Source organism: Diplotaxodon limnothrissa, linkage group LG3, assembly GCF_057381915.1.
Source record: "Diplotaxodon limnothrissa isolate DT_005_m linkage group LG3, D_limnothrissa_male_GT1.1, whole genome shotgun sequence".
NCBI lineage: Eukaryota > Metazoa > Chordata > Actinopteri > Cichliformes > Cichlidae > Diplotaxodon > Diplotaxodon limnothrissa.
In genome coordinates this window covers 52,950,363-53,019,432 of record NC_140598.1, presented here as the reverse complement: position 1 = coordinate 53,019,432, position 69,070 = coordinate 52,950,363, and the positions used below count along the sequence as shown (strand labels likewise).

General features: G+C 40.9%; 2 protein-coding genes and 2 pseudogenes across 2 annotated transcripts; 2 read left to right on the top strand and 2 right to left on the bottom strand.

Moving 5' to 3' along the window:
* The first annotated feature begins 13,271 nt into the window (after positions 1–13,271).
* Positions 13,272–15,644, top strand: LOC146636525 (E3 SUMO-protein ligase ZBED1-like; annotated as a pseudogene).
* A 7,873-nt stretch (positions 15,645–23,517) lies between these two features.
* Positions 23,518–25,142, bottom strand: LOC146636524 (uncharacterized). The gene is made up of 5 exons (XM_085350345.1): positions 24,902–25,142; positions 24,565–24,756; positions 24,197–24,469; positions 23,920–23,950; positions 23,518–23,578 (listed from the first exon to the last, which is right to left on the bottom strand). Exons 1-5 carry the CDS (start codon positions 25,140–25,142, stop codon positions 23,518–23,520), a joined length of 798 nt encoding a protein of 265 aa, XP_085206471.1.
* A 2,796-nt stretch (positions 25,143–27,938) lies between these two features.
* Positions 27,939–28,834, bottom strand: LOC146636523 (uncharacterized; annotated as a pseudogene).
* A 1,779-nt stretch (positions 28,835–30,613) lies between these two features.
* rell1 (RELT like 1) lies at positions 30,614–68,464 on the top strand. The gene is made up of 8 exons (XM_085349555.1): positions 30,614–30,742; positions 41,184–41,381; positions 44,931–45,002; positions 50,744–50,798; positions 55,543–55,791; positions 57,851–57,983; positions 67,188–67,231; positions 67,310–68,464. The coding sequence occupies exons 1-7, from the start codon at positions 30,718–30,720 to the stop codon at positions 67,221–67,223; spliced, it is 768 nt and encodes a 255-aa protein (XP_085205681.1). The 5' UTR covers positions 30,614–30,717; the 3' UTR covers positions 67,224–67,231; positions 67,310–68,464.
* The last annotated feature ends 606 nt before the right edge of the window (positions 68,465–69,070 follow it).

The window sequence follows — 69,070 nt, the reverse complement described above, 5'->3', positions numbered from 1 at the left end:
CATCTAATAAAATATTTATTTATGAAAGTGTCGCCACAAAACTAAAAAAAAAAAAAAGATTCAGCTTTGTTGTTTGTTTTGTCAGATTGCAGGCGAATATTCAAATGACTTGGCAAATGAATTATAAACCACTGACAGCCCGAGCTGAGCAATAATTCTACCTGTGCAAATATAGAAAAGATGCAATAAAAGTTTAACTGCCCAAGTTATTTGCACCCAACGCTGAGAAACGCGAATCGCCTTTCATGGTGCGCTTTTGTTTCGTATTTACGGCTGCGGCAAGGCCCAGACATGTACACTTCAACGTGCTCCATGGACGATGACGTCATTCGCTCCGTGTTCCCTCCCGAGCGGCACGAGGCTGCGGGATGGTGTGTCGATGTCTGTAAACAGCGCAAATGTAGGGCACAGGTCCGTGTGCAGCTCCCATAAATCAGAGACGAATTCAAAGGAAAACACACGATAAAGCGTGTAAGTGAGACTTTACATGTCACCAGAACAGCTTGCTGCTGACCAGTGACCACTCGACCACTCCCACCCCATGCAAAAAGCTATCATTTACACAGTATTTACAAAAAATCAGACAGAGCCCTTCATCTAGTGGTGTCACTCAGATTATTAGTAAACAAGCAACAAACAGTGTATTAAGGCTTTAACATCATATTTATCCCATCTTCTTATGGAAAATGTATCTAAATATTAATTTACTACCCTTATCTTCATAGCTCAGTTAGACAGTTTAAAATGGATCTTTAATACAACTGAAAGAATGTATTTTAATACAAGTTACACCTTTGTGCATTGCACAGATCAACAACCCCCCACACAATCCTGCTGTTGAAATGCTCCACTTTTCTTTCTCAGTCACTGGTTTAGTTGGCCTCTCTGCCTGGCTGCCTCTGGTGGAAAGAAACATGCACATGTCCTGTGTGAGCTCATTTGCTGGGAACGTCAGAGGGGCTGTGCAGCTGGAGAGAGCAGCAGAACGGCGTGCCGTATACCTATATTAAATATGCATTCACGAGGGCTCTTCTGTATGTTACATATCAGCAACAGATTTATTTGATTCCACTGAGGTTTTATTTATAATGTTTTTATATTTCCCAGACTGTGGCCGTCAGCGTTGCACTGCAGCAGCAAGAGTTTCAGTCTGGCCTCCATCGCTTTAGATTTGCAAATAAATCTGATTCCTCACAACCAAATGCAACTAGGAATGTGTCCTACAGAGGGCAGCGATGCATAACAATTATAATGTATGAGTAAAAACTCCAAGAAGCACTGAACCAGTAACATCAACATACTTTTTAGAAGTATAAGCACTTACCAGGGACTTTATCAGGTACACTGTGCTACCGTCATACTAGACCCCCTTGTCCCTACAGAAGTGTTTTGATGCTTCATGGCACAGATTTAACAAGTTGCTGGAAAGATTCCTCTGAGATTTGGTCCATGTTGACAGGATAGCATCTCGCAGTTGCTTTGTTGGCTGCACATCCATTAGGATAGGGGTTTGTGTTGGTGTGTGAGGCTGTAGCCTGTAGGTTTATGTTGTTATGTGGTAATTATGAGACAGTGTGTTTCAAATCATTTTACATAGTAACATGAAGAAAACATAACAGATGTCTTTCTCCTGTGTGTAATTAAGTGATGTAATGCATTATTTTAAGAAAAGTGTTCTGTGTAATATACACATATTGCACAGAACACTATAATATATACACACACATAGCTAAATACGTTAGGTTGATGCCATGTGACTGGCTGTTGAGACATAATGAACAATAGACAGGTATACCTAATAAAGTGGTCTGTGGGTGTACACAGTCTTAAAAATAGTAATGTCATTAATAAATAACCTCAGAGACAGTCTCTTTCAGCAAATGATGAAATCTTTTATTTATTCCTTTGGCCCAGCCTTTTTCTTGGCTGGTGTTACCTCAAAGAGGTGGTGTACGTAAAAAAAAAAAAAGAAGAAAGAAATGTGTTGCTGCAGATCTGTGTCCAGACTCTCTGAAGTCTTTATATTGCTGCAAAGAAAATACAAATAAATTCAGTGTGAGTGTTTTATTTCAAAATTTTGGCTATTTTTGATTTTACCTTTGTATTTCACCTTTAATTTTTGTTGTCCCTGCCTCGTTTGGTATCATTCTTTTCAGCACAATCTCACGTCTGAATTTACAGTTATTTTTTCAATGACATGCTGAATTAACACAACTGATATGAAATCACACAGAAAGATTAAAACTGAGTATGAAAATGTTATTACCAAAGCTTTCCCCCCTTCCTACATAACCAAATCCCACGTGTTACCAAATCATTTCTGTTCGTCAACATGGTACACTTTTACACCAATCCGGTTGTTCAGTCTGACGTCACTAGCCGTGTCTGGGTCTAAACTCCGCTGCAGGTCCATATATCAAACGATCACTATGGCATTACTGAGAGTTGAAACACTGTCTAAAGTCTTTCATCTTTAATAAAATGATCAGCGTTCTGTTCTACCAGGTGTAAGAATTGAGTTTAACATCCAGGCATCCATGAAAACGGAATTTATGACATTTAACGGAGTTAGAAGTTAGCAGGGAGTTAGCTCGCTAGCTTCTATCTAAATACAATATAGCATGTCCTGACTGCGGGGTTTTGGAAACAAATTAAAACGTACAGCTTTCTTATCACTTCCAACATAAATGAAGACAGAAAACTAAACAGCAGTGACGTTTGTAGGGTTACTGAAGTTTGGCTAGCTGGTATATAATGATGTGCTACGTGACCGCTAGCGACACAGCTATGTTAGCATAATATAAACAAGCTAACTTTTTTTCCACTCGATAAAAGTTAACGTGAGTGTTCTCGGTGGTCAGGAACAAATGTAATCGCATGGCAGGATGCTGTAAAAGGACCAAACTTCAGCCAGGAGAACAACTGAGATAATCCATCCACAATACGAGGTTAGTCATTCATATACTGCTGCATGGGCTGGGCTGTACCCATATGGAAAAGAAATAGTAAAAACTTATATGTGATTACTCATGAAAGTGGCCACTTTCTCATTACTTTCATACATTGTTTTAGTAAGAATCCAAAACATACAAGTTTCATTATATAATTTTTCAAGGGATCTTATATCTGTTTTCACTCTTATGTGCTTTTCATACAAGTTTCACACAAGATTAGGGATGGGTACCGGTGTTCTGACATAAACGGTAGTAACCAGACCGAAAAGCAGCGCACATTTCGGTGCTTTATTTCGGTGCTTTTTTTTCCTGAGCTGTGATACACTTCTAGCCAATCATTTTATGTTTCCGAGGATAGTAGGCGGGGCCAGGTACGTACGTTCCTTTAGAGCAGAGCTACAGATTAAAAATGTCCAAGGCGAAGCGGTCAAAACTCTGGCTGTACTTCACAGCAAAATATGCAAACTCAGCAGCCTGCAACAAGTGCTTTAAGCTGATACTGTGATACTGTCAAAGGAGGTAACACCTCAAATCTGATGAAACACCTGGCGACGCATAGCGTTTTTTTTTAAAGCCGAGAAATGCGCTGTATTTGATGGCAGCAGCAGCCGTTCTTCTCTGCGTGAGCAGCTTAATGTTGTTCCAGTGTAATTTACGTTGAGTAGGCTAACCACGTTATTACATTAATGCATGTAAGGTGAACTAGCAAACATCATCATAGCCACATGCGGCTGTCTTCTTGTTTGATGGCAGATGCTCCCTTCACCCTGGCCAAAAAGGCTAAAATGACCAAAGAAAATGAGGGAAACAGTTAAACATGAGAGGTTTTTGGATGAAGTTTGTATTTTTTCCATTGTTTAAGCACTGCTTCCAGCCAAGAGTGATACCATATATGCCCCATAGCTGCAGAGAAGGCTAACATTGTTATCTTTTTACAAAAAACCAGCTGAATATGAGAGGTTTTTGGACCAATTTTGTGTTCTCCATTCTTTAAGCACCGGCACCGTTTCAAAAGTACCGATTTGGCACCGGTATCGGATAAAACCTAAACGATACCCATCCCTACACAAGACAGATACAAACTTTATAAGATTTATATATATCTTTTCCATATGGGTAGTTACATCCTAAGGTTTTAAAAACTGAGCTTAAATAAATGATTAGCGGTAATAAAAGCCGAGGGAGGTCAACAGTGATCACTGACTGTTTTAGGAGCTTTTTGAGATTAAATAGAAGAAAATACAAAGCATTAAACATGTTAACAACACAAAAGCCATATTAAACGCAGACTACTTTAGGCCCGGAAGTAGGATTCGTCACGTCATCACTTAACGACCGAATACTGTTCACTGGTTTCACCATACTTAAGCTATTGTGCAGAGGTCTGGGGCAATAACTATAAAACCACATTACATTCACTTTTTACTCTTCAAAAAAAAAGGCAATTCGAATCATCCACAATGCAGGTTATAGGGAACATACAAACTCACTATTTTTGCAGTCTGAAATATTGAAAATTGACGATCTAGTGAAATTCCAAACAGCACAAATTCTATTCAAAGCAAAAAATAAAGAACTTTTTTTTTGAAAGAAGGAAGTTATAATTTAAGGGGTTTTTGTAACTTCAAAACAATGAAGGTACGTACTACAAGAAAAGGCTTTTGTGTTTCAGTTCATGGAGTGAAACTATGGAACAGTCTGAATATGGAATTAAAGCAATGTCCAAACATAAAACTGTTCAAAAAGAGTTATAAAAATATGATCTTCTTGAACTATAAAGAAAAGGAAAATATTTAAATTAAGTAAATGTCTCTATTTAAAAACAAACACAAAAAAACTCATGATGTGATATTATAGTATATAGTATATCAGAAATCTGTTCACTATTTTTATTACAAATTATATCAGTAAGGAAGCTGACTAAATATTAACTGATAATTTATGGCAAATGGGTGGGATTAAATAAGTGTTTACTTCTTCCCACTCCTTTTCAACGTGTAAATTAATCAGAACGGTTTTTTTGTATGTAATTTGTATAGTATTTCTTTCTCTCTTATTTTCTTTTCTAAATGTACTTGTATATTGTTCACATGTTGAAATAAATTACCAATCAATCAATCCATCAATGTACTCTCTGCAGTGTTTAAATGCTTACATATACACACACTGTCCCTCCACACATACGACTCGGTTCTGCTTCTATGCCCCATCTTTGTTTACTATTTCCCACTGAGGCTTCTAGACTTCTGATTGGCCAACATTTCTACACGGTTAGGAATATATCGCCACCTGTTGCTTTGGCATGTTCCTAGCAGCGTTTTTGCTTCATTTTTGCGTTTACGTGTGGATGGGATTCTTTTTTAAAATGAAAACGGAAAACCTCAGTTTTCCGGGTTCTTTCTCAGGTACAGCTTTTAGGGTTAGGAGATTTTAGGCTCAGGGGCTGAAGTGACGAAGCAGCAGAGTCTACTTCCGGAAAAGCCCAAAGCACTTTCTCTTCTTTTTCAGGCACCGTTCCTGCAGATCTTTGTTCTGTACTGAGGTTGGTCATCTCACTGAAAAGTTCCTTATGCTGCAGCTCCAGTGTGTGGGACCGTTTCTCCAGTTCTTTCAGTGCTTCTTGCTTCTCTTGGTCCTTTTCTTGAAGTTCTTTGTTTTTCTTCCAGTTCTTTATAATTCTTATCCTGTGCTTTCTTTGATGTTGTCATTTTTTAGTTGTAATTTCTCATGCATGGCTTGTAATTTCTGACGTCTCTTCTGCATTTCTTCAAGCATGTCTTTATGTTTTTTCTCCTGACATTGTTTCTCCTCCCACATTTCAGTATTTGTGTACTGACTTTATCATAGAGTCCTTGCAAATGTGTATTTTAGGTCACCATTTCTTGGGTATTGCACTCAATTTCTGTGCATTTTGTCTCCAGTTGTTTCTCTGCTCAAATCCAATGTTTTTCTCCTTCATTATAAAATACCTCAAAGTCAGAATTTTTCTTGTCAAAGTCGTGGAGAAGATCCTGCATCTCTCTCTGTGTCTCTTCCAGTTGTTCCTTCTCTTTCAACATCTCTGTTTCTTCTGAGTGCTTCATCAAACATCACATTGTTCATATTTTTTTCTCCATGTCTTCATCTTGCTGTGTTGCCTCTTGCTTTTCCTTCTCTTTCAGCATTTGTGAATTTTTTTTGACGAGCTGCATCAAACATTGTGTGAAAGCCTTGATTTTTCTTTTCCATGTGTTGGAGCTTGCATTGCATCTCTTGATTTACAGCTTCCATTTCTTGAATTTTGTACTTCATCAGCTGGCATGTTGCCTCCTGCTGTTCTTTGTCTTTCAGTGTTTGTGTATTTTGTCGCTTCATCCAACATTACACTCAAGCCTTTCACTATTTTTTCTCTGTGGTTTGGAGTTTGCAATGCACCTCTTGGTGTATAGCTTCAATGTCTTGAAGCTTGCAGTGCATCTGTTGTTGTATTGCCTCCCGGTCTTCCTTCTCTTGGAACAATTGTGTATTTTTTTGTTCTGATTCCACAGTGTCATCTCTCTCTCTCCCTTTTTCCTTCCAACTGCTGTCAGATTCTACAACATGGTCTCTGCAGATGACCACACATGTGCAACACACACAAACATCCAATACACCATGATAGCCTTCGCCCAGTCTCCCTTGTATGCAATATTAGGTCCAATACCAAGCGCGTTTATTTTTCCTGCTATAACAGTTACTGTTTAATTTTATTTTATACAGTATTTTATTAATGTTGTAAAGTCTGTTATTCTATTTTATCTTATTCTATTATGTTTTTCTTAACTTTTACTGCTCTTTAACTTGTACTTTCTGCCATGAACAAGAAATTTTCCACGCGTGGAAGTAATAAAGATTTGTCTTTTCTTATCCACAGTATTCCTAAGTTCGCACCATTACCCCTGATTCATAGCAGAAGATGGCTTTTTACTTCCACTTGCGCTATTGTTGACAATTGCGGGGTTACACCTTCACTGTCGATAAAGGTTTCTCTCACTGCAGTTTCTTTTACTCAGCATCAATGGCAACACATGGTTGGTGGATACACAGAGATGTTTTAAAAGCAGTAAGGACAGTTCAGTAGTGTGGCGTTATTTTTGTGCCTCTATTCTGATTCCACAGTATTTCCGCAGTATTTACTATTCTAATTTGCCTCTTGGCCTTTTTGGACCCTCGGATAAGCAATTGCTCATGGACACATAGCAGGGGAACCTCTGAAAATGATTTTTATCTACAAGAGAATTTTGAAAAAGGAACACGCTCTATAATGTTGCAAAAATCAGAGCAGTTATCAACTCAGTTGGATCATGACATTAGTTTCATGCATGTTTTGCCCAGAGACTTACCTAAACTTCAGTCTATTCTGGCCTTGCATACTTATTTCATTTGCCCATTTAATGGAGGTTTCAGCTCGGGTTCAACATATCAAAGCATTGAACCCAAATCAAAGGCGAAACAGAGGTTGTTGATTGTCTTGCTTCTACTTTTGTCAGGAAATGTGCAACCAAATCCTGGCCCGGAACTGCAATATTCCCAGACTCCTTCTGATTTTAAAATAATGTCTGGTGTCAAATATATTCATCTTAATGTGCGCAGCCTACTACCGAAGATGGACATGGTCAAAATTTGGGTTAAATCTACAGATGCAGATGTTGTTATAATTTCTGAAACTTGGTTAACTAAATCTATTACTAATGAAGACATTAACATATATGGGTACAATGTATATCGCACTGATAGGCCAAAAAAAGGAGGCGGTGTAGCTATTTATGTCAAATCAAGATTTAATGCTTCGATTGTTCTGTCCCAATCGATATGCAAACAAATAGAGTTTTTGGCCTTGAATGTAGATATTGCTAATACTTTTTCGATAACCATTGCTGGGTGTTACAGGCCCCCATCTGCTTCAAAAGAGGCATTATCTTCATTAAAGCACCTTTTGGCTAAACTAAATTATACTGAACTACTAATGGCTGGAGACTTGAACTGGGACTGGCTAAATGCAACTTCTGGTGAATTTAAAGAATTCTGCGATTCAATTAATCTTACCCAGCTAGTCTATCTTCCTACCAGGCCAAATCTTAAATGCCCTGAAAAGTCTACATTAATTGATTTGGTTTTAACAAATGTACCTCATAAATTCTCTTCACTTGGTGTTTTCTGTAATGACCTAAGTGATCACTGTGTCGTTGCTGTTTGCAGAAATGCTAAAATTCCAAAATGTAAGCCACGCATAGTGTGCAAAAGGAATCTTAAACAATTTAATGAACAGGCTTTTCATCATGATTTGTCATTAGTTAATTGGGAAAAAATCGGACTATTACCAGATGTAGAGCTAGCTTGGACATATTTTAAGGAAAGTTTTATGGGAATTGTTAATAAACATGCCCCCTTACGGAAAGTTAGAATTAAAGGTCGAGAAAATCCTTGGTTTTCGCAGACACTCGCAGATAGCATACACAAGCGTAATAGAGCATGGGACAAGGCGAGACAAACAGATACTTCCACTGATTGGTCTGTTTTCAAACAGCTTAGAAATAAATGTACTTCTCTTATTAAAAAGGCCAAATCTGAATACTTTTTGTCTGTCACCACTGAGAACCTCAATGATCCACAGAAATTTTGGAAAGTAATCAAGTCTTTTTCCGCCAATAAAATGACTCAAACCTTTCCTAAATCTGTTGTAAAAGATTCAGTCTCAATTAATGATAAAACTGAAATTTTGAATTGTTTTAATGAACACTTTCTATCAGTGGGTTCCTTGTTTGCTTCTGCAGAAACTTTTTTAACAAATACTTGCCCAGAACTCTCTATGTTTTCTGGAGACTGTTTTAACTTTGTACCTTTTAGTGTTTATGAAGTGCATAAAGCTTTAAAGGCTTTGGATCACAGAAAACCTCCTGGTCCAGACTTGATGGAACCTTATTTTTTGAAGTTGGCAGCTGATTTTATTGCAGAACCACTCTCAATTCTATTTAATTTTTCAATTAAAACCAAAGAAATTCCATCGGTTTGGAAATCAGCTTTCGTTTTGCCTTTATTGAAAGGAGGTGATCCATCGGTGTTGACTAATTATAGGCCAATATCAAATTTGTGTGTTTTATCCAAAATCCTGGAATCTCTAGTTTGTGACCAGTTGAAAGAGTTTTTGTACTCTAATGATATTGTCTCCAAATTTCAGTCAGGCTTCAGGAAAAAACACAGTACTAACACTGCCACTATGAAAGTGATAAATGATATTATTGTGGCACTTGATAAGAAATTGTACTGTGCGTCACTCTTTATTGACCTCTCAAAAGCTTTTGACACTGTTGATCATGCAGTCCTAAAAAACAGACTGCTCAGCCTTGGATTGTCAGAACATGCATTAGCGTGGTTCTCAAATTATCTGAAAAATAGAACCCAGTGCATTAAACTTGAAGGTCTTTGTTCTAAATTTGTTGCTGTCCACAAGGGGGTGCCACAGGGCTCAGTTTTGGGTCCCCTTCTGTTCCTTTTATATATCAATGACTTGGGTCAAAATGTCTCAGACACAAATTTGCATTTTTATGCTGACGACACAGTTATTTACTGTTATGGATCATCTCTTGCTCAGGCCATTGAAACTTTACAGAAAGCCTTTGTTGCTTTCCAGCATTCACTTATTCAGCTAAAATTAGTTCTCAATGCTGACAAGACTAAGCTAATGTTGTTTTCCAAGTCAAAGAAGGTCCCGGAGCCTATTCCAGTGGTGTCCACCCTTGAAGGAAATGTCATAGAGATAGTTCATGAATATAAATACCTTGGTGTCTGGATTGATGACTCCTTCACCTTTAAACCACATATAGAGAGACTAGTAAAGAAACTGAGACTTAAACTTCGTTTTTTCTTCCGTAATAAACAGTGCTTTTCTTTTGCAGTAAAAAAACGTCTTGTCACTGCAACCTTTTTATCTGTGTTAGATTATGGTGACATTCTGTATATGAACGCTTCTTCTTCATGTCTTCTAATGTTGGACACGATGTATCATGCTTCCTTGAGGTTTATTACCAATTGTAAATACCTGACCCATCACTGTGATTTGTACTTAAGAGTAAAATGGCCTTCTTTGGCCATTAGAAGACAGGGGCATTGGTACACTTTTATTTACAAAGCTATGCTTGGATTGCTGCCTCCTTATATTTGTACTTTGGTCACAAGGACAAATAGTGGTTCTTACTCCTTGCGCTCAAATGATCAGCTGCTGTTGTCTGTTCCCCTTGTCCGCACAGAGCTGGGTAAGAAAGCCTTTGTCCACTCTGCGCCTTTTTCGTGGAACATGTTACAGAAAGACTGGAAACTAACTGAATTGTTGTCTTTAAATGTTTTTAAAACTAAACTCAAAGGCCTACAGGCTGCCTCAATAATGTGTAATTGTTTTGTGTAATTTTAACTTTGTTTGTTCGTATGTATTTGTCTTGAAATGTGCTGCCTCTTGGCCAGGACTCCCTTGAAAAAGAGGTCTTTGATCTCAACGGGACATTCCTGGTTAAATAAAGGTTAAATAAAAATAAAAAAATTCTGAACGCACGTGAAAAAAAATGTGAGCCCACGTAAAAAAAATTTCAGGTGTAAGTGTTGCATTTTAATGAGAAATTTATTTTGAGCAAAGAAAAGCTAAATTTGAGTGAACAAAATTCATTGCTGCGTGCAAAAAATGTATTTCAGTGTTTGCTATTATCCATATACACCAAGCCTCTTCAAATGGTGGCCTGCGGCCCACATGCGGCCCAGAAGCAACCTCCGAGTGGCCCTGCCCATGGTCCTAGCAGAAACACAGAGAAAACAAAAATATATATGTAGAAAATACAGCATAGTGTGGACTATGAATGCAACACTCCTAGTAGCCTAGCAATATTCCACCCACAATGCACTGTGTTGTAAACATATCAAGCTATCATCGTAATGTATGATGCGACAACAGCATGTCGTTTTCAATCCACAAGCGTTAAATTGACAATGAAAACCGTCGGTTTAACCCTGCCTGGACTGATAAGTACTTATTCATTTTACCGCAAAATCCAAATGCCAAACCAATGTGTTTAATTTGCAGTGAGTGTGTTGTGGTACTTAAAGATTACAATTTACGAAGACACCACAATGACAAACACCAGACTTTCTGCAAAAACTTTCCAGAGGGATCTCAGAAGAGAGCTGCAAAAGTACGGAGTTTAATTGCATCTTACAACCAGAGCTGTACTACCATGGTGAGGTCATGTACAGCCCAAGAGAGAGCTGCAGCAGCTTCCCTTCGTGTTTGCTGGATCCTGGCAAAGAAGAAAAGACGTTACACAGATTCTGAAAGAGTGCATACTGGCCGTGGTGGATGAGGTGATAAACGACGAAAAAATTAAAGTGAGTGTGACATCTGCTATTGAAAACGTGCCCCTGTCAGACAGTTCAAATATTCGTAGGATTGAAGTTCTGGCTTCATATGTGTTTGAAATGCTGTTAGGCTACGTTCACACAGCAGGCGAAAGCGCATCAAATCCGATTTTTTTGACCCTATGCGACCCATATCCGATCATGGTATGACAGTGTGAACGGCACAAATCCGATATTTTCAAATCCCATCTGGGTCACTTTCGTATGTGGTACTGAATCCGACACATATCTGATGTTTTAGAAGGCGACTGCTGTTTGAACGGTCATGTCGCATTAAACCCATCTTTTACGTCACTGACACAAGACAGACGCCAATTATCAGCTCCAGGAGAAGCGCCGGAGAAGATATCGCGAACGCTTCCTGGCCATCCAGTGTAGATGTCAGTGAAACTGTTGGGAAGACAACGTTGGAGAAACGTGAACATTTTATTTGTACTGTATAATCTGCAGATTCTGACAGAAATCTGCAGCTATCCTTTGAAGCACTGCTCCTCTCTAAAACAGCAATAAGGATAATTATTAGGTTAATTACATTGTTATGTAAATAACAAAATAACTTAAAGCAAAAATTGGGAAACATGAAGTCCGAAGTCTTTATATTAAGGCCATCAGTCAAACAATACTGTTTGGTCTGGGTCAAAACAGAGCGCGTTGTGTGTGACGTCTTCTTTTGCGCATGCGGGCCGCTTTGAGGGTTCACACTAGAGCACGTTTGCTGTCGCATTTTATTTGTAGTGTGAACAAGCAGACAAAAAAATCGGATTTGATCAAAAAATCGGAATTGAGCTTTAAGACCTGCAGTGTGAACGTAGCCTTAGATGACCTGGAGAAAACTGATGTAATGTCTATAGCAGTAGATGAGTCCACAGACAGAACTGATAATGCACAGTTGTGCATATATGTCCGTTTTTTTGATGGCAAATGCTTCCAAGAGGAACTGCTCGGCTTACTGCCACTAGAGGGACACACAACTGGCGAAATAATGTTTGAGAAGATTTCAGCTTTGGTCTGGATATTTGAAGCGTGTCTGTATGCTTGTGACGGATGGGGCTCCATCCATGGCAGGAAAAGTGAGTGGTTTGGCAGCGCGGTGGTTGGCTGTTGCACCTCAGATGAGAACCTTACACTGCATTGTTCATCAGACTGTGTTGTGCACGAAACTAAGCGCAGAGCTCAAAACGACAATGGACACTGTGATGGCTACAATTAATTTTATTCGCTCAGCATCAAGCCTCCAGCACCGCTTATTCCGCATGCTGCTCTCAGAAATGTCTGGTGAGCACCATGAGCTGCTACTGCACAATGATGTCAGGTGGCTGTCCAAAGGCAGGGCACTTGAGCGTTTCTGTGATCTCAAAGAGGCGATCACAGCTTTCCTCTGCAACAGCAGGCAAAAAAAAAGCAGAAACATACTTGAATCGCATAATGGACAACAGCTTCATGGCCAATGTCTGCTTTCTGACTGACATATTCAAACACATGAATGACCTCAGTGTGGGACTACGAAACAGAGGCAAAACTGTCACTGAACTTGTGGAACAGATGCGTGCATTCCAAGTCAAGTTGAACCTTTTCTAAACTGACTTGAGCGCAGGCCGGTTGCTGCATTTTCCAACACTCCGCAAATGCATCTCATCACCGACACAAATCACGGATGTGATGACTGATTTCATTGCGAGGTTGAAAGTAGGGCTGCCACGATTAGTCGACTAGTCACGATTACGTCGACGCCTAATTTAGTAGTCGACGCGTCGTTTAAATGCCGTAAAATCCTGAAAGGTGCAGGAATAACAGTAGGATTCAAGAGTGTAATAACAGACTGAAACAGAAGATGGCCGAAATGAATCTACAAGGATACCGTTAAACGCCAAAGACGAAGAAGAAGCAGTCTCCGTTATCATGGCTACTCAGCAACAGAACTCGAAAGTCTGGGAGCATTTTGACAAAACAAAAGAAAAGAAGGTCCAGTGCAAAATCTGCAAAATGGAACTTGCCTTCCATGGCAGTACGACGGCGATGCACGAGCATCTAAAAAAGAAGCACGTCGTGGCATCCGACGACGAAGTGGTACAGTCATCTTGGTAAGCTAATTGGCTAGTTAGCTGCTAACATTATCGTAAACAACAAGCTAATTATTTGTGCTGTCAGCGTTAATCTCGTTAATATGATGTTAACGCCATAACCGCATTAACGCGACAAATCCCCGTTAGCGAGTCCCGTGCAGCCCTCGCACCGCGTTGTTGAGCTAACGGGGATTTGCCGCGTTAACATCGTATTGACGAGATTAACGCTGAGACGTTACAGGACTGCTAAAAAAATACGTTCGTCTTCAGTGGACGACTTTGTCACTAAGCCAACAACATGTACACCTCGACAAGCAGATGTCCTGACTGAATCAATCTTGAACATGTTGGTGACGGACATGAGACCCCTGTCTATGGTTGATGATCAAGGTTTCAAAGAGATGATCGAGCAGTTCAACCCAGATTAACATGCTAACTACCTACCAGGCCGATCCCACTTCACCAAATTGATGGAAAAGAAATATGATGCTACCTTTGAGAAGGTTGGTCTCTCTTTCTCTCCACTCTCTCACACCACAAACACAAAATAGCAATTTGTATTAGAATTTAATACATTTCATGATGAAATAATATTAAGAGCTTGCTGACTGAGCAACCAATAAATTAATCTTGGTTAAAGCATGTAATGGAAAGTTGTTGTTTTTTGTTTTTTACTGATATGTTGAATGTTTATTGTTTAACATACGTAACTGTATTTGATGTAAATGAATTATTCAATTGGTAAATTTAAATCTTGATGCATAAACTGACAAGCATTATTAATAATGAAAAAATATACTGTAATATATTTCACTAATGCTTACTATTGTTCCAAATCATCTCATATCTTTAGGTAAAGCAGACCCTTGGTGGTGTCAAAGGTTTCTTCACCCTGACTGCTGATATCTGGACCAGTCTTGCAACAGATTGGAAGATGAAGAGCTTCATCCTTGATACCATGCCTCTTGAGGAGAGGCATACTGGTGCCAATATAGTGACATGGATGGAAGAGGTGCTAACAAAGCTTGACATCTTGCCTGCCAAAATAAAAGCAGTAGTACATGACAGTGGTTCCAATATGGTGGCAGCAATGCGACTGCTTGAAGAAAAACATGGATGGGCCTCTATCCGCTGTGCTGGACACACACTCCAGCTCATAGTCGATACTGCTCTCAAAGAAACCACCATCAGCAGAGCACTAGGTGCTGCTAGGCAGCTAGTGGAGCACTTTAAGAGAAGCGAGCTGGCTAGTACAAGACTAAAAATGAAACGGGAGCAAATGAATGTGAAGAAAATACACTGATCCAAGATGTCAGTACAAGATGGAATAGTACATTCCACATGATAGAGAGACTCCTCGAACAGCGCTGGCCTCTCACTGCCACTCTTTCAGATCCCGAGGTAACACCAAGGGGGAAACACTACTTCGACTTGAAGCCAGAGCAGTGGGTGCTGCTTGAAGAACTGAAACAAGGTTTGGCACCTTTTGAGACTGCTACTGTTTACCTTAGTGGACAGCAGTACACAACTGTTTCAGGTCTTCCACAGGTGGTCAAAGGGCTGACACGGGCTGTACACCAAAGCCACCTGGAGACGAGCTCAGGAAAATCTTTCATTGCCAGTGCAGAAAAAGGCATAACACAGAGATGTGGGAATATATGCACTTTCTCAGCAGACAAAGAAAACCCTGTTATTCTCGCAGCTGGCTTGGACCCCAGATACAGAAAGTTGAAGTTTTTGGCTCCTGAAGATGTCATCAGAGTGCAGGGGACTGTTGAAGTGCTTGCTGTCAAAAAAGCAAACACATGAGCATCCAAAAATGCAGACAGTCAATGGTTCAGGTAGAATTGAAAAGACTGCTCTGGACAACCTCCTTGAGTCTGACACAGACAGTCAGGGTGACAATGAGGAAGAAGCATCTAAGGAGGACCAAGATGTCCAAGTTGTTAGAAGTGAAGTTCAGCTGTACTTTAAAGAAGCCACACTTTATAAAAAGGATGATCCTCTTAAATGGTGGAGCGAAAATGAGGGACGTTTCCCCACACTATCAAAGCTAGCTAAATCTTTTCTGTGCATTCCTGCAACCTCCACCCCATCGGAGCGGATCTTCTCCACAGCAGGGAACATCTACACTCAAAAGAGAGCAAGCCTTTCTGCAGAACATGTAGAAAAGCTAACTTTCCTGGCTATGAACAATAATCTCGTGTAGATTGCTATACTGACTATATAGTCCCAAAGTTCAATATAGTTGTGAGGACTGAGCACAAAATGCTATTTTGTTATATTTGTTTTCGGTTTGCTTCAAACTAGAAATTTCATTAAAAGTCTAATAAACTATTATCTTGTCTTTATTTTTAGTTTCACATACCTTAAACACTTATAGCTGTAAGCTAATGATAGGTCTAAAAGAGCAGACGCATGCTGGTGCAATAAGCTGTACGTTTTACATCCAGTGGATGCACGATCTGATTAGTCGACTAATCGCAAAAATAATCGGTGACTAGTCGACTATCAAAATAATCGTTTGTGGCAGCCCTAGTTGAAAGAGAACTTTTCTGGTCGACTAGATGGACTTGCTTTACCCACAGAGGTGATGAGTTTTGCCAGAGACCCATTTAGTGTTTCAACAGAAGGCGACTCCATCAGAGCAAAGGAAGTGGTCCCTTCCACTGACGAGGGGAAGTTCATACTTGAACTTGTTGACATGCAGTCATCCTTAGCCATGGCACAGGATCTTCGCACTAACGGACCTGCAAAGTTTTGGACTGATGTCAATACACAGCAGTTCCCTAACGTTAAGAAAGTAGCAGTCGTCATCCTCAGTATGTTTGGGTCAACGTACACGCGTGAATCAAGCTTTTCACACATGAACTCAGCAGCTCTCGCTCACTGACTGACAACACGCTTCACCACTCCATTCAGATTGCACTGACACCTTATGAGCCAAAAATTACAGAATGTGGATGTTTTTTTCTGCATCAATGAAATTTGAAAAATATGAGTGACTTTGCCAGTGTTTTTATTTCAGTGGTTTAGCTATGATTCAGGTGTGTTGACCCAAGGTCATATCTAAATCATGCAGGACACTGGCCCTTTGTCCAACACTGATATAAACAGACACTGTAGTACTTCTGTTAGTGTACATTTCCTCATTATGTTAAATCTCGAGGATTGACAGTGAGAAAGGTGGAATGCAGGGACAGCAAAGAACCTTGAACCCAAACGTCTAAGCCAGATAAACTTCAGACTTCACAGGGTAGAGCAACAGTACAACGTGAACTCCCAGACTGCAGTGACACAAACTCTCCCTAGCACATAATATCACCTTACACACACAAGACAGTGTGGGCAAAACACCAATGAAACCACTGCAGCAGTAAAGTTGATAAGCATTTTTTTCAGCCTCACCAAGCACACAGTTATGAACTAATCTGTAATCCATTCAGGGCGTTCTATCTTTCAAATTGTTTGTTTTAAATATTTTTATTACTTTTTCAACAACATTCAAAGGTAGTTTCCCATAATATGCTGTTGTAATAGAAACCCTTTTCCCCCACCCTCACCTCCCGCTCTGCTCTCTTCCGACCAAAGAAAAAAAAAAAAAAAACAAGCTCAAATGAAATATATATACAATTGTACCATATGTGGCATTTATACATAATTCAAGAGAAAAAGAAAAAAAAAAGGGAAAGAAGAAAATATAATCAATAGGAACAAACAAAAATAGCATGCACAATGCTAACAATTTCCTCCTACTCCACTCTCCTACATAAGTTGTTCTATATTTACTACTTTTAAAAAATGTTTAAATGGCTTCCAAATTTCATCAAAATATATTAACTTATTTTTCAGAAAGTACGTAATCCTTTCCATTTCCATACACTGTGTCAAGGAGTTTATCCAAGCGCCAATAGCAGGAGGAACTGATGTTTTCCAATTTATTGCAATCATACGTTTTGCCTGTAATGTACAGTAATCCATAAACTTAATTTGATAGGTTGTTAATTTAATATTTTTAGGATACACTTGTAGTAGCATCATTTCTACGTCTAAAGTGATCTTTTTATTTAAAATTTGGTTTATTTTGTTCATCACCTCCTGCCAAAAGGCACAAACAATTCTACATTCCCATATACAATGAAAAAATGTTCCACGGGCTTCTCCACATTTAAAACATGTATCTGGTATTCTATTATTATATTTATTCAGTTTCACCGGTGTTACATATGTTTGCATAATCCAATTGTATTGTAATAATTTTAAATTACTATTAATCGATTGTTTTTGTGCTTTTAAGCAAATTAACTTCCATGTCTCCTCAGAAATATTGATATTTAGGTCCTTTCTCCAAGCTTCCAACTTAGAAACTGATGTTTCTGAAGAGGCAGAAACAATCCAATTATAAAATGTTGAAATTAAGCCTTTATTACCACCTTTTTTCACCATAAACTCCTCTAGCTTACTTAATTGGGGAAAATTAAGGGATTTATTTTGCATAGATGAAATAAAACTTCTAATTTGTAAATACTTAAAAAAGTGTTTTTGGGGGATTTGAAATTTTGAGACTAAATCCTCAAATGAGACCATTACTCCATCACAAAACAGATCACCCACTTTCTTAACACCTTTTACTGCCCAATCCTGAAACCCTGCATCCAACTTTCCTGGTACAAATAAGGCATTTCCCCAGATGGGGCTAAACTGAGAGAGATTGTTCTTAATATTCATCATTTCTTTTATTGTAAACCAGACTTCAATCATGTTTTGAACTATAGGATTATTTGTTTCTTTCTTTAACTGTTTGGATTTCGCAGAATATAAGTACAAATTTAATGGCATTTTAAGAGCATTTGCTTCCATCCCCACCCATGACGGGGTATTTTGGGATGAAAAATAAAATCTTATTGTCCTTAATTGAATAGCCAAATAGTACCAGTAAAAGTTGGGGCATTTCAACCCCCCTGTATCAAAGGGAAGGTACAACAAAGACAAACGAATACGTGGCTGCTTCTTGTTCCAGATAAACTCTCTGATTAGTGATGTTAATTTAGTAAATAATCCAGCAGGAGGAGCCAGTGGGACATTTTGAAACATATACAACAGTCTAGGTAATACATTCATTTTAATAACGCTTATCCTTCCAATAATAGATAGTGGTAGACTTATCCAACGCTCCAAATCTTTGGAAATTTTCTGTAGTATTATATTATAGTTAAGTACCACCACATCTTTTAATGAAGGAACTATTTTAATACCTAGATAGATGAATTCAGAGTTAACAGTAAAGCCAGATATATTCTGACTTACATTTTGAATGTACCCTTGATTAAGTAACATTAATGACGATTTTGTTACATTAACTTTATACCCTGAGAAAACCCCAAACTGATCTAATAAATCCTTTACAGCGGGCACAGAATTTTTTAATTGCTTTAAAAATATTATGATATCATCAGCAAATAAAGCAATTCTATGTTCCTTTCTACCAATCCTAACACCTTGTATTTGTCTGCTGTTTCTAACAGCTATTGCCAAAGGTTCAATAGCTAAAAGAAATAAGAGTGGAGATAAAGGTGAACCCTGCGGGCACCCTCTTTTAATATCAAATTGTTCAGAGATTATCTCATTTGTCTTAACCTGAGCCACAGAATGACAATGTAATAGCTTGATCCAATGCAGAAATACGTTTCCAAACCCAAATCTAACAATGACATCAAAAAGATATGACCGTTCAATTCTATCAAAAGCCTTCTCCGCGTCAAGCGAGAGAATGGCTGTATCGTCCTGCTCACTTTGATTATGAAGAATGTTTAAAACTCGTCTTACATTATGAAAACCCTGTCTATGTTTAACAAATCCATTTTGATCATCCCCTATAATAACTGGAAGAATACTTTCTAATCTTTTAGCAAAAATTTTACAAATAATTTTAGTGTCTGTATTAATTAAGCTTATAGGGCGCATATTTTCACACTTATTATTTAGTTTTCCAGGTTTAGGAAGCAGTATTATCAGAGACTTCCTTAATGAGTCAGTAAGATTGCCATTATTAAAACATTCTATATACATATCTAAGAGGGGCTGTGCTAATTTATCTTTAAAATATTTGTAAAGGTCAATTGGCAATCCATCTGGACCAGCTGTTTTGCCAGCATTTAAGGAGTTTATTGCATCTATAATTTCATGTATACTAATTTGCCTATCAACATTTACTTTGTCTTTTTCTGAAATTTTTGGTATTTCAAGTTTATCTAGAAATAAAGATTGCATTCTAGTTACATTATTGAGTTCAGAGTTATATAGCGTTTCATAAAATCTTTTAAATGCATTATTTATCTCTAATGGGTCTACTATAGTATTACCATTTGAATTTTCTAATTTTGTAATTGCCCTTTCAGATTCCATCTTTTTTATACGCCATGCCAGGAGTTTGCTGGGTTTTTCACCTTGGTCATAGAATTGTTGCTTTAATCTCAATAAATTAACAGCTGCTTTTTCACTTGTCATTTCATTATATTGCGTTCTCAACAGTAATAGTTCTTTTACAATATACTCATTGTTTTGACCTGATTGAAAGCTAATCTCTTCTAACTTTTTTATTCTTACTTCCAGATATTTTATCCTTTGATTTCTTTCTCTTGTTTTATTACTAGTATAGCTTATAATTTGCCCTCTTAAGTATGCTTTAAAGGCTTCCCATCTTACACTTGCCGATGTTTGATCTGAGTTATATTCAAAGTATTCATTAATTTGCTTACCTAAATAATCAAGAAACTGTTTATCCTGCATCCACTTCAGTTGAAACCTCCATTCAAATCGAGTCTTGATCAGTTTTGGTTCTATGAAAGTCAAAGTAACGGCTGCATGGTCCGAAATTACTATTTCCTTATACTGGCAATCTTTTATAAAATGAACCAACTCAGTTGATACCAAGAAGTAATCTATTCTAGAGTACGCTTTATGTGTACCTGACCAGCAAGAATATTGCAACTTGGTTGGATTTTGCTCTCGCCATATATCACTTAAATTTAACTCCTTCATGAATTGTTTGATCACCTTTCGTGTTCTATTGTGAGTATTATCCATGCCTGAGGATTTATCCTTCTGTGGATTCAGAGCACAATTTAAGTCCCCAGCAATTATACATTTACCTTGTAAGTCTGAGATTTTAAGAAATAAATTGCTATAAAAGTTTGGATTATCTTCATTTGGGCCATAAATATTAATTAAATTTAGTCTAGTGGAGAGTAGATTACCTTGTATTATTAGAAAACGTCCATTGCTATCCTTAATCACGTGCTCAACGTGAAAAGGTATAGATTTATGAATCATTATCATGACGCCCCTGGAATTGGAGGAGTAGGGCGCTGAAAATATTTGACCTGGCCATCTACGTTTCATTCTATTTGTCTCACTATCTAGCATATGAGTTTCTTGTAGAAACACTATTTTGGCCTTTAAATTCTTAATCCTACTAGTGACTTGTTTTATTTTTACTAACGTGCGCAAACCTCTACAATTCCAAGAAGCACAGTCAATCAAGACTTCTGTCATGTATATTTACTTATATTAACCTATACTATTAACTAAATACACACATATATATACACAGAGAAAATTTCTGAAGAGCAACCATGGTAAAGAAAATGAAGTTAGAAATTGTCATCAGCTGAAAGAACAGGGCATGAACATTCCTCACATGGGTAGTGTTATCAGCATCCAGGAGCCATTGCGCTCTGCTAGTCCTGAAGGGGTCATTGACTCAGATGAGCTGATAGAAATAAAATGTCCAGTGCCGACCCATCCTTCGCTCACTGAGCAGCTTAGCCAGAAGTGCAGCGATATCAAACTGGTAGATGGAGATCTGCAGCTGCAGAGGCTATTACATGGAAGTGCAGCGTACAGTGCTTTGTGTGCTAGTGAGCATGTTTCATTTACAGTGCAATACAATGAAGCATCTGTAAAGGAACAAGTAAAGCCCTTAAGAGGGTTTTACTTCTCATGTTTCTTATCTCAACTTGTAGAGGATTACACAGCAGGTTTCAGTTAAATGAGAGATATTTCAAAATACTAGGCAAGCTTTAATGCACATTTGCTCATGTGACAACTATAAATGGGTTAAATACTAACATGATGGCAGAGTTTGGTCTGTCTTGTGAATGAAAGGAGACATTGGAAAGAAAAGCATCTGGATACCTTTAGGTGGCTTGAAGACGTTTCACCTCATCTGAGAAGCTTCTTCGGTTCTAGGGTCAAATGGTGAAGAGCCCCAGATTACAGCCTGTGGGACTGTCCACCTGAGAGGGACAACGGACCCCCTAATGATCCTCAACCTAATCACATGAGCCAAGGTATGAAAACGAGCGTGGGTCACAATCAGCCATGGTTTCGGGTGAACCCATTGTGAAACCGAGCCCCACCCTATCATTTGACTTATCGGGTCAAATGGCCCAGGATGTGAGTGGGCGCTAAGGCATCTGGGAAGGGATCTCAAAACTGGATTCTAGATGGCAGACAACCGTTGTCGTAAACCACCGCCTCTGTTCCACTGGTCGCTCCCCGTCAGTTTTAACTGCTCTTAAATTAACATAAGAAACATTTTTCACCACCAAATTCAGTTCAGTGATTGGGTCAATGGGTCGTTCAGTAGGTCGTAAAACTGGGTCTTTCATTTTGTCATTCAGTGGCAACAACAACTACATTTTAACACATGGTGGAATATAAATACCAAACTGACAACATTTACTGTTGAAAATAGTTCTGTATTTCTGTAATTTTCCAAGACAATAACAAAATGTCAAGAATGCACAACTAATTATTGTAGCTTTGAGAAAAACATTTGTTTCCACTTGAAGAGCACATTGTGGTTGAATAAAAAAAAAGCACTAATTGTTCAGTTGATTGCACTATATGTGCACTTTTTAAACACGTAACCTTTCTTCTACAAAAATATTTACATCGTGTAGAACAGAAGATAAAAACAGACCTGGAATCATTTACTCCCTCCAAATATGTACATCAAATTTCTACCTTAAAATAAAATTACATTGGGTAACGATCTTGATATCCCTGAGTTTACGCTCGTTTACAACATGCACAGTTATTCTGTATCACGGATGATATCCTCTCGTAAGTTGACTAGAGCAGCACATATCCTCAGAATCTTTCCTATTTTAGGAGCCATGCTTATGGGAACGATTTGTGAGAGTATTTTGTAGACTTTCAAACGTCTGATTGCTCGTTCAACGTGGATTCTTACATTTGCAATCCGACGCGTGTCTGTTACCTGTTCCTTAGTTAGTTGTCCACGTTTTTTTGTGAAAGAGGGTATTACTAATCCAACTTCTCTCTCAAAGAGCAAGTCTTTTAATGTTAAATCTCCACCTGTCATGACTTCATCACCAGGTTTAAGGTATGTTAACATTCCAGAGTCCATTGTGATAAATTTCTCACTACATTGACTGCCATATGCTGCAGACACAAACATGATTAGACCAGATGGTGCAACAGCAACCAAATATTTGACCGTGTTGCTTGAGTAGTAATGGCTGTACGATCGCCTTCTTGAGTCCAGATTTCTGGGTTTCTGCAAAAGGGTCTCACTGCAGTCTACAATGCACGTAGTATTTGGAAAGGTCTTCTTGAAGGCTGCAGGCATAGTTGCTTTAATAGTTTCTTTTGGCAGCCATGGAATTAATGGCCGGAAAACCTCCTCCAGTTTGTCCAACCAGTGTAAGATGATCTTGCTGGCCATGCTCTGTGATATACGAAACTGGCGGCTTAGGTCACCTATTACACGGTTACTCTTTAATTTCATCAGAGTCATGAGGACTTGATCTCGCACAGGCATTGTAAATTCATTGTCGTCACATCCTTCCAGTGTCGACACAAGAATGTTAAATGTTTCCAAGGCTATCCCAGTGTACAGCAAAGCGTCTGCATCATTTTGAAGAATGAAATATGCAACTTCATCACACTGAGTCATCTTATCCTGCACTTCTTTTCTGGGAGACCTGTTGCAGTATTGGTGATCTTGTTGTGAAGGATCCTCCCACTGTGTGTGGACTGAGTGCACATGTAGCTCAGGGGGTTGTTTGGAGATGCTGGCCTGGTCTAAGATGACTGAAGGTGCCACTGCGCAGTCTGAATAACACAAAAATACAATCAGATGTGCACTCAAAAAAAAAACCTGTAAGCAATAAGAGAAACTGTCGAGTCGCACGTATTATATTTTTGAGGGGAATTTCTCATTCTATAATCTCTCACACACGGAAAATCAGAAACATTTTGTTTACATTTATAAGTCCCTGAAAATGTGTCAGAATTTTAGTTTTCATTTTTAAATGAAAATAAAAAAATCACAAACTTTGGTTTGCAAAGGTTGCATTTAAATTATTTTACTTGGTTTTCATACAGTTGCTTTAAATACATGATAAAATAACTGCCTCTAATAACTCATTAGCATGTTCTTTATAAACCCAAACCTGAGACTTTCACAGCCATTGGGGCTAATCTCTATGGGACAAATAAATGAAGACATAGTTCTGTCAGCATGCGGCTGGTCTTAATTACTAACCATGGGCCTAAACTTTCTTTAAAATTAAGAATTAGCTGCTAATAACCTGCTAACATCCAGCCTAACACACTTGTTACTATAACCAGCTAGTGCCGACTAACGCCATTCACCATAGCCTACTATTTAGGAGAATTAGAATTGCATGATTAAAATGTGAAACGTGGACACACCACATTTACACTCACCAGGTAAAGATTCTGTGTCTTTGTTTGTGTTGCTGGAAGCTGTCTGACTCACAGTGGTCTGAGTGAGCTTTCTTCTTTTCTTAGGTGGGGGCCGATCATAGCCCAGACAATGCTGAGTTGCTGCTACTACCTCTGCCTCCACTTGTCCAACACAACTCTTGCCCACAGCCTCCATCACGTGGTGATTATGGTGTTGGTCTTCTATCGTGTCCATCTCTGGCAGCTCTTGTGCGCAGGCCTTACCCTCAGACTCTGCTGCTTCATTACCAAAGCCTGTGAGACACAATGAGTGCAAACATATGAGGTAAATGTTCACCAGAAGTCCAATGAAAAGTGCATGAATCGTCAAAAAGCTATATGCTGATTACCGGACAGTGAGAGAATTTTCTCTATCTTTGAAGTGGGGGGTTTGTATTTTCCTCCGACTGCTGCTCTTTGTTGTTTTCGTTGCATTCGCCGACGGTGCCGGTCCAAGCTTGAAGCAGGGATTTCAGAGTGCCCCATGCGTAGCGTTGGAACCCAGTCAGGATTAGTTTCATCCATTTCATAGGCTGGTTTGCCTGCAATAATGCCAAATAATTAGCAACTCTATAAATAGAACGTCGTTCTGCGAAAATAGTCATTCGTTGTTCTAATTTGCTATGACCTCGGAGCGCATCGAAAATAAAACCATTAGGCTATAAAGAGTACTTATTTAGAACTTACCCGAATGAAAATGTCTGGAACACACCAGCAGATATCTGGGGATGGCAGAGAATTGGATATCCGCTCGTCCCACAGCTGCTATCCATGCTAGACGCCTTCTTTTGGTAACATCCGATACATGAGCTCCCTCATTTTGCTTCCAGGCGGGGAAAGAATGAAAAGAAAGCCCATTTTCAAGCTTATTTCCTTGTCGGTCATGCGATCGAACATTACAGAAGACCACACAGCAAGTACGAACCATGGCTGATGTTATTCGTGTGCTTTAGCTTCTCTCAATTGTTAGCACTTTGTTTGGCCTACACAAATGGCGCCTCAACCAAAACTCCTATCCACGCCCCCTCCCGCGACGTCACGCTCAAAGCCCTATAAAATGAAGGGAGCAAACATAGGGGCTGTCTCGTACGTACTTGGCGTACTTGCGTTCACGTGTACTCGTGATACGTCATCAGTCGGAGACCAAGTACTGTTCCAAGAACGCGAAAAATTCCCGGATGTGTTCTCGATTCTCTTCGGAGGGTGTTTGAGTCTAAGGCTTCCAGCCACGCTAGTTTCCGATCCTCCTTCCGAGGCATAGCGTGCAGTGGGTATGGCGCTGGGCACGGACAGGCCTTTCGAAGTTGTTGATGCTCTAAGCAAAATATTTCTAACGCGTTTTTCAGTTTTCTTGAATTACTAGGGCAGCCGATAACAGCACACCTTGAACACGATATCATCCTCGAATAGGTAAAGCCGCTAATTACAGCACAAAATAACCGAATGTGTTGTTAGCAACAAGTGAATGCTAGCTCTCGCTTTGAGTAACCGGAAGTATTAAAGTGAACGGCGGAAGTACTGAAATCTGTGGATTTAAGAAAGCCATTGCCAAAGTGAATAATGCGGAGGCCAATTAAAAATCTGACGGAGCCCACCAAAACTAAAGCTTTATTTATTCAAAACAAATGTAAATGTTCCCAAAGATACTTATTTCAAGCCACAGATTTGACTCACATGTCCTGAATGTGCAGAAAGTTTTGAACATAAGCAGAGACATCCCAGACATAACCCCAACTAGAAGTATCTCGCCTCCCTTACAGCTGGAAATGGAAAGGATGTCATAAAAAGCTCCTGGAGGTGTAACGTGTTGGTGGTCTAATACTTCTGTTTCAAATTGTGCACGTGTACGTATATCTAACATCTTCAGAGTTCATCTTACGCCATAATGTACCAGAAATGGAAGTCAGGTTACTACAAATGACTTTTCTGCTGCTTTCACAAACCTACTGTATACCCAGACCCAGCCCCTTGGGAGGCACTGCAGTTCATTACTAATTAATTAAACGTGAATTGTAATTGGTTGTTTAAATTCAAGATACGGTCAAATAGTCAGTTTTCCAAGTGCTGCAACCAGCTGCTCTCTTACTGCATCACGTATTTGGAGTCAGTGCTTTAAATTTGCATGTAAATATGTGTCAGATATGTGCAACTGACAAAACACCATGTTATCACACAGAGCAAATCTGCATTGTGTTTTATTTCTTGTTAAGAAATGCTGATTGTATTTTTTTAAATAAAAGAATCTGTAAATGAAGTAATAACCGCATCGGTTCTGTTTATTCTGCTGTTTAGTTTAAGTACCCTTTTCAGTGTTCATTCATTATGGGTAAAGTGCGCCATCTTGTGTACAGTCATGTGCAGTTCTATTTGAAAATGAACATTAGAAGGGATCGTTTATGCTCATTGGATCGGGGTTGGGCTTTTTTAGTGATCGGTTAAACAAAACTGAAGTGTCTGTGTGGACCAAAATTTTTAGGTAGATCATTGACTGATGTGTACAGTTGCGAGGTACCAAATTATGTTTATTGGAAAGGGGAACTTTCAACCATTTGCATTTGTGCTCAGGGGAAGGGGGGGGGGGGGACTGTCTTTGGTGCTGTTTGTGTGTTTACATTTTTGGCACTGTACAATAGAACCTCCAAGAAAAAGGACATTTTCATCAATCTGTAAACATTTTGATCTCATAATGCCAAATTAGGTCAGTGTTTTCCCTTTCCTGTTTCCATTTTTGCTCACTTGTCTTTGGAGTGAATTATGTTCCAATTCCTCCCTGAAGGAATCTTCAGGAAGGAATATTGTTATTTAGTTTATTATTAATTGATTATTCATTTTACTATATCACACAAATAAACTTAATTTTAACTCATTCAAACCGCTCATCCTTAATATACATAAACCCTGCTCTCACATACATGTACACAAGCACTCCCACTGTCACGAGAACTTATATTTCACGTTTTTCACTTTAACTTCCTTGCAAAGATGGGGTTTTTTTTTGTAAATTGCTATGTTAGTCAATTATATATTTTTTGTTAAGATCAAATTCACTGGAATATAGACACAATATAGCACTTCATCACAACCTGGTAATGTGAAGCATTCATCACTCATTTGGTGTCCAGACATCAGAATGAATGAACTTACCGGTAGTTCAGTCTCTCCCCATGCTCTTTATCCAGGTTGCCTGCAGTGGTTTTTGAAATCCTGCAGATGTCGCTCTTGAGCGGCACACCAACACAGTGTCGACACAGCGTGGGGAATGTGCCACAAACTCCACGAGGCGTAGTCTACCCATCACTAGCTGTTACTGTCATGTGGGGAACAACACAGAGATGAACAGAGTGCATTGACTCATTGTCACCGATACCCAATTTACATTCTGGACCAGTGTGTCCCAATCTTGTACAATAAGGCTAATTTGAGTTTTTGAACACAAAACAGGCTCTTGACCTGCAACTCAGAGGAACACATTCAAAGCACATGAGTTCATGTATGTGCTTGATGGATTTCTATACTCTTTCCACCACTGAAAGCCAGAAATGAACAGCAGAATTATGCACATTCGGTCAGATTTTCTGTACATTTATGATTTATTTTCAGGTGGTTTTCTACATGCATGTGCCTATAGAGACACTGTGGATGTGTACGAGGATGAGTAATAAGCACTTAACTGCAGTTAATAAAAGTATAAGGAGTTTATAACAAAAACAAAATGCCTGAAAAACTAAATCAAAAACTGATTAAACAGGTTGTGTTTGATAGTAGTAAAGAAAATTGGCTCCATCTGGATGAAATGACCTGGAGGAGGGTGACGGACCTAATGGTACAGTGGGATGTTGCGGAGCACCCTGGAGTCATGCACTGACCCAGGAGGCAAAACCAGGCCAGCCCACATATGTATCCACGAAGCAGCCCTGATGGTCACAAACTGCCCGCAGGATTATGGAGGGGAACAATTTCCTGTTCCTGTAGCACTGACCATCAGGGCCACTGGGAGGCTTGATGCAGACATGGCAGCCGTCAATTGCACCAGCAGCTTTCAAAAAGACTCTGTGTCTTGCCAGCCCTGCTAACCCATGAGACACGACATCTAGTTCTTCAGGTTTCCGAGGGAGGCGGATGACCCGATGACGAACAGCATACCACCCCCGTCTATGACCCTGTGGATGATGCAGTGAACTGTGTAATGAGCTATTGCTGGAGCTATGGAGCTATGGAAACAACTCTGTAGGACGCTCCACGTGTCAGTCAGAAAAGAAAAACAAGACCTCAATTGTGGCACCCCAACCATGTGTCCCGTCCTGGTTAATCAGATTCAGCAACACTTTTAGAGACTCCCTGCTCAGGCGAAAATCAGGTCTAGTGTCCTCATTATTAAAAAATCTGTCCAGGACTGGGACACTCAGTTTAATCCTGCAGTACAGTGGTCCGGCCTGTTGAAGGAAAAAGTGGAAAATAACAGAAATTGTTTTATTCTTGTCATCATTATGAATGTTGCTGTTCTGGTTCTTTAAAAAAAGATTTTATGTGTAAATCATTATTTTGATTATTACAGTTGGGAACAGCAGGTGATGCAAATCTGAAGGCTAGACCGTCTCATGTACCTCTCACTTTTGGCATTCGTGTTATTGGCAGTCTTAGAAGGCCTATGAATTGGGACTCAGCTAATGTATGTCTGCAAATACTAACTAATCCTTCCTATCTGTTTCAATATGTACGCAATTATAAATGGTAAATGGCCTGTATTTGTATAGCGCTTTTCTAGTCCCTAAGGACCCCAAAGCGCTTTACACAACCTGTCATCCACCCATTCACACACACATTCACACACTGGTGATGGCAAGCTACATTGTAGCCACAGCCACCCTGGGGCGCACTGACAGAGGCGAGGCTGCCGGACACTGGCGCCACCGGGCCCTCTGACCACCACCGGTAGGCAACGGGTGAAGTGTCTTGCCCAAGGACACAACGACCGAGACTGTCCAAGCCGGGGCTCGAACCGGCAACCTTCCGATTACAAGGCGAACTCCCAACTCTTGAGCCACGATCGCCCCAAATGTGCTTTACTTTTCCAACTGTTTTCAGAGGCTAACGTTAGCGTTTGTACTCAACAGTAAAAATAAGTCTACAACTTGGGCTCTTCCTCCACTGAAATCTAAAGGTGGAAGTAAAACATAAATTAAGAGATCGGGACTTTTATTAGAGTCTTAAACTATTCCTTTCTACCTGTACAGTTGTTGAAAGATTCTGTCAGTTTATGTAACAGCCTTCAGCTGTTTTAGCTAACTGGCACTCACAGCTAACTTCAAAAAATAAATCATGTTGAACCTAAAATTACCATCATAAAAATAAGTCATCAGAATATTCCACATTTATCTAGTAACCACAGGAGTTAGAAAAAGATAGCAACTTTTTCTACATGCATACATTTATTGGTGGAGTGTGTGTAAATGTTAATTAAAAGTGCTCTGGTATAGGTAGTTGATGGAGACTTATTATAGTAAGTGATAGTAAGTGTATGACTGATAATTGAACAGAAATAAGTATGTTTAAATAAAAATAAAAATAAAAAGTAGTCACTTAGTAGTCACTCTCCAAAAAAATAAAACACACACACACAGTGTACTGAGCATTTTGCTTTATTGCAATCCTTTTTGGGTTGGAACACACTTCTGACTTTAGCTTTCTTCCGGCGTTCTGAAGGAAAAACCTCCCATCCTCTCCACTCCAGCTTCACTAAAAGCAGTAGAGAGCTTCTCAGTGCCATCACCACCACCTGTTCTCTCACCTGCCTGGCACCGCCTCTTAAACTCACGGACACCCCTCCTCTGCAGCTGAGCCAGGGGCCACACATCTGTCACATTTTGTGAAATGAAATTTATTTATTTTTTACCTCAAACATGCATTGTGAACATTTTTTTAACCTTTTTGTATTGTTTTTGTGACCCATCTTTTTTTTATTTGCAGCCAACAACACATTTAAACAGCATAAGTTGACCCAAAGTGCTTCAGCGACAGGCACATTTACATTTCAGGTTTTACAACAAACAAAAAAAACAACAACAAACCCAGTTTCAAAATACACGAAAAGCTGAAAGGTGCGTTTTGTTGTGTTAACTAATAATTGTGGGGGAAAATAAACTAGTGATTTTGTGGTCACTAAGTGTGTTTAAAGCTTGCAAACTGATGATGATTCATCTCATAAATCATGACACATCAGTAGTTATTGGTATCGGCATTTTAAAAAATGTGCAATCAGGCACGGCATCACTTAAGGCGGCAACGAACGCGGAAGTGTCGGTGAGTGAGTGCTCTCGCTCCAGCTCGACTCTCTGTCGGGGACACTACAGGGCGTATCCGCTCTCTGAGAATCAGGAAACACGTTGATATTCGCTGCAACTCTCCGCTTTATTTTGATCAGTGTAATCGCTCCGTAGTGCTGACCGTCAGCGGCTGCCTAGAACATCGACACCGACACCAGCCTGCTGGATATCAGCCCAGCGATGAGCAACACGACCGCTTCTGACGGTTGGTTTCTGAGCTTTCTATAACTTGTGTGGGGATGAAACCGTGTTTCACCGCTGCAGTTCATGGTATATGGTACATATATTGCGAAAAGACCTCTGTAGTTTTCCATGTCGTGACATTGATGTCAGCCTTCCTGGAAAACGAACTTGTTAAGCCCGCGTGTAAAGTTTCAGGAGGATATTGCGCACCTACATCAGATGCGCTGCAGGGCAGAGGAAAAGGAAAAGTTAGTAGAGTCTCGTTAGAGGCTTTGGGAAAACTATTGCTTTTGAATAATCAGACACACCTTATTAAGCTTTATTTAGTTATAATGACTTACATGCTGTCCCATTGTCACAGAAAGACTGTTAAACTTTGGGTTTGAGCGATTGAAATATGTTTTTGCAGGTTTGTGGTATTTCGGCATCATTACGGCGCTTGCAAAGTTAACGTGTTATGTTAAGTTAACTCTTTGTATTACTTGACCTATTCTGCTTTTTAATATAATAGCTCTTTCAAGATGTAAGGGGGCGATCGTGGCTCAAGAGTTCGTCTTGTAATTGGAAGGTTGCCGGTTCGAGCCCCGGCTCCGACAGTCTCGGTCCTTGGGCAAGACACTTCACCCGCTGCCTACTGGTGGTGGTCAGAGGGCCCGGTGGCGCCAGTATCCGGCAGCCTCTGTCAGTGCGCCCCAGGGCGGCTGTGGCTACAATGTAGCTTGCCATCACCAGTGTGTGAATGGGTGGATGACTGTGTATAGTGTAAAGCTTTGGGGTCCTTAGGACCAAGTAAAGCGCTATACATTTACCATTTAAATGTACTCACTGTTTGTCCTGCTGCAGATTTTCCATCACAAAACTCAAAGCCGACTGAATAACCTGTAAGATTAAACTGAGTACTGATAAACTGAGTGTGCAGTTGAATATTTGCTCATCAGATAAGGACTCTTCGAGCTATGTTAATAACGGTTTCACAATGTCAGATCACGCTTTACTGCTTCCCGTGAGAAAATGTTTATTTATTTCTTCTTCTGGTATAAAACAGAAAAGCATGAGTTTTGTGGTTTACTGTAATAATCAGCAGATTAAGAAATATTAACCATAAATGTCAGCTGCTTCTCCAAAAGTGCATCAAGTTTAATTTTATGTCAGAATGTCTGTGCCTAAATGTGTGAAGGTTGCTTTAAAAGCTCAAAAGCAGAGCCAGGCTCACCCTGGATGTTTGAGGGCTGAGATCAACACTGAACTGCCATCAGTGCGACGCCGTCACATCTAAATAAACCGAAGCAATTATTGTTGGATTATTTTCTGTAAAAACAAAAGAGTATTCGGGGCAAATATAAATCATTGCTGCAAAAGGGATGGGTGCTTTCAGAGTTTCTAAGCAGCATATAAAGACATTACATTCGCTTAAATAATTTGCACGTAGTAAAATGTTTGTGCATGTTGGCAATATTTCCCCTCTGTGTTGTGATCAGTGTTGGAGTCATTACTACACAAAATGCTTTTTCTTTTTAAAAAAAATAGCGCAGTACCTTACTTAATTTCTCCCAGGACAAAGTCTATAAATGTATTACTCCTTAGATTACTTTCATGTTTCGCCATAAAATAACCTGAAAAGCATTATGCACAATTACCACTAACATAAATCCCTATGCTAACGAGGACACACTCTTTCTCTTAGTACTTAGGTATGAGCACAAAGCCGACAACAAAAAGGAAAAATGAAAACGAGCACAGAGACTTCAAAGTGATCTCCATGGTGATTCTACCTTAGAAACATAGACGGGTAGAAATAGATGCCTGACTGCTCATCAGTTTGTTACCTGTTGAAGTTCATGGTCTGGCTGCTGGGCAGCGGTCGGCTTTTACTCGACTTTTGCTCTGGGTTTTTGGCTAGCTTAGCATTAGCATGCTATCTGTGCAAGGTGCTTGCAAAGAGCTGATTTTGTATTAACAGCATAATGCAGCTGTTTCTGTCTTGGATGTTTGCACTATAAAATTACTCTGTCCTCCTTTTATGCAACAAAATATAAATGTCCATATGCACGCTGCAGACTGTGCCCCGATTTTCCTCGAATCAATAGGCAGGCAAACTTACAATTCCAAGGAACTGAGCTACTGGAATCAGAATCAGAAAGGGTTTTATTGCCAAATGTTGAGCAGGTTTACAACATTAGGAAATTGCTGTGGTGCTTAGTGTAAACATACTGTCATAAACGCTTAAATAGATATAAAAATAAGAATAAGAATTAAAAGTGCTAAGTAGATAGAAATTGGCTCTCTGTAAGAACTGGTTCTCAGTTCCCATCTCTACCCGTAATATTGGGCAACATAGGAAGACATCTCATTTGGTTAACCAAAGCTGTTTAGAAAAATTGGTAATAGTTCATTAAACAAAAAAAAAAAAAAAATAGATTGATAAATACCTTTCTACCTGTGGGAAATTTCAGTGAATATCAGTGCTTGGGTTTGTGCCCATGACTGAGATGGTTACCACGCCTTCCAGAAAGACCAGAAAGTCCAGGTGGGAGCTTTGCAGCAAGCAGGAGTGCTTAGTTAGTAGGTTGTCCCTAGATCAATGTGCAGCTACTTCTCTGAACTTTATCCGAATTTGTTAGCATATACCAATAATCTGTGCTTTTAAAATGGATCTCTGTTGTTATATGCTTGCTGACTTCACCCCTCTGAAGTTGCCTTACATAAGTGTGGCGCTGACCGCCTGATTGAAGCTTTGTTCGGGCTTGCAGTCACAGCCACAAGGAGGGTTCAGTTACAGTAGACAGTTTTTATTCTTTTTGTTCCACATCATTTATAGTTTTTGACGTTAGATGAAAACACACAAAACGGCACAAAACCCTGATACAAATCAGATGTGCAGTTCACTATCCTCCAACACTGTGTACAACCATGAAGCTCCTTATTTACAGTGTCAGAGACTAGATGTGAGTAGGAAGAAAACAGCTGATCTGTCTTACATAAACCTTTATGTATAATCTTTAAAATATTGACTGTTTGACTGCAACAGCTTCTGAGGCATTTCCTTAGACAGATAATGAGCTTGGGTTTTTGTTTTTGTCACTTTATGTCTTCACAATCTGATCTGTGCATTTCATTATGCTAACTCTGATAGTATTCTGTTTTTATATGAGGATCGATGGAGATGAATAACTTATAAGCAGTGATTATTGCGATGCCTGTTGAACGACAGAGTACTGTAGTGTCAGTCTCGCTCATTTAGTTCCAGCCGATGTCTTCATAACCTTTAAAAAGTGGGGACTATTTCCATCTTTCCATGAGAGGTCTGTGGCTTGAAGAAGGCCAAAGCTCATTCAATTAGACCCACTCATCCAGTCCCTTAATTTGGAGACAGGAAAACACTCGTATCACATGTGTTTGTTTATGTGTGAGTGTGCAGTAATCCTTTCCTAATTACCAGGCAGAATGTAAACTCACTCCAGTTTCAGCTGGACACTCAGGCAGTCACTGGTGTGTGAGTCTGAGAGTGGTTCCCAGTTTAGTCGAGCAAACTCCCCCAAAGCGATTCAAAGAAAAGAAAAGTTTGTCTCAAAAGCTAGAAGGAAAAAACGAAACTGGACTTTTTTTTTTAGGTTTTTGAAGATGTTTCACCTCTCACCCAAGAGGTTTCTTTATTTCTTTTTTTTTTTCTTCTTTAACTGAACTTGATTTAATTAATCATTTGTGTCCTCACATGAGCCAGGGTGTGCAAACAAAAGCGTGGGTAATCACCACCAGAGGTTTGGAGTGAAACCATTGTGACACCTTGCTCCACATAGATTGCCTTCTTTACTCCTCTTTCACACCGTTGGTCTTCTCGGGCTAAAATGTGAACACTGGCAAACTCAAACGTGTGACCTTTACCCTTTAGGTGCAGGTGTACAGTGTTGAGTACACCTGAGAGTTGAGTGTTGTCCTGTCGAGGTGGCTCTTCTCGCTGTCAGCCACAGAGTTTAAACGACCTCTTAGTGATCTTTCAAATTAAAAGTGACTTATAAGTTGTACTACATAGCTGGTCTCTAGCCACGTACATCAGTGAAGATTACCCCCCCCCACACACACACACACACACAAATGTCACCACCTGGATTTAACTAAGCAAATACTTAAACCCTTCCACTGGTTTGGAGGTCTAAGTTTGGGTAATGTTATGTTGTTGTGTGCTTGAAAAATGTGGTCAGCTGACTGCCTGAATATACTGAATGACCAAGTTTTTCCGTCAGCCATATTATTGTGGTGTAATAGCCGGGATTCATCGGGCTTAAATTGTGAAAGAGTGGCTCAGGGACAATGAGGCAACCCTCCAGTGTATTTATCGTCTCTTCACATGTCAACGAAGAGCATCCTTCAATCCAGCTGGGTAAGCTTGAGCCAAGATGTTGGAAAGAGTGACTTTTGGTCAGCTAGAAGCTTCTTTTTTTTTTTTTAAACACTTTGGTGTCAAGGAGTTAGGTGAGGAACAACAAATGCATTTTTTGTGTGTTAAACATTGGGAACTGGTTAAACTTTTTAAAAGTTCAGACTAAGCGGCTCAAATTGTTAACCGCGTCAGCAGCTCACCTTAAAGCTTGACTCTACCTGGCTGCTTTACATTGTTGAAGTTCATCAATACAAGTTGCTAAATTTCATTATCATCTGTCGCTGTCTGGTTGCCACATCGCAGCTCGTCACTTCCTGTGTGGACAGTCATGCATTTTCCTGAGTATGTGGAAATGAGAAGCCACAGTGAACAGAACTGCATCGCATTCAGTTGAAAACCTATTTCCCGTAACTTATCCGAGGGATACATAAAGTTCTGTCTCTTTAATTTCCTGAACAGTAGCAGTACTGTGCTCTTTCTTTATTTTGCTGGGAAAATGGGAAATAGTTTCCACATTTGTTAAAACTTGTACAAACATACATGGTAGGGCTGTGCGATATGACCAAAATCTCATATCCACATAAGACATTTATCGTCCTGACAACGATATAAATCACAAAAATGTAATATTTTTCTGTAAATTCTGTGAATCTCGGGCAAAACAATATATATCAGATGACGATATAAAAACGTCTATCATTTCATTTTACGCTATCGTTTGTTTCGTGGTGTCGTAAAATACACCGTTTACAGCAATATTTTTTTTCATCGTTTTGATGGTCACTGCAGTGGCTATATTAATTTCTTAAAGTTCTCTCTTTCTCTTATATTTAATATAACCACACTATGGACGAACAAGAGCCTGTTTTCACGTGTTGTCGTTAGCCACAACGACGGTAACACCATCGCATGGCTCCGCTGTCCACTTGTTTGTGACAGTCCCAAAACGTCGGCTGCATCCTCCGGAGGCCGCATTTGAAGGCCGATTACGTCACAGCCAGGCGACGAAGGCTGTCGATAAATGATAAATGTCTTATACCGGGATATGAGATTTTGGTGAAATTGTGTGTGTGTGTGTGTGTGCTAAGTTGTCTCTTATGTGTAGACACAACACTGAGTCATCTGTTGAGTTAAGGTGACCTTTTAATACTTGAATGATTTACAGGTCAGTGTTAAGCGGTTTAATAAACAAGCGTTCCTCTTAAAATGATGGATGATGGACTGAAAATGCAGCCAATGTCCAAAGAAAAAGAGTAAGTAACCATGTTTATGGTCTCAGGCGATTATGTCCATGCATGTCAGTAACTCAGGACCGAAACCTAGTGAGGAATCATTACATATGGTGCATTTTTATTTACTCCAATAAACGTATGAGACTATTTAGGAAAACCAAATGAATCAATTTGAGTGCAATCTGTGGAATTTCCCCCATTGAAAGAGAGGATATTTAAAAGTTAATGTACAACGTTGTGCTCCTTACTCATTGTGTTTTCACGAAATCCTGTGGACTTCTGAATACAATGAATCATCAAACATAGACAAAGTGCAAAGAGGAAGCGATGTGGAGTAAACGTCATTAGACTGAAAGGGCACCGAATCCACAGGAATAAATAGCAACAGAAGGCTGATTATTGCATGTGGTCGCCTGCCGTAAATATTTCCCTGTAGCTGGCATCCAATAGTGTGAATATCCATAAATGGCATGAAAAGTGCTTTAATAATGTGCTTTTTCGCAATCTGATATTTATTGAGGTGTTTGAATTCTTGGTTGAGTCAATATATAAAGTAAATACTTGTTAAAAACCCAATCATGACATCAGAAATGGGAGATTTGGATAGAGTTTGATTGGTGCATGCTGATTGCATTGTGTTTGCAATCAGGACAGGAGAGTGAACAGGTGGAAGGAGCAGGGAAAATTAAGAGTGCAGCACACTGATGAGACACGAAAACAGCTGGAAAATTGAGGAAGAGGTGAGCATCAATAAAAGGCAAGACAAAAGTGACTCGGCAGGAGCTGCGATAGCAGGGTTGGTAAAGTTTAAAAATTAAACTAACACGTCAGCATAAAGTCTGGGATACTCTGAGTGCTTCATAGACACGGTTTTAATGTTTTTCTCAAGGTTTAGTCCCTGCTGCTTAACAACAAAGCTGAAGAACTCAAAAAGACATCATTAAATGTCTCTTTAGACTCTTTCTCTCCTAGGGAGCTTTCTTAACTAACTTCAATCATTTCTTCCTGTAATGATCCACGTGTCTCTTAGGCTGTTCAACAAAGTCTTGCTATTAATTAATGCTACAATATTACATACAATAGAGTTATCTCTATCAGCAGAGTGTGCTCCATAGACTTCCAAGGTGGCTGCAATTACAGCACTACTTTAAAGTCTGTCATGGATCCACCTGTTTTAGTGGATGTTCACAAGCCGAACAAGGGTCAGCGATCAGATGACATGCACGTTTCCACCCGTGTGATGGTGTTGCACACAAAGGGTCAGATTACTAACTGAATGTAGCCGAGTGCTTTAAATCTTGCAGCCGTCTCCGATTCCCTAGCTTACACTTTTTAATGCCCAGTTGCCAAGAAGTGACTCACAGAGTTTGACGTTAAAACGAAAAACTAAAATGAAACTAAAAATCAGCCCATGTGATTAGCAGGGCTCAAAGAATGCAGCGACAGCCAGCGTGCTGCTCTTTTGTACAAATGACCCCAATTTAATGGCCTGTTCTTGGTCTCTCGTTGCCCTCCACATCTGCACCATTAATCATGAAAATTGAATATGTTTTGGTCTGCACAGTGGTTGGATAAAAGGAGAAACTTTTAGATATCAGCTTGGGTTCTTGGAAATGGTTATCACTGCTGATATTTTATCAGTAATTTAAAAAAAAAAAAAAAAAAAAAAGCTCACAAAACTGCAACTTTAGTCAAGAACGAAAAGAAAACAACCTCTTCGTTCAACAGAAAATCCAAAAAGTCCAAATGTTTCTTAGAAGTTGTAGCTGGAAACTAATGTAACCGCCGCCCCGCTGTTGTTGCCGTTTAAATTCATTTTGTTAATCCCCTTCTGTGAAGTGCTCATGTCTCTAGCTTTAGTTTGTAGTTCTCTCTCTTTTATAGGAGCTCCACCACAGCACCAGCTGTGGTTACAGAAAAGATGTCTGGCTCCAATTCAGAAACTCCTCAGTGACCCCGTTCAAGCCATTTGCTAGTCTCCAGTCTTATTTTATTTTAAAACAGTCATCTAATTGGCCCGTGATTACTTCTGAGTCATTTTAGAGGCGCACAGGACCGTGCTGTTCCAACAGTGTGGTTGTCACTGTTATTGCAAGCTCATAGACATGCAACTTTTGGTAACAGGCTGGTCAGTCAGCAGACAATGATCAGTGTGTTCAGGTTTGGGCACCAGGGAACTGGGACAATGGAGGAGCACTAATGTGTTTATGCATCGGGTGCACATAAGCTAGTATTTAGATACATGTCTCCGCGCGTGGTGCTGTTCTATAGTTCGTGCAGATTAGCTGTCGTGCTGCCCTCTCTGTCTGCGTCTCTCTATCAGACCCACCCCGAGTCTCTTTGTGCTGTGCACACACAGACCTGAGCAGACAAAAGCTCTCTTGTTTGTAGAGCTGGAATGCGTCATGTGGTACCTCACCTTTGAACTTTGACCTGATCGAGATGTTTGGTTCAAAATGTAATATTTCATAGTATCATCTGATTTATTCACACTTACGCTTTTTTTTGTTTGTTTTTACATTCAAACATTTACAGTTTTAGTCATTTTACAGTTTTACAAAAGTTGTGTTCTGAAAATATTGGCATCAGTAGCATTATTGACACTTCATATTTCCTCCATGGCTTAAAATGGGGAGTGGAGTAGTTAAGGTGGTGATATTACTTTACTGTAATAGGCCTAGGTTGCTGGGGTTGCCCCATGATGCAGTGAGCATTTCTTTTTCACTCTCTGTTGTATTATACACCAGTATTGCAGTTATTCATTACTCAACTGTGGCTCTGTCACGCATAGTGTGTCTTTTGTCCTGTTCTTCTCTGTGCTCGCTTCCCCCTCCCATCAACCCCAACCGGTTGTGGCAGATGGCTGTCCCTTCCTGAGCCTAGTTTTGCCGGAGGTTTCTTACTGCTTGCTCATAGGGGGTGATGTGACCGCCGGTGTTTCTATCTATTATTGTAGCGTCTTTACCTTTACGATATAATAAAAACCTTGAAGTGACTGCTGTTGTAAACTGGTGCTATATAAGCTGAGTTGAGTTGAATTGAAGGGACTTGTTTTGTACTTGCAACAGCAAATCTAATGGAAGTCAGGTTAAAAGTTATTTTGCTCATGGTGTGTTTTATTTATCATAATTAGCGGTGACACCATGGGTGCAGTGGGTGGCTGGTTTGATGAGCATCCCTGCTGTCACAGATTAGTGCAAGCAGTCCTCTGTTGACCGTGCAGCGTAAATACAATGAATTATGATTTTTAAGCAATTTTTTTCCCCATGAGCTTTCCCATATGGAAAAGATATATATAAATCTTATAAAGTTTGTATCTGTCTTGTGTGAAACTTGTATGAAAAGCATATAAGAGTGAAAACAGATATAAGATCCCTTGAAAAATTATATAATGAAACTCATTAAAACTCATGAAAGTGGCCACTTTCATGAGTAAATCATATAAGTTTTTACTATTTCTTTTCCATATGGGTTGGGTGAGCTTATAAGTTCATTCGGTGGAAGAGTCATCACTTGCTATCATGTGAATACTACAGTAAAAACTTACTTAGATCAGGTAAACATTAACACTGTTTACCTGCTTTAAGTACAGGCCTACCACCACTAAGGTAAATGTTACTGTTTGAGGAAATGTGGTATCTTTGTGTCTTTTAACAAAGTAATTAAGTAATGGATACACAACTAAATGAGAGATAGGTGCCTGTTTTTCACAATCTACTTTAGAAATGTTTGTTTTTTACAATAAGTCCACAGTTTTGGGAAAAAGGACTTTTTTTTTTTTTGTGAAGAACAAAAACTTTCTGTTTTATAATTACTTGAAAATCTGGGCATCGAGCTGCCAGCGCATCTTCTTAAATTTTGCACATTTATTTCTTACAATTTAAATGTAAGAAATACATGTGCAAGGCCTGCTGACAGGTTTCCTTGATTTACTGCAGCAATATTTCTTTGTCATGTAGAAAAACGGAGACATTCTGTTGAAAGTGCACTTCTTTTTTTCTGATATGGAGACGTCTCAGGGTTTGAATGTGTAGTAAACTGGTTTGGCCCAGTTGAGATCAAAGTAGGCTGTGTGTTGCCCATGATGTAAAGTGAGTTTGACATCCCTGGATGACAGTGGCAAGACCTCCTGAATTTTTTTTTTTTATCTTCAAAATATATTTTTGTTGTTTTAATTGAAAGTACAGGATTTGGAGCCCAGGAGATGTTTATTGTACCCAATCCAATAATCTGGACTTTAGACCCCCGGGTAGGCAGGTAGGAGTGGGAGCAGAGGCAGATTGAGCTAAAATGGTGAGATGTTTGTGGTCCTTGCGTCTGCTTTCTGCTGTCGTCTGTCTGATGATGTAACCGCCCGCTACGCCCAGGTTGGGTTACATCTGTTATGTTTAACATGCATTAAAGTCACCTTAAATAAAACATGTGACTGACTGCTATCACAGTTTATGGGACCCTTGTAAAGCTGGTTTACAGGAGTGCCTGCTCTCCTCCCTCACTCAGAAATAAATCAATAAAAGGGGAAAAAAAACCAGTCGAAGACAGAAACTAAAAACCTTGGAAAACATTCCCAGTGTTCTTCACAGCTTTTTTGTTTTTGAAGTTTGTGCCTGCTTCCTAAATGCGTGCTCAAAGTTGTAAATGCGTCAAGTTCATGTTGCAGCTGATAACATTTGAATCCCATCAGCTGCTCGGCTCACCCTTCATGTGTTCTCCTCACACCCTTTGTAGAGATCAGGTTGCAGTGAAAGGTGCTGTGAGGACAAGGGTTTTGTTTTTCTGCGCCGCCTTACAAAAATGTATTGAATTACTGCTTTTTTTTTCTTTTTTAATTTAAATTGTTTCTCATCCTCTAGCTGGTGACAGTGCTGGAACGAGCGGCGGGACCAATCCGTACTACATCGCCTTTGTGCTGGTGCCTATTCTCTTCCTTCTGGGCCTGCTCGGTGTGGTGATCTGTCATGTGCTGAAAAGGAAGGGCTACCGGTGCACCACAGACCATGATGACGAGGAGGAGTGTAAGGAAGAGGTCAAAGATCCCGAGCTGGGCGGAGGTAAGGTTTCAGAGATTCTGGGAGGTCATTGGAGGTTCTGAGAAATTTGACAGTATCGTTGGATTTATGTTTTTATTGAGTCTAAGGCTTAAATCATCCATCGCCTATATACAATACAAGCCAAAGATTATCCCACAGCCAGGCTCATATTAATCCAAGTGGACGTGTCGTTGTGTTGCTGATGTGTCTTCTCAGAAAAAAAGGGCCTTTTTTTCTTCTTTAAATAAGGCAAGCCAAGGTAACCCCAGTTCATTGTCAAAGATAGGACCGGTTAAATTAAAACAAGCCTTACAGATTCAATTTAGTTTTGACCCAGTTTTAACAGGAAGAAACCTCCAGCAAAACCAGTCTCAGCGAGGGCCTCGATCATTTGGCGGATGCGGGGAAAACGAGGGGGAAAAAGAGAAGACAAAAGAGAGCGCAGGGAGACGGGACAAAACCCAGACTGAGGGAGACAGAGGGCAAAAATGTAATGATATGTTGCAGCGATGCATAAACACGCGGGCAGTTTGAAGAGGTTGATGGAGGAGTACCGCTCGGTGTGTCACGTGAAGTCCCGCAGCGGACCGAGCCTGTCGCAGCATAACAAAGGGAGGCTTCTGATTCAGCCCTGACTGTCAGTTTTATCAAAGAAGAAAGTTTCAAGCCTAATCTTAAATGTAGAGATTGTGTCTGTCTCCCAAATTCAAAACTGGGACCTGGCTTCACAGTTTCAGTAGCAGAACATGACTATGATGCAGATCCAGGCGTACCCGGCCTCCTGCAGGCAGTGTCAGTGTTGTCGGTCCTTTAGCTTAGCCTCTGCACAACCGAGAAAACAATGAAATCAGTTCTCTTCACCCACTGTCTCTGTTTCCCCTTTCTTTTGTTTTAAACATTTGTCATCTTTTTGGACCCCGCTGACGCTCCATTTCCAGCGTGAGACTGTGATTCAGGTCTCATGACATGTTGAGCTGGCAGCGCGATTAGAGCTGAGAGGCTCAATTGTGTGCATTGTTTACCTCAAATCCCTTACTCATCCAACGTCCACATGATTCGAGGCACTGCGTAAATACGCATTGCTCGTCATAAATACTATCGTTAACTGTTTCATAATCTAAAGGATTTAAAGTATTTATGATCACGCCTGTCCACGTCTCAGTAAATCCACTGCGATGCTGTCGCACAGCAGGTGATTTTTTTTTTTTTTTTTTTTGCACGAGTTTCCAAATTAGTCATCGGCCCATGTGATCTTTTCCATTTGCCTGTCATGTGGTAATAAGACGTCTAGAAGGCAGAAATCACCTTCGTTCTGGTGCTTTCAACCCTAGACTACATTCCTGAATCTAATTACCTTGTGTGTGTTACTTAACGTAGACGCAGGCGGTGGCGTGTGACGTGAATGGCATCTCAAAGCAATAGCATTTCAAGCTCTTCCTGTATAACAGACAAACAGACTGAACTTTACGTTATTCGGTGTTTATGCGTTCAGAAGATGAAATAGACAAACGTGAGCTTAGGAATGCTCTTTTGGAGGTTGGGGTGCATTTTTAGAAGGGCTGTCATTTTATTTGGAAGCAGGAAAGCAGAAACCAGGAAGACTTTTAGCATTCCCTTCATCCATTCATGTGGAGTTCAGTGAGGTGAAACGTAATTACTGTGGGATTTGTGTGCGCACTTCACTCAGTTTCCCTCCTTCTACATCTGCCGTGCCTGCTCGTCTGTCGTTCTAGTAATTCTTGAGCGCATATGTGAAATCTCTGCAATCACCCTGGCTCTGTCGCAGGCATGAGAAATGTTATGGAAAGAATAAGCTGTTTACGCTGCGCTGTCCAACTTCCTGCCATCACGCAATGCACCGCACGCCAGTGTTTTCCCTTACATATGATGTCCCCACCATTCCCATTAATCTTTCCAGTTAACTGTGTGAATTACAACTCAGTTTCTTATGTCAAGAGCTGGTATTGGAAAGTACAGGCGTGAAGCGGGTTTCGCTCATTGAGTAAGTGCAAGCTCCTGCTGCTGGCAGCACAATAGTCATGAGTCCATTAGGGTTTTTCCCGGCCATCTATTTGTTTGTGTGTGTTTGTTTCTTCAAAAAGCCCTACCCTATCGTACGTTAGAACAAAAACACAACACTGCTTTGTGTTGCGGCCTCGCTCGGTCAGTCAGTCAAGCGTTCCCTTTTTTTCCTCCTCAGTGTCAGGTTTCCTGCTCGCAGTCAGCCTCTGCATACCAGAGGATTCCAATTTACGTTTATCAGTAGCGAGGAAGAACTGAGGAAGCAATCAAAAGGAAACTCCAGGAAGTGCCTCACAGGGGTGTGTGCTGACCAGTGGATTTGTTCTGCATAGTTGAATGATTACTGCGACGAATTTGCAATATTATAGAAATCTGACAATTTCCTTTTGAGAAATGGCAGGAAGTAACGTCCGGGGACGGCGTGAGCGAGGGACAGTCATTGATTCTTCCTGGCAATAATCACTCAAAAGGAACATTTTAGCTCTGTGTGTGATCGATAAACATCTGCCACAGAAGCGTTATAGTTGTGCTAAAACATATTTCTGATGTCAACAATGGATCAAAGTGCGATACGGTATAAGGGCCACAAAAAATCCACTGTGAATTTTCCCCGTCCCTTTAGCTGTACGGAGGCTTTTAGCATCAGCTCTGCTTTACTTTGCTGTTTTGAATGCTCCTTTTCCTTTAAGGCCACCTTCCCCTTTAAGCAGACTTTCTTCTTCTTTTTTCTTCTTCTTCTTCTTCTTACAAACGTAAAGCTTTATTCCTGAGAAGTTATAGAAATCCACTAACTTCTCTCTGTGCCATCCTGTAAAGCCAAGAATAGAAGAACATGCATGAAGAGAGTATTTTTACTAAAGTCTGCGCTTCTAATTCTCTCTATGCATACTCTACACACAACATTGTAGTGTGTAATGTGTATAGTACAGTAAAGTAAAGGAGAAAGTGACTGGAATTAGTTCAGTGCAGCATGAGCAGGAGACTGCACTGACTGAACTGGTGCTGTGCTTTTACCAGCCTTGATTTGTATATTGCTGACCACTACTTACCCACGATTTAAATACCAGCTTTTATATGAAAATTTACTGAAGCGCCATCTATTTTTTTTATCCTCTGATCCAACTCAAGGATGCCGCCTGCCCCAGCTGTCACTACTCACTTACATGGACCAGTTTCTCTTTTCTGCTCGTCTCCATAATTTTCCTTAAAACTGCTTTGATCGTTTGCTCATACCGAGGCTGCTTGTGGCTAGCTCTGAGCTCTGGATAGCTTTAGCTTCAGCCACGTTGCCTTTGTTAAAATTCTGGGTGAGGGTGATTTAAGTGTCCGATTAAGATTAGGATTTTCACTTTGGAGATTTTTTCCGTTTTCACTGATGTAGAAAACTAAACAGTGGAAATCTGCAGGAGTTGTTTGCTCCTCAGTGCCTGGCATAGTTGTGTGAGGCTGACTTTCTTTCAACATGTATCATGTTTCTGTAGCGGGCGACCCTTCAGCTCAGTGCTTAATAATACTGATGTTTCTATTCGTGTGTGTTTGTTTTTCCAGAGCTCAATGACACCTTCAGTGACTACAATGACACGGTTGGACAGATTGTCCACTACATCATGAAAAATGAAGGTATGTATTCAAGGCTTTGTGTTTGTTTTTTACATAAGAGCACCTGTCATTTCTGGTTGAAGGTGTGAACCTGTGACTTCAGGGAAATGGCCCCTGTTTGTCCTCCTTCCCTGAAGCGATTACAGCTGGCATTATTGTTTGGTACATTGTCACACGCTACTCGGGAAGGAAGTCAGTTGACTCTGAGCCGTGCGTGTTTTCTCAGACGAGTCTGGCTCAGAAATGAAGCTTTTAGTGGAAGTTCACATTCAGGACAACGGCAGAAGAATCTGAGACCATTTGTTATGACGTAGGGGTTTTCACGCTTTTGAGTACAAGTCACACGAGTGTTTCATCTGCGATTTCATCCCATTCCTTCCCTTTGCAGGAAGCTAAATTCATGATAAATCACTGCAAACGCTTTGTAGCGTGTTATCCTCTGTAATCCTTTGTTGAGCCGCGTTCAAACGCGGCAGCAGCAGAGACGAGGATCGATGGCAGCATTGTGCGAAACACAAACCAGCTTGATTTGTGGCATCGTAGGTCTTTACTGACAGTGTGGATTGTTTTCCACAGCACCAATAAACTTCCCATAACTGTGAAGCGATGTTGAATTTAAAGAAGGGTAACAGCTGTCTGTGACTTGACTCCTTAAGAGAGGATGCTTTCGTGTAATAGAAGACGCCCTGTTCCACTTGTTCACCCCCACCAAAGTCAAATATGCACATTTTTTTTCCACTGGCCTGCAGAGCAGTTTATCCATCTTGATTATTTAGTTTTGAGTTGCTCCGGTTTTGTAAATACTGGCTGTAGATGTTTGCCTGCTTGTGAATAAAATGAAACTAAATTGCAGGAGCACTTTGCGTTGTTGTGCTCAAGAAAACAGCATCTCTTCAAGAAGTCACGACCCCATTACTCAGGAAAAAAGAAATGCACAAGGTAGCGATAGCATTATTTTCCTTTTTTTGGACTGAGCAGTGTTTCCATCCTGTCACAGCTTGAGCCTCGTTTCACAGGTAGATGGACGCTTTCTTGTGCACAGTGACATGACTGGTGAAAGACAGCAGTTCCTATATATTTAGTAACCAGGTCATGGCTTCTGCAAGGAGACATTGCTGCAAGAAAGGTGTCATTTAGTTCCATTATGTTCAAGAGAAGACAGCTGATGGCTCCAAAACTTGGCATCTCACACCGATCTATGGATGGCAACTAGCACCACAGGGCAAAGGAACAAAAATGTTTTGGGGTTGTTTGGGTTTTTTTTTCACGATATGGTCTTTTTAAAAAGTTGAAAAAATGCAGATGACTCAGTCTAAAGTTCAGTTTTAGGTCATTTTTAATCTGGAACTTTTCAAACGAAATATTTACTTCATAGGTTTTCTATTTTTTTTTTCTCTCCTGCTACAAACAGACCGGCTGAGACATTTATTTGCCGTTAGCTCTGATCAGCATTTTAAGAATTAGGTGTTTAACACAGAAGTGGCACTACCTCTTGCAGCGGAGGAGGACAAAAGGATTTATTCAAGTCTTTTTGCGGAGCCCAGTCTGAGTTCAGGATATATGTCTGTACAAACTAAGAGTCAAAACAGGCTTTTAAATGCTAAGGCAGAGAATTATACTGAGGCAGGAGAGGAAAGAGAAGAAAGAGACGGTTATACTTTGAAGATTATACAGTAAAAGTTAGCAGCGTTCTGCACCAGCTGTTAGGACGCCGTGTGTAGTCTAAGAGGCTGGAAAAGTAGCTGTTCACCCCGGTGTTTGGAGGGTTGAGGGCAGACAGAGGACTCGGTCTTTGACAGCGCTGCTCAAACTTTCCACCAACACTGTTACCTCACACCACTGTCCAAACGTACTGGTAGCAGGACACAGCGCTTAACACATTTATCAGAGCGCCACCATAACTGAGACAATTATTTACTTGAATTCTCGAACGCGAAAAATTAGTCTTACTGGTTTAATGTTGTGCTTAATTAATTACTGACAAGAATTCCAGTGTGCCGGCTCAAATTTGATATAAAATGCATATTTGCCTAATGAATAATAATAATACAGTGGAACGCCGACTTACGAATACCCCGTTTCACGAAAAATTCAAGTTACGAAGGCACTGAGCGGCAATATTTTTGCCTGTGTTACGGCAAAATGCCCGTGTAACAAAATCTGCTGGTTCTGATTGGCTGAGCCTACAATGCCCACAATGCCTTCCGAATCATGTGACAACCCCTTGGCTTCAGTACTTGCGCTTCGCTGTTCCACTTAGACGACGTATTGTTGTTCTAGCTAGCAATTAACCTATAGCCTATCGTTCAGCATCGCCTCAGTCAAAACGGGCGATGGGTGCTTCGACTTACGAAAGACCCTCGGGAACGAATTAATTTCGTAAGTCGGGGTTCCACTGTAATATGATTTTTTGTTTTAAAGAAGTTTTTGACAGGCTTGTAAAATATTTCTGTTTTATTGGTTTTATGACAGGTTGTTTACTAAATGTAAGCTCTGTATAGAGAATTTATAAATAGCAATCCCCGGGCCACAGACCGGTACCAGTCCGTGAGTCTCGAGAGTTGAGGCGGTTTTTATTGTTAACTCGGTTTCCCTGGGTCTTTTCCCGAATTGTAGCTGTGCGTCTTATTTTAAAGAAATATTTACACGTTACCATAGCGACCAGAGAGCATTAAGGGGCAGAGAGGAGGATGTTACTCTCAATGTTGTTGGAGGACACTGTTAATAAAGTTACACAGTTACACAGTGAAATGACGTTTATTATTATATTTACAAAATACCACAGTTTTTGTCTTGGTCGTATCATTTTAATTTGCTGTATTTATCCGCGACACCTTAAAGGCCTGTGAAAATATTGTCTGACATTAAACCGGTCCATGGTGCAGAAAAGGTTGGGAACCGCTGCCGTATAGCACCCATCTATAAGAAGTTATATCATATAAGAGTTGAAAATATGCCATGTCCCTATTGATTCTTTAAGTGTAATTCAATATTGCACTTTGACCCAATCCTGTGATACACAAAGGCTGTATCGTCCCATGTTGGTGACTGGCCATCATTGTCCTGAGCTGTACGTTTGCTCTGAGCTGATTCACGGCTGTTTTATGAAGCAGTCATGCTCGTAGGATTCTGATTATCGTGACTCGCCTGTGTCAGTCTGCTGTGGAGTCAGCACGTCATTGTGCTCTCTATTTATAAATATCTGTTTTACTACACCTTCTCTCACCCTTCAACATTGCTCAACTGATGGAAACTTGGCCGATGGTTAAGATTTAAAAAAGAAATCTCTGTAGCTGTTTTTTTCCCCCTCTCTCTCTCTAATGAAAACAGGAAGTTGTTGTGTCCACTCAACATTTTTGCAGCAACAGCCGTTTCAGTCTAAATAAAGAGAGGAGGAATTGAATGCTATAGCGTGCACCGCTCTGATGGCTGATCAGACAAAGGAAAACACTGCCCTCTACTGATCAAACAAAGGAAAAGTCACTACCATGTTTGCAACCAGTGGGAAGTACTTGAACATGTACAGTGTGGAAAAACTTTACTCATTTTTATTGGTATTGTTGGTCAGATATCATTTAAAAGTAAAGTTCTTCATTATTTGAAGTTAATTTCACTTTATATTTTCCACCTGGTTTTCCACGCCCAGTACTGGGTCCCACTCCACAGTTTAAGAACCACTCAGCTATACTATTAAGACAAGTAAAGAAGAGAAGAAGATGTTTGAGAGTTTGAAAGCTAAAGAGTTGCTGAAATGTTTACTGCAGTTTGCTTCGGCAGTGTCACATACCTTACCTCACATTTAGGCACATAACTGCATGTTTTTAACCTCAAGATTATGTTCTAGGAATATTTCAGAAAGTCTTTCAGGGAAAGTTGCCTTTGAAGTTGAAATCTTCACAATGATCTTCAGGGAATGTTTTGTAAAGGGTTACAAAAAAAATAATTTCCTCAAAATTATCCTTTTTCATCCAAAAGTTTACTTTGTAAAAGACGTAAAGGAACATTATCCGTTTCTAAAGTGATGACATAGTGACCCCTTTTTCCAGGTTAGTTTCACTTGGTTTCCAGAGTGGGTGTCATTATTTAGTTAGCAAAAATTAAGCTAAAATTCAGGAGCAGTACACAGTTCACTACTTCCACGAGTTTAGAGGTTAGCCAACTGCTGCTAGTCAAATACACATGATTAATTTACCATCAGCAAGTGTGAGCGCCTCTATAAAAGCAGAGGTTTTGATAGTTTGCTGCTCTGGAGCACATCAGGTGTGTTTAACTATTTGTTAGCACAGTAGCAAGGAGGAAGGATGACGATTTTAAAGAAGCAACTGTTCCTGTCCATCCGTCTGAGAAGGGTTATGAGGGCATTTCCAAACAATTTGATATCCATCAAAGATTATTAACAAATGGAAAACATTCAGCTGTCAGTCATTCAGTCTGAGGTCAGACCCTCAGAGAAACAAAAACCCAGAAGCTGTATCTGTGACTCTACAGGCCTCAGTTGGCATGTTAAATGTTAAAGTTCATGACAACACAATTACAATTAGTTACAATAGAAAAACAGAACAGGTTGCCAGGGGAAACCCTCTTCTTTCTAAAAAGCACATGACAACAATGTTTAACTTTGTAAAGTTGCATCTTAAAAAACCACAAGACCTAGCTAGCGCTATGTTTGGAGGAAACCAAATCGACCATTTCACCACAAACACCTCATACCAGCTGTGAAGCACGGTGGAGCAGGGGTGATGATTTGGGCTTGTTTTGCAGCCACAGGACCCGGACACCTGGCAGCCACTGAGTCGACCAAGAACTCCTCTGAATACCAAATTATTCTAATGCGAGGCCGTCTGTCTGACAGCTAAAGCTTGGCTCAAACTGGTCATGCACTATGATCGCACAGTAGCAAATCTACAACAGAATGACTGAAAAAGAAAAGGAAGGACTGAAATTAAGAGAGCTGTGCATGAACCAACAATATGCCAACATTTTATTTTCTTTCTTCTGACCACTACTCATGTTAGGGCCTTCTTCTGGCAAAAACAAGTAGATAATGTTTTTGCACTAAAATTAACATCCGTTCACCGAGGCTTCCTTCGTGACACGAGGAGGAAGTTTGAGGCAGACGTTTGTGAACGCTGATGTGAAATCTTAACATGAAACTCCTACGTCCACCTACATGAGTCATCTGTGTTTGTTTGTGTGTGTGCAGCTCATTTGTCACAAACTCTGCACAGATTTCTTTATCTGTGTACACAGCGGTGTGTTAGTGAAGTCAGTGAATGCATCGAGGCCTGGCCTTGGGGAAATGTGTCTCTGGGAGCAAATTATGTAAATCTACGCCTGAGCTACTTTGTCTGCAAGCAGAGGTCGGGCGCTGTTGATCGTGCGCACTGTGAGAATTTTTCAAACTTTACCTCCGAAGGCTGCATTCTCGACGGTTATGTGGAAGTTTGAAACTTTTCCGAGTAACACTCTGAAGCAACTTTGCTCCAGACAAAAGTTTTCACGGTCTGGCAGATTCCTCCCACCCAGCCGAGGTCTTCTGTGTACAGTTGTTATGTGTTCAGTGATTGCATGTGATGTGCCGTTTCGCTGTGTTAAAGAGTTAATCTGCTCGAGCCATCTTTCAATAAGCGCTCTGCTTTTGAAGTCACTGGAGCGTACTCCTCACTAATTCCCAACACGACTTTTATCTCCCTCCGTCTCTCTCCCTTTTTTTTCCCCGTCTTTATAAGCGTATAACTTTCTCTCTCTCTCTCCCTCTTTAGCAAACTCTGATGCCCTAAATGCCATGATTCATGAAAACAGCATTGATTCAGATGGGTAAGTGTGATCTCACGCTGTGAAGAACAAGTCCATCTGTTATTAAAAAGGCTTTCTGTCTTTGTTGGGCTCATCTTAAATTAATTGGGCAAAGACTCTGTGTACTAACTGGTTTGACCACCAGGTGGCACCATAAGCCTCCTTGAGACTCTATGTGTCTGAGTGTGTCTGAACTGAGAGCATGCAGAGCAGGACAAGAAGAGTCAAGGCAATGAGGCCACAGTTTCCTCCTGATCCTATCCACATTGGCAGGGTCCGATTGGGGACACGTAGCTGGAGACCATTCCCAAAAAGCCACTGTGCGCCACTTCACTGTATTGTGGGATTATTAAAACATAGTAACTGGAGCTGCTGACATATTTCCTCATAAGATTCTTGGCTGTAAAATCAAGTAATTAAACAGAGTGAAAATATAAGAAATGCTGGAGGCTTAAGAACAGCAGAAGCTTTGGATGGTTAGTCAGTCGAGCCACTTATCACTTGTTAGAAGAATAATGTTCACTATAGACTTTGAACTTCTGGTCAAATATCGAACTATAGACATTTATAGATCAAATCCACAGTTAATTGTTGGTTAACAAAAACTTGGCCTTAGCAGATGGCTGCCTCGCTCTTAGCCTGGGTCTGCTGGAAGTTTCTTCCTCTTAAAGGTAAGTTCTTCTTCCCCACTGTCACCAAGTGCTTGGCCAAAAGGGATTGTTGGGATTTTCTCTCTGGTATCGAAGGGACTTGACTAAGCAATACAAAGCATCTTGATGTGTTTATTGATGTGAATTGACTTTATATAAATAAAATGGTATTGAACTAAATTAAATTAACTGACAAAATAAGTGAGAGTAACTTTTGAAGTTAGTGAACCTTAGAAGGTATTTAATATATATAGTGTCTAATCTGTTAAACTGAGTTATTAGCATATTGGCTGTATAACTTTTGTAATTTATACAGTTAAAAAAAAAAGTGTAATATGTAGCATTATTAAAACAGTTTTATGACAACTAAACTGATCATCATAAATGTCTTTTCTATAAAAAGTAGTTTGAAAATAGAATAGAATAAATATTAGATTTTGTTGCACATGTACAATGATAGTAAAGGGCCATTCTAATCTGAAATGTGATGTTACCTTTGTTTGTGGTTCCCCTTGTGTGTAAATCAGGCTGTCAAGCAAACTCCAATCTGATTTAAACTTTTGTTTGGTATTAGCTTTAGCTTGATGTCGCAAACAAAGAAATCTAGTTCCCGTTTTAAAAACCTTTAAGTTGTTTTAGGGTCAGTTGAAAATACAAAGAAACTTATATAACATAATGCTAACTAGCTTAAGTTAGCTTAAGTTGGCTAGCTAAAGTCCTTTGAGTCTTGCCACTTAGCAGTGCTATGAAATACCTGAAGTTCCTTATTTGGTGGTCATTTTGGACTATTTGAATTAACTTTACTTTTGAAGGTCACCACAGCATAAAAGCTATATCTAAAGAATCGGCAGTCAAAACTTGTTTAGCCATTTGATCTGAGCTGCCTCAAATAACATTCAAAATGTTTTTCCTAAGATGTTTTGACCAGTAAATGTGGAAAGAATACTGTTGTGTATTCATCACTCACTTTTACAATGTAGATGGTGGTAAAAGATATATTTCTGCTACATACTTTTTTTTATTTTATCATAAGATTATCATTATTCATTGAATAGCAGGTCTCCATGTTAAACGTGTGTTGCGGCTAACAAAACACGAAGCTGTTGGTCTGCTAGAAATCACACTATATACAGTATGTGACAAGAATTATTACATTAAATCACTTCTAATAGCTGCTCTTGAGATTAAATGACATGTCTAGCATACCATGTGAAAACTGGGCAGCTATGAGCTAAAGCAGCTTTAGCTTGCTGCCTGTGGCCAGGATCACCCAGTAGTATAAAACCCGATGGCCTGAATGCATATGGAGTGTCTCCCACCACCCGTAAAAGAGCTATGACACGGTGGAGCGTGGAGGTGACGTAAAGACATTACTGGGGGTTCATAAGAGCTTATTGTGTAGCTTTAAGTGCAATAAAAGCTGCTGATAGCAGGGAAACAAGCCACGGCTAGAGCACCAGTAGCTCTCCTGCTGATAGCGTTGCAACTGGACTCCCCCAACCAGCAAACACAGGATGATGGGCTTTGGCCTAATACTCCTCTATAATCTAGCAGACGTATTTTGGTGAGGTCGCATGCAAGCCTGTAACTTAATGTCTTTACTCCTTGGAGCAATCATACCTCAAACAGAGAAAATCGGTGCAGGGGAAACACCGCTCACCGTCCCACCTCCGTCCATACAGAGCCATGAGCAGAGGAGTGCACATTAACAAGTGTAGTGGTGCTTTGCCTCTAATACAGGGGGAGAAGGAGTTGGGCAGATAGATGGATTAGAGGAGGAGATGCTTGTGACAGTAGGAGTCTAAGTAAATCGAGTTAGTGGAGTATGTTTCCCCCCTCTCTGTATCTCTCTCTCCTGCTGTCATCTTTCTCTCTCCGCTTCATATTGTGCTGGGTGGAAAGGAGATAAGAGAGGAAAGGTGTTTTCTTTTGTTGGGAGAAAACAGTGTGGATAAATGGTAGCCGTGTTGCATCTGCCAAGGATTAGGTACTGAGGTATTCTGCTGTGTCACACCGAGTGTCCTGTAACAAACATATAAATACATAAAAGGGAAAAAAACTAGAAAACTGTGAATTCACACACAATCCCCAGCGTCACTTTCATGTGTCTCACTTCTTCAGTTCTCTCTCCAAATGTTTTCCTTCACATATTTCCACCCCTAGTTTGCCTTTCGCTTTTTCATTTTGTTCAGATGGCTCTCTGTGGTAGTTTCTCCTGCTGTTATGTCCCACATCTGTCTTTCTCTCTCGCGCGCTCTCAGCCAGGATGGGCAGCCTGCCAGTGGATCACTTAGAGATGGCAGAATAGGAGGGGAAGAAAGGATATCGGTGGGGGTAATTTATTGGATACTTGGGGAAGGAGAGAGGGAGGAAGCAGGAGAGAGGGATGGAGAAAAGGCTTCAAGGAGGAGAGTGACTGACTGTAGTGTCGCCAGAGCTCACTATCTGCCTCTCCAGCTTCAGTGCTTAACTTCCGTTCTCCTGCCATCAGTCCTCCACCACCTCTCTACCGTCCTTTAGTCCCTCTCATCATCTTTCCACAGCAGTTCCTGTTCTCGTCACTTTATCTCCAACATCACGTCTTTTGTTCTTCCGGTGGACCAAAATCACATTTTGTACCCTATTATTGGCCAATGACTCAATCTGCAGTGGCTGCATATGTTTATGAGCTGTCACATTTCTTGGAATAATTTTTAAAAGGCATTAATAACCAGATTTGTTGAGGCTTAAAAGTACATAGTGCTCATTAAATTAAATTAAATTTTATTTATATAGTGCAGTATCAACATCAACAATAACAACTCTCGTCTAAAGACCCTTTTTTATCCATCTATTCTCTTCCGCTGTCCTTATCAGTGTCCTGGGGAGGGGCTGAAGCCTATCCCAGCTATCATAGCTACCAGAGCCATGAGCGCAGGTATCAGCACAAAGCAAAGATGACGATTGATTCTACTATAGAAACATGAAGAGGTAGAAGCTGAGGCTTTAAGCTTCATCACTGCCTTTGTTACCTGTTGAAGTTCAGGCTCTGGCTGCTGGGCTGGGGTCTGCATGTGCTCGGCTTTACCATCACTCTGGGTTCTTGGCTAGCTTAGTGTTAGCGTGCTGTCTGTGCAGAGGCTTGCAAAGAGCTGAAGCAGTGGAATGCAGCTGTTCCTGTCCTGGACACACACGAACTGAAATCAGCTGATTGTAGCAAGTACACATGTTTTTTTTCTTTTCTATTTGCCAGGCACGGATAATCTTTGTAATACAGGTCACAACGTAATTTTAACTGTAGCATGATTACTGAATTTAGTAAGATAACGCATTACAATACTGCATTACTCAAATATGTAACTTTGTTCCAGCACTGGTAAAGACTCCACAGTATTAGAAAAAAACCCTCAACAAAGATGGCCTCCTTTGAGCAGCACTTGGTGACAGTTGAAAGGAAAAACTACTTTTAAAAGCTCTAGCAGAACCAGGCTCAGGGAGGAGCAGCTATCTGAGGCGACGGGCTGGGTGTGAGGGGAGGGAGGACAAAAGTCACACTGTGGAAGAGAGCCAGAGATTAATAATAACTAATGATTAAATGCAAAGTGGTGTGTGAACACACGGGGAGTGAATGAAGAAGAAACTCTCAGAGGAGGAAGCTGGAAACAAATATCATGTGACGCGACACCCTTCGCGTCTGCGTTGCTTCTATTTGTGGGCTTATCTAATTGTTTACTTATGGTGTGTCTGAAACTTCACCTGCAGCCGCAGTAAACTGCTTCCATTTTTACTTTAAAGATAATCACTGAGGGTGATTGTTCTCAAAGAGCTTGTCAGTAATTGTTTTGAAGTATGAAATATTGATGTGTCATTTCTGCAGCGGCGGGCTGCGATAAGGGAAGCACTGCAGAATCCAGCGAGCTTAAATGCTCTGGGTAAAATGGGCCGAAGTCTTTAGCTCGTGTTGGGGTTTGTTCCTCTTACCTCACATTTTGGATGTTTACAGTTGTTGACCTATAAAAGATTTCTTAGTTCATTTCACAATAATATTGTGTAATTAATTCATGAAGGCTTTTAAAAAGTGGCAATCTGAAGAAAGAGCTGCGAGGATCACACATTTCTCCTCCTTTATCTTCAAGTCCTCCGCTCACCCCCACCTCCCCCGGCACTCCCACTCCTCCAATGACACCTGTATCGCCGGGGGCGCCCCCGGGAGCAGCCAAGCACACCTGTAACCACCTGCACACCATCGGGGGCCTGGGAGGCAACAAGAACATCTGCACCCGCTGCAACCAGAAGAAATGGCCGCTAATGAGGAAGCCGTCAGCCCGCAAAGCAGAGCTGCGGCACAGTAACTGTGTGGAGGTCACAGTCCTGGCTGTAGGCAGGTGTGTGTGTGTGTGTGTGTGTGTGTGTGTGTGTGTGTGTGTGTTTGAATCATAACTGAAGGACAAGCCTGGGTGTATTACTGCCTTTTGATGATTTTCCTGCCTTTAAAATGTTCTCAGAATCGCATCACGAGGTGGTTTAATTAGCAGAAGTAAATGAAAAATGACACACTGTTTGCCCCAGAGGGACACTAGGCTTGAGTGCACACAGACACACACACGGCGCTAACAATCAAACATTAACTCTCGAAAATATTCACACTTCATTTAAAAGGCACAAGCATCTCATGCACTTTGATACCACACTGGGAGGTCAGAAACTTGTGGTCAGACTGCTCCACGTGCCACTGTTAACAGCACAGGTCCTCACAAAACCGAGACACGAACATTAATAAGCAGACTTCTAATATCTTATTCAGGATATCACCAGGACTGTCATGTTGACTAGTGAGTGTTCACTCAACTCTAAAGCATTAATCGATGACAGGAGCTATTCTTACAATTTAATAGACATCAAGCTGCTTGCAGAAAGCATGTGTATTTGGTCCCCTTGTAGAAAATCAGTATAAAACATGACCTAGCTTCAGGTTGGAAAAGCCAATCCCGAAGTACCTGCATTCTCTCTTAAAGCCACCAGATGGCGATAGCTGTGGTTCCAAAAAGAGTTCTGGTCCTGTAGAAGTGTGTAAGAAAATTAGTTTCTGATATCACATGCTTATTGGCTGATGAGTTGTGGCTGACAAGTCATTTTTAAGCGAGCGACCCGCCCCTCTCCATCACATTTGTTTTTTGCAAATAAAATGGTGTTAGCAAAAATGCTTTCTTAAACCAGCGGACAATGTTGCAACAAATGTGAGGGTACCATAGACAGATAAAACGGTGTAATCACAGTGATGTCACTGGTTAGTGTCTTATTTTAAAAAAAAAAAGTAAAAGTATCAAGCATTTTCGCTGTTGCCTGCTTGTTGTTTAGAAACTGGACATGGCAAGGAGCTGCTCTGACTGAGCTGTGAGAAACCATAGACACTGCATGTTCATTGGCGAACAACTTTTGATTGAAAAATTGTTCGTCAATGAACATAATCCTATTTTCTGGCTCTGGTATTGACCTGAAACTGGCAACTGAGCGCATAATGTAATCAGAAAGAGAGCCGAGGGCTGTTGAGGCGGACAAGTCGCCCCCTACTGGTCATGAGGGCAAAGCATGCAGCTTTAAGGCACTTCTCCACCGGGTTCACCTATGTCCATCTTTTACAATGTCTGTGCAGGGAATTTGGACACCCTCATCATCAACCCAATGATCCTGCAGTGTGCAGGAATTTTTCTGGTTCTTCTTGTGTTTGTGTTCAATGTCCAGACTTTTAGTTTCAGTAATTATAAGAAGAATTCACCACAGTGAGAATTAAATCCTGGCAGTGTACTCCCATCATAAATCTAGTGCCGCTGTGTCCTAGATCCAGTTTAAAGTAAAGAGACCATTTCTCAATCCACCAGTGAGGCCGGGAAAGTGTGCAGCCTCTTCGCCGTCACGCAGCCTTCCTCAATGTCCCGCTGAGAGCTGATTGGGATGCGAAGAGGTTTCTTTTCATTTGCGCACTTAGATGAATGGCGCCGTATGCACAGGGGTCAGCATGACCTGGATACAAATATTCATTTGCTGATTTAATTAAAGCTTTAGAGTGGGCGGATGAGAGAGATGTCATGTTTAGGTGAGTAAGAAACCAAGAAAGAGAGTGTGTGTGTGTGTGTGTGTGTGTGTGTGTGGCTCTAAGAATGGCTTATGACCTGAGTTTCTGTCCTAGATCACTCAATAACAGACCATTTTCTGTTTTTAACTTGGTCATTTTTCCATGTAAATATAATATTTATGAAGTGCCACCTAAATTCTCTTTTATTTTTAGGTAAAAATATGATTCTTCATACACTCTACTGTATATATGTAGTCATTGTCATGTCAGCTGCTTAAGAACAGGGGTTTGAGCCAGCCCTGCGACCTGGACCAGCTCTCTCATTTGGATCGCAGGCTGCACAAACATTCAAACCCTTCTATCGTTCTCAGGTTCCGCGTGACAAAGTGTGAAAAACCAGCCAGGGAGCGGCGAACTCTGCTGATATTAGACTCTAATGGGAGCGTCCCCGCATCGCCCACAGCGGTGGAGCCGAACAGTCGACCAACATCCAAGTCCCCTCAGGTGTTTGTGTGTGTGATGAAAATGTTACCTGTTTCTGCTTTTGTCTTGCCTGCAGAAGAGCTCCGTTTCTTATGTATCCATAAATATTTATGCGTGCACATATCTCACATTCCTCTCTTTATAATATGCACTATATTACTCAACCATCCACATCATTGCATTTAGTTGTTTCAGTCACTTCAATAACCAAAGGTTTATAAAATCACTGCTATGGTGTGGGGCTGATTTTCAGCAGTTGGTCTCAGCCCTTTAATGTTTCAGCATAGCGAGATATCTTGGACAATTTCACGCTCCCAACTTTGTGGGAACGGTTTGGGGATGACCCTTTCCTGTTCCAACATCACTGCACACCAGTGCACCAAAGAAAGGTTCATAAAGACATAAGAGAATTTGGTGTGGAAGACCTTGACTGGCCTGCACAGAGTCCTGACCTCATCCTGATCCAACACCTTTGGGGTGAATTAGAGTAGAGACAGTGAGACAGGCCTTCTTATCCAACATCAGTGTCTGACCTCACAAATGTGCTTCTGGAAGAACAGTAAAAAATTCCCATAAACACTCCTAACCCTTGTGGGAAAGCTTTAGAAAATGCCTGAAGGTACTGAACTACACGCGACCTGTCATTTCGGCTCTAAACTTTGTGCTTTTAGGTAACAAGTCAGTAAAATGCCTGCAACACTTACAGTAGAAGTCTGCAAACACTCAGGTCCAGATGGAGACTTCTAGTGAATAAATATAAACACATGGCACTAGAGAAATATTACTTCTAGTATTTTCAATAAGAATAAATGAGATGGAGTAAAAGCTGCATTCATGGACAGTAGTTTTTAGTTTCTGTTCACTGATGCTGTTTATTGCAGTGGCTGTAAGAAAAAACGAATAAACGAGTCTTTAAAAAATTCATCATGCAGAGCTGGAGAAAAAAAGAAGACCAGCCTCTGGCCTGCTGTCTTCTGTTTACATCACAGGAAGTCTGGTTTATGAAATGCTGTGCTCCAGGTGATCGTGAGCAGCATCCACTCGTCTCTTTTCGATGTCTAATTTAGTGTTTACAGGAACAGGAAGCTGCGTCGTCCTGTTGCTGCCGTTAAACAACAGAAATTTCCTCGCAGATAACGTGTTTTCATATTCTTCAAACAAAAACAAACAGTGAACAACAAAAAAAGGTGCTTTCAGGCGCTTTGCAGCAAACTGCAAAGGTCTTTAGAGAAATCGGGTGGGTGGTGCTCCTGCTGTGAAATTAGCCATCAAGGTGAATCCTTGATCATCACATTTAATGTTCATTCACACACGCTCTACGTGGACGGACAGCTTTACCGCGACCTCGGCACCACACCGTGGTTATATTAACTGCACTCCAGATAAGAACCCGCTACACTCTTTTCTTATTCATTCACACTCTCTCCTTTAACATGAGTTTAAGCTAGTAATATCAATATGATGTCATAGCAGATATAACACCGTCACCCTCCGTCATTGCTTTAATTGGAATGTTTCCGTTTCGTTTCTTTTTTTTTGTTGTCGCTCACAGTTCATGTGGTTTCTTTCTTTCTCTTGTCTTTCACTGCTGTGGTCACCTACTTCCCCACTCACCTACAAACAACACCCTCTATTTCTCCATATTTTCACAACACGATCACGCAAACACATCAGCTCAACGGCAGCACATTCACAACAGCCTCACAGCACGCACAGACTTGCAGGACACATAAGCAAGCCACGCTTGTTCATATTAGTGAATATTCACACACATAGTCAGACTTATGGAGTCTCTCACCACACTTCTTTCTCTCTTTCTATTTATAAACAAGGGATGTTTCCATATTCTCTCCACCTGTCTAAACGAAACACCCAGCATACATCATTAGACATACACGCACAATTAAGGGCATGCTGAGGTTTGTCACATGGAATGTAAATGGAGCTGGCACCAGAGGAAAGAGGTTAAAGATATTTAACCAGCTTAAAAAACTACAGGCAGATGTTGTTTTATTACAAGAAACTCACAGACCTGTCACAGGTTTAAATGAACTTAAAACACCTGAGTTTCCTAACGTGTTTGCAGCCGGTTATAATTCTAGACAACGGGGAGTAGCAATTTTAATACATAAAAATGTTAATTTTACAGTACTCGATACAGTTATAGATCCAGAGGGTAGATTTCTAATTATTAAACTATCAATATTGAACAAAAAACTATGTATTGTTAGTATATATGGTCCAAATGTTGATGAACCCTCATTCTTCCACGGTTTTTTTAGTGCACTCTCTGAACACCTTGATTGCACACTCATTCTTGGCGGTGACCTCAACCTTGGACTAAATGAAGAAATGGATAGGCTCAACACAACAGGAACTCAGCGCAATTGGCAGTCCACAAATATAATCAAACAGTATATGAGCGACTTTGGTCTTTGCGATGCATGGCGCTCTCTTCACCCCACCAGTAAGGAATATACTTTTTTCTCGCATGTTCATCACTCTTACTCTCGTCTGGATTAGTTTTTGGTCAGCAGCTCACTGCTGTGTGACATTTCAGACACTGAGATTCATCCTATAGCTGTCAGCGATCATGCTCCTGTATCTTTAACACTAATGCACAAGAATAATACTACGCCAAGTAAAAACTGGAGATTTAATATATCACTACTTAAAGATGAAGACTTTATTAAATACTTTAAAAAGGAATGGACTTCATATTTAGACTTTAATGACACTCCCGGAATATCTGCTTCTGTTCTATGGGAAGCAGGGAAAGCTGTGATGAGAGGTAAAATAATTTCTTTCTCATCACACAAAAAGAAAGAAGAAAACAAAAATATTCAGGAATTAGAAAAAAACATCAAAACACTAGAAGAAGCCTACGCGTCCCACCAAGATCAGGAAACATTGAACAAAATATGCAAAACAAAACTAGAATTAAATGAAACTATTAATAAAAAAACACAATTCCTTATACAAAGACTTCGCTTGCAGAATTTTGAACACAGTAACAAATCAGGTCGATTTCTAGCTAACCAGCTAAAAATAAATAAAGAAAAAACAACTATATGTGCTGCTAAAGATTTATCGGGGAACACAATATATGATCCTGGAAGAATAAACAACATTTTTAGGGATTTCTATGAAACTTTATACTCACCACAAATAAACCCATCTAAAAATGAAATTGATCTGTTTCTTGACAACGTAACTCTTCCAAAATTACTAGACAGTCAAGCAATGGAACTGGATTCGCCACTGACGCCAAGTGAACTCCAGGAAGCCCTGATAAGTATGCCCAATAATAAGGCTCCAGGTCCAGACGGCTTCCCTGCAGAATTCTACAAAGAATTCTGGACAATTTTGGCACCAGTATTCCACAGCATGTTGCAGGAAATCGAGGAAAAGGGCAGACTACCACCAAATATGAATTCTGCCAACATTAGTCTCCTGCTAAAACCAGGCAAAGACCCTTTATTTCCCTCAAGCTATCGTCCAATTTCTCTTTTAAATGTAGACCTTAAAATAATCTGCAAAGCTCTCTCAAAGAGATTAGAGAAAATGACCCCCCTCTTAATTCATCCTGACCAAACTGGTTTCATAAAAGGTCGGCACTCCTCAACAAACACTCGTAGATTACTTAATTTAATAGACTACTCATACGATAAAAACATCGAAACCATAATATTATCTCTAGATGCAGAAAAAGCATTTGACAGAGTTAACTGGAAATTTTTATTCGCAACTTTACACAAATTTGGTTTTGGAAACTCTTTCATAAACTGGATAAGAATATTATACAATTCCCCAACGGCTCGTATCAGAACAAATGACCAGACATCCTCCAGCTTCTGTCTCCTGAGGGGCACCAGACAGGGATGCCCACTCTCCCCTTCACTTTTTGCAATTTTTATCGAACCTCTAGCAGCAGCATTTAGACAGGCTACAACAATTAAGGGCATAACATGTAAGAACATAGAACATAAAATCAGTCTCTATGCGGATGATGTGTTGCTTTTTCTGCAAAACACACAAACCAACCTCTCTGAGGTAATTACTTTAATAAACTGGTTTTCAAGAGTTTCAGATTATTCAATTAACTGGCCAAAATCTACAGTTCTCCCCATTAACTGCTCCTTCCATAATTCTTCCTCTGCCCCACTGCAATCCGGAAATATTAAATATTTAGGTATTAATGTCTCTCCTAAGCTTTCAGACTTAACTAAACTAAACCACATCCCACTTCTAAAGAAAGTAGAAGGCGATCTGACTAGATGGAAATCTTTACCCATATCACTCATGGGAAGGGTCGCCACTATAAAAATGATGATCTTGCCAAAAATAAATTACTTATTTTTGATGATCCCTAACAAACCATCACAAGATTGGTTCAGATCTCTGGATTCATATATTTCCAAATTCCTTTGGAAAGATAAACCCCCGCGTATTAGCTTAAAAACGCTACAAAGAACCAAGGATAGAGGAGGATTAGATCTGCCTAATTTTCACCAATACTTCTTAGCCAACAGGCTTCAGTTCATCTCAGAATGGTTAAAACATTCCTTCTTAGTTGAGCCCTGGCTAGATGTTGAACAGGCACTATGCAAGGATCTAGAGATTTCAGACCTACCATTTATTAGCTCAAACATCAAAAGACATGAATGCTTTAAAAGTATCAACATCAGCTTTTCTCTGACAGCATGGTGGGAGTTTCTAAAAATAACGGAGTCTTCATTAATCCCATGCAAACGTACACCTATCTGGAATAACCCTGACATATTACAAAACAATAATATGATTAATTTCCCAGAATGGAGTTGTAAAGGAATTAAATACTTAGAACATATATTAGAGGGAACAGAATTTATTCCATTTGACAGACTAGTTAAACAATATGGGATCAACAAGACAAGGTTTTTAGAATATCAACAAATTAAATCCATAGTAAAAAAGAAATTTAACCTCAGTCAAGTTGAATTACAAACACCACTAAGTGCGGCACATTTTTTTACTCTTAAATCCCCCAAATTATTATCTAAAATATACAGAACACTTTCTAAATTAGATGAATCAATATCCCTTCCTACTGCAAAGTGGGAAGCAGATTTATCAGTCAACCTAGACCAAAACTTCTGGTCTCAGATTTGCTTAAAAACTTTCAAATTAATTAAAAATCCCAGTCTGCAATTAATACAATACAAAATACTTCATAGAGTGCACTATACAGGTCATCGGATGTTCAAGATGGGCTTTACATCTTCCAACAACTGCTCACACTGTCAAGGCAATACACCAGACAATTACATCCACGCTCTTTGGTTCTGTCCACCAGTGCAAAAGTTTTGGCGCGAGATATGTGAAGACTTATCAAAGTGTCTGAAATGTAACATTCCAACTTCCCCCTTAGTGTGTCTACTGGGCAGCTTAGATAATGTCACTTCAGAAAAGAATATAGCCCATATGATCTTCACTGCCCTATGCATAGCCAAGAAAACAGTCCTCATGAACTGGAAAAATAAAAATAATCTTAATTCTAACCAATATAGAAATTATCTATTAGATTACATTAGTCTTGACACAGCCTCTGCCACCACATTAGATCAATTGCTCTGGGCCCCTTTTATCAGCTCCATCACCTAGTAGGGGTGGGGGGTCATAGTTTGGTCCCGCCTTCACTGTTGTGATTGGTGAGGGGGTAGGGACAGGCTTAGGGCGTCGGGGGGTTCCCCGGAGGCATCTTCCTTGGGGGGCTCAACCCGGGGTAGCGGTCACGTCCGGTTGGGGGCTCTGTTGGCTCTCAGGTGACTGTTTCCTCGCGGCTGCGTGCAGCGGGGCTAGGGGAGGGTCTGTGCTGACGGACGTGGGTTACTGACCTGGCAACCTGGCTGCCCCTGGGTGGGTCCGGGATGGGCGTGAGGTTCTGGGGGCGCTCCGTCTCTGGGCTGGGGCCCGGGCCGGGCCTCGGGGGCTTGGGTCCTGGTTGGTGTGTTGCCGGGGTTGTGGGCGGGTGGGTGCATGGGGGCCCGGCCCTGGAGCAGGGTGCCGCCGGTGCGTCGAGCCGCCTGGGGGGCTCTTCAACTGGTGGGGGGGGGATGGTCACATCTTGCAGGAGCTTTCTTCTCTTCAGGAACTCTCTGCGGGAGGGGGAGATACAGGAGAGGTGGAGGAAGATCTCAGCCTGGGCGTTTACCGTCTTATGTAGTCTGGAAGATGTGTGGATGGTGGGGTGGGTGCAGTTTTCTCTGTGGTGGGGTTGGGTGGACTGTCCAGGGCTCTGTGGAGCCGGAGGGCGCTACTGCACTGGGCCCCGGTCTGATGGGCCTGGGCCCCCCTTCCCTGGCGGGTCGCGGAGGGTGGGAGTGCCTACTGGGGTCAGCGGGGGAGCTGGCCCCAGGGAGGGGTTACCTGCCCCTCCCTTCCTTCCCTCCCCATCTCCAGCTGCCTCCCTCTTCCCGCTCCTCCACAACCACCCACACATGCAGGGCCTTGGAGTGGGGGTATGTCACCAGGGTGCAGTCCCCTTCTGGCTGCCTCTGCCTCAATTTTATCCCACAACTTAGACATTCACATTATTCACACTCTCATTACACATACATATAGGATCTTGGGGGTGGGCACAATCACGGAGTCCAATTTACCATCAGGGTGTATACCTCACCCCTGACGTCGTTGCCCACCTCTCAATTTTAAATACACTTAGTCATTGAGGGCTAGCAGGAGGGACTATGCGCTTACCTGCTGCTCCTTGGCAGGTAGCTCCATGCCCTCCTGGGTTTTAATTGCACCTTAGAACACATATGCATCAACACTACAATGAGCGGGTGGAGGGAGGTTTGGAGTCTTCTCCCACCCCCATTCTCTGCGGCCTGCTGGAGCGGGAGGGCTAGTAGGAGGAGTTGGCCGTCCGACTGCGGTCTGGGGTGTGGGGCCTCCCTGCTGCTGCGGAGTCGGGGTGGTCTGCCTCTCCCCACCGCAGGGAAAAGGGTAACACCACCTGGGTCTGGGTGCAATTCCCCCCTCCAGGGGCAAGGGTACCTAGACCCGGTTTGTAGAGTACGCTTGGGGAGTGTGATTGTGTGTACAGCGTCTCTTTATGTCTGTCTCCACGTTGGTTGAGTGTGGAGTGAGTGCATATGAGAGCATGAGGGTGGGAATGGATGTTTGTGTCTGTGTGTGCCTGTATGTCTGTGTCTATATGTCAGGTTGGGTATCAGACGCCACCTCTCTGGGGACACCTCAGGCCCTCCAAGGTTTGGAGGCCTATCTCCACCCACCACCACTTCCCCTGCCGGTGGCGGACTCCCTCAGGTGTCGGTGTGTTGGTGGTTCTTTGTGTCTGGGGGTGGGCGTCCGGGTACACACCGGCTCACTCCTTGGCGGCCGCTTGTCGGGGCCTGGGGCCTGGGGCTCGCTCGGGCCCCCTTTGGAGGTGGGGTGCCCCCGGCCTCTCGGCCTGGGGCTCGGTCACTCAGGCGCAGCTGGGGGCCGGCGGAGCTCACGGGCGCGTCACTGCAACTCCCCCTGACTTCTGCTCCGCGGCTGCTGGGCGAGCCCTCATCTGGGACTCTCCTCAGCTCTTACTGGAACAGTGGCGTGGCTGCCCCTCTGTTGGTCTTCCATGGTCTCTTGTGTTCTGGGGGCCTCTGGATATCTGGAGTTTTGATCTCCTCCATACCCGCTTCACACCCTGGAGGACGGGGCTGTGGCCCCCCCACACTCCCTAGCAGATCATTACATGGAGAAACCTTTGGAATGCAAGCATGCTGATCCACACAGGTATGCACACATGGGTATTCACAGACGCGGACTAAAGCTTTCTTGGCTGCTGCCTCAAAGCACACTGTGCGCTGTCTATCTTGCGTGCTGCACAATATCGTTTATTATTTAGTAAATATTGATATCTATGGCTAGCTAGTTTATTGTGATGGTGCTTTGTTTTCTCTATTATTATGTTGCTCTTTGTTGTTTGCTGTCTCCTCTGTTTGTTTTTTTTGTTTGTTTTTTTTTTTTTTTCTCCATACAGGTGACCCAGGAGTTCTTTTTTTTTTCTTTTTTTCTCTCTCTTCCCCCCCCTTCTCACCGTCTCTTCTCCCCTTTGGTTTTCTTTCTTTCTCTCCCCCTCTTTCTCTCATTCATTCCCCCTGTCCTATTTATTAAAAAAAAAAAAAAAAAAAAAAAAAAATGACAAAGGATGAACTGAAGCTCTGCCATCACGTAATGTCGCATACTGCTGTTTCTGATGTCATTTAAAAAAAAAAAAAAAAAAATGTTCATTCACACATGTGAGCATTTCTTCTTGATGGATGCTAGCCGTAAACAGCTAATCGTCACACGACTCTGTTTTACATGGCTGTGTTTTTGTTTTTTTGCTCGTTTGCAAAACCAGTGAGAGTGAAAGATACCGCCGAGTGACATATGACATGGGTGGTAAATACTTTACAGAGTTACCTAGGCAACCAGAGACTGGAATGTCTGCTAGTGACCGACGATCGGCTTCAAAGCGATGTGCCTAAACATGAACAGCAACCTGACGAGTTGTTCTCTACTCCAGTAGCATTGAGGTTGGCAGCAGACCATGAGAACTGGACGGGTAACCAGCTCTGACGGGGGGCAGTTGGCTCAAGTTGCTGTTTAAAAAAGAAAGCTACGTATATGTTCTGTATATTTACAGCCATATACAGACAATGCACTCTCTGAGAAATGTTGCCAGAGACACAAAAGTGCAGAAATATCAATATCAGCTGCAGAGGCAACGCCAGAGATGAAAAGGAGAGAGGTTTTCTCCTTCTGCATTAGTGGATCGGTGAACTCGCCACACACTGAGTGCACAGTCCTCAACACTTTTTTGTTTTGAAGTCTTTGAGTACGATCATTCTTTAAAACTGGCTGCACATGCTGATGAACGAGACATGAGGGCTACTTCACAAAGCACTAAACTAGAAGGTGTCAAACATAAGGGCCCGGGGCCAGGATTGGCCCAGGAAAGACTCCATTCTGTCCCAGCGGACAGCTTTGGAAATGTGAAAGAGGGTATAAATTTGTAACATTTAACTGTATTTTCATAAATTCTACAGTTTTTCCTGCTGATAAAGGTCTTTGTGTTTGTTTCATTTTCTGTCAGCTTTCATGTTGACTTTTACCTTTCTTGGATGGATTTTATAATTTTTTATTATTTTATTTGTTCAATGTGTTAATTAGTCTGTGTATTTTTCTCTCTACCAGGAGCAGACAGACAGCGTGGACCAGGGGAAACGATAGAAAACCAGGTAAAGTGTGTTTGCATCGGCTGCACGCGTGTCTTAATTTTTCAGAGCTGTTTACATATTCTTTTATATTTCTTACAGCTATTAAAAAAGGAGAAGAGGAGCAACATCTGGACACTTTTTAAACCCAAATAAGAACTTTCAACATCAGTGCAGGAGGGACAGATGGATCCGGGAATCGTCCCCCTGTCCTGTCGCTCCACAGGGAGTGATGCGCTGCTGCTGCTGATGGTGGTGGTGATTTTACAAGTAGAGATGGCTCAGGTGTGTCTACTTGAAATGGTAGCTGGACAGCAGTGCCTCGCCCAGGAGTGTCAAAAAGTAAATGGAAAAAAAAAGCCGGGCAACTGCTTGATGTAACGATGGAGGCTCGACCAGCGCTGTCCCTCCCAAAAACTACAGCCGTACTCCTCAAAAAGCAACTGGTCCGTGATGCTTGTGCATTACAGTTTCACAAGGAGGTTTTAAACACGTATTACTTGGTTTATTTGTAGAACTAAATCCCAGGAACAGGTCTGTGAACCAGTTCAGGTCATCATTAACCAAACAGGAAGGAGTATATCGTGGCCAGACGCTAAACGGGAACATTAGCAGGCGTGACCAAAGCAAGGTTCTCACATCCTGTAATCATATGAACAGGATGACAAACTGTCCTCACAGTGCATGTCAACCTGATCGTCCCTTTTAATAAGAACTCCGGGTCAAAGAGCAAATCGGTTCAAATATTCAGACACGAGCCGCTCGCTGGATGTTTTCTGTTAGTCTGTTATTTCTGTTCTTTTTTGTCCTGTGCAGCATCCTGCTAATACATTCAACTTGGAAGATATTAGCATACATTTGGAGTCTAGCCTGGTAATCACTCCTTTTAGCTCCGTTTTTGGTCTCCACCACCGTGACAGAGAATTAAAATGAAAAAGCAAAACCTAAAAGACAAACTGAAAGCAGCTGATACACATACTGCACTGGTCCCACTCTAGATTTGTTTTTTTGTGCTATAGTGTATCCTTAATAACAAAAATACAGTTTATATCAGTGTTGTGTTATATTAGCGTAGAGAACACGTATGAAACACATTCTGAGTTAAAACCTTTTGTAAACACATTAAAGTAAAAAGGGCGACGCTGTGATGTAGTGAGCCTCAGTATGAACTGTTGGTTTTTATGAGGCTGTTTGTTTTCTTATCGACTTCGTTCTGCCTTGACTTAATTTATCAAAGCCTTTTTTTTTTTTTTTAATTTAGCCTGGATTTATTGTATTGTAGCGTGAGCTGCCTTTATTATATTCCATCCTGAGAGCAGATACTGCACAAATGGTTTAATCCATTGTGGATTATGTTATCAGCAGGCCCACCAGGATGTAAGCCTTATTTTCTCTTTCTAATGAGATGTGCCTTTCGTTTCTAAACGTGCTTGTGCTCGCACAGGTGTGTCGAGGCAAAGGTCAGATGGTAGGTGCTGTGATTCATTCTGTTTACTGTATCAAGAATCGTTTACTGTGTAGAGCAGAGTACTGAGTGAGTTACATCTTTAAGGAAATAGTCTTATTGTGAATGTAACCTCTTAAAGTGAGTACGTGAGGATGGCCTAGTGCCATGGGCTGATGCAAGATGAGGTGTGTACTCATTTTCACTCTTTATCCTATCACTTTTGTGGCCATGCTAACTTTGCTCTTAACCTCTAAGGAAGTGGGCAAAAAGCCTATAAACACAGTGGATCATGTTGCTTGTGGCCATAATTTCGGCAGGTTTGCTCTGTGGTCACCAAACCAAAGACGTCTCTGGAACATTGCACTAACGTAGATCAGCGTAAATATGATGTTATATCAGAGTTTCATGTGATGCTG

What these genes read in the sequence shown, in the direction of transcription:
- LOC146636524 (XM_085350345.1), bottom strand. Translation starts at nt 25,142, where the DNA reads ATGGTTCGTACTTGCTGTGTGGTCTTCTGTAATGTTCGATCGCATGAC. An exon ending in TTCCAGACATTTTCATTCGG is followed by an intron (nt 24,757 to 24,901) that starts GTAAGTTCTAAA and finishes GCATTATTGCAG; the next exon opens with GCAAACCAGCCTATGAAATG. An exon ending in GAAAATTCTCTCACTGTCCG is followed by an intron (nt 24,470 to 24,564) that starts GTAATCAGCATA and finishes TGTGTCTCACAG; the next exon opens with GCTTTGGTAATGAAGCAGCA.
- rell1 (XM_085349555.1), top strand. Translation starts at nt 30,718, where the DNA reads ATGAGCAACACGACCGCTTCTGACG. An exon ending in CAACACGACCGCTTCTGACG is followed by an intron (nt 30,743 to 41,183) that starts GTTGGTTTCTGA and finishes CTCATCCTCTAG; the next exon opens with CTGGTGACAGTGCTGGAACG. An exon ending in CAACATCCAAGTCCCCTCAG is followed by an intron (nt 57,984 to 67,187) that starts GTGTTTGTGTGT and finishes TCTCTCTACCAG; the next exon opens with GAGCAGACAGACAGCGTGGA.